The following is a 70885-nucleotide window of genomic DNA, read 5'->3' on the forward strand; positions in this document are numbered from 1 at the left end:
CACCAGACACGGACTGTTTTTCTGATCCATGCCCCTACTTTTTAAAATTTTATCTGTGACCAACAGATGCATTTCTGTATTCCCAGTCATGTGAACTCTATAGATTAGGGCCTACTGAATTTATTTCAATTGACTGATTTCCTTATATGAACTGTAACTCAGTTAAATCTTTGAAATTGTTGCATGTTTCATTTATATTTTTGTTCAGTGTATAATACAAATATACATAATAGTCTACAGATTTGTATTTCTCTTGTTGAGAAAATTGCATTCTGTAAAATAGACTGAATAAATCATAAATCATTTAATTAAGGCTACAGCGAGCTCTTTGCATCTTCGGGATCGATGTCCCGTCCACGGGATTGTTGAGCTAACGTAGGCTAATGCAATTAGCATGAGGTTGTAAGTAACAAGACAATTTCCCAGGACATAGACATATCTGATATTGGCAGAAAGATTAACAAGAATTTAAGCTAACTGCACTGTCCAATTTGCAGTAGCTATTACAGTGAAAGAATACCATGCTATTGTTTGAGGAGAGTAAACAATTTTGAACATAAAAAGTTAATAAAAAAATTTGGCACATTTCAGCAGTCTTGATACAAAAGTTTGAACAGAAATGCAATGGTTCAATGGATCAGTCTAAAACTTTGCACACACACCAAAATCTAAATTGCACCTGGCTTGGAATAATAATGTCATTTCTCTTGCATTTCAAAGATGATGGTACAAAAAGAAAATGGTTGTTTTTTCCTTTGTATTATATTTTACCAGATCTATTGTGTTATATTCTCCTACATTCCTTTCACATTTCCACAAACTTCAAAGTGTTTCCTTTCAAATGGTACCAAGAATATGTATATCCTTGCTTCAAGGCCTACAGGCAGTTATATTTGAGTATGTCATTTTAGGCTGATATTTAAAAAAAGGGGCGGATCCTTTTAAGACTATTTTCTGGAATAATTTTCAGCACGGGACGGCAGCTCCTGTAACAACACAGTTAAGTTTCACTTTGGAACGAGTTAACTGGATGGTGTTTTGGGAAAACGGCGTGACGTATGCCTAAATTCCATCGCTATGGGGAATCCAGACCCTGGTCATTCAGAATCACAACACACGGACTACAGCCACATTGAAGTGTGCACATCATTTTCGTGATGTTGTCAGCTAACCAATTTACACACCCACACTATTCCAAAACAAAATGTGTTTTTTAACATACCTAATTACCATTTTTTGGAACGAAAACTTCGTCACTCATGTTGTTATTAATTATATGTCATATTTCATAGAAATCTGGAAACATTGGACAGTCACTAAAATAAAAGTGTAATGTGAAACTAGAAAATGTCAAATTATAACATGATTAATACACATGGGATATGGTGGAATGATAAGAACAGTTTTTACAAGTAGAATCTAATAATTTTATTCCAACTAGTTACCTTGTGTATATATTGCCTTTTGTCTGACAAACTTCACTAACAACTCAACGAGTTGGTGGCATAAATCTAATCCAAACTCAAGTTAGTGGCACCACCTGCTGGCCAGCATAGAAAAAGACGGAGAGGGTTTACTGTAGGTCAGGATCACTGCTGGAGGACATACAAAAATATAGCTGATGCTTTCCATATTTTTATTACATGAGCAAGAAGACTTATCAAGGCATAACCCACAACTCTTGAGCATTTACATGGCCTCAGATAATACTCCCAAGTTTTTAGAATATTAACCTCATTTAGTAAAACTCAAAAGGATGGACGACACCATAATAGTCCCTGTCTATCATAGATGTGAAGTCATTTGTGTAGCAGAATGAGTAGTACACAAGAAGAACATTCCCATGGTATTTTCAGGTCTTGGTTAGTCTCAACAGTCTTTGAATGTCAGGCTCGATGTTGATAGTCTCAAATTTTTTGCTGTAACGTTTAAAGGGCTCTCCCTCTGGCCCAACCAGGAATTTCTCAAAATTCCAAGAGATGTCTGTCCTGCTGATGGGACTCCAGATGAGGAATTTAGGATCCTGGATGAGGGTGTGTGGATCATCATCAGGATAGGGAAGTTTGTCTTTCAAATAGGCAAAGACAGGGTGGGTGTTGGTTCCATTCACATCACACTTTTCAAAGACAGTGAAGCCAGGCTGGTAGCCATCTCCTGGACGCACATACTTTAATGAGTTCAGGATCTCCCCATTTGAACAGTTCTCCTGTAAAACATGCAACATTCTCATCTGACATTAATCATTAAACAAATCACCCGATACCTGTAAATTAACAGAATCTTTTACTAGATTAGCTTGTTTTCATTGATTTTACAGAACCACATAACCAAAGGCCACAATGTCGCATACTGACCTGGTAGCCAAACTGATTGCAGGGGAAGCCCAGGACCACTAGCCGGTGAGGGTACTTGCTCTGGAGCAAGTTGAGCTGGCTGTAGTCCCGGGTGGTTGTCCCTCAGAGCGATGCCACATTCTCAATGAGGACCACTCGCCCTCGAAACACATTGAAATCTACTGAATTCCCCTCCAGGGTCGTGGCCTTCAGATCATAGAAGGTCTTCGCGATGAACGCCATGGTCCTGTTCTGTAGTTACTGGCAGTAGTGAGGATCAGTGTGTCTGTGTGTATTACTACCTCAGGTCACCGGACTTCAGATATGTGCCTGCCTTACCTGGGAGTCAAATATCTCTGCAGTAAAATGATACCCACCTGACATACAATACTGTCACACACAAAGGTAGATAGGCTCATATCTCAGCTTGTAAACTTGCACAGAACGGTATGAACGGGGTCATGTTAAATTAAATCTATGGTTATTCGTTGCATGGTTTGTTAAAATGGCCTAATTTAAAAAACAAGATTACTTGCATACTAAATACGTAATGTTTTTTTATACAAATGACATGTTCTTCATGTTGGCCAAATACACCTAGCGGTTTTACAGTCAGACTCTTGTCTGTGAATCTGATCTAGTAACAAATGTATTCCACAGTATCAAAACATTTACCAGAGATGTAATGTACAGTAAAATACACTATGCTAGTATTTGACTCCTGAGTGGCGCAGCGGTCTAAGGCACTGCATCTCAGTGCTAGAGGCATCACTACAGTCCCTGGTTTGAATCCAGGTTGTATCACATCTGGCTGTGATTGGGAGTCCCATAGTGCGGCGCACAATTGGCCCAGCATCGTCATGCTTTGGCCGTCATTGTAAATAAGAATTTGTTCTTAACTGACTTACCTTGTTAAATAAAAGGTAACTTATATATATATATATATATATATATATATATATAAATAAAGAAAAGTGCAGTTGTCATTACAAATTACTTATTTCCTGTGAGAATATTGAGAAGGGAACCATGTATACAGCCCTTTATAATAGTGTATGTGCATGCACCATAGTGGCATTTGCTACAGCTTTTCAACCTGTAAAAATACGTAGAATTTGTCATGACAACTTGTAAATTCACAAAACATTCAAGCTACTAACAATAGTATTGAACATTATGTCTGTTTTAGATTTGAGTTTTTGGCTTCATGCATGTTTGAGTATGGGTTAGTCTTCCACAGGTAAATGAGCCCTTCTTGCTAGCCTGGATTTTATTTCTGCTTGTGAATAATTTAACCATGCCCTCTGCCCACCCTATCTCCCATTTCCTCGTCTCATCTCCTAAAGCACCAATCAAGAGCTTCAGATTATCTTTGGTCAGTCCCACTATTAATCTATTTAGCAAATTAATTTGTAAGCATAATTAGCTTTTTCAAGTAGACGGCAACGTTTGTGATATGAAGGTTAAAATTGTGGCAAAACTTTAAGAGGCAATCATGCCCATGGGGACACAGGGGCACGCGCACCCTCAGGTCTCGTTTAAAAAAATACTAACACTACTAGCCACCAAACAATTTTATGACGATGGCTTTAACTAGCCCATATAGGTTCCCAATCTCCTAACCTCATAACTAGCTACAAAGAAGGCATTTCAGGCTATCAAGTTACAGTAGCTAGCTTGTCTAACAATCTTAGCTGGCATGCCTGCCAGCAAGGTTAGTAGATTTTAGAAAAGCAAGCAATAACTAAATGTATTGAAGACTCACATTCCTTTCAATATTTTACCCGAGATTTTAGTCTCTTAAAAAAAAAAATCCACCAATAGACAGCTCAAGAGGTATGCTTAGATCAGCAGGGAAAAAAATAGATATAAAATTATGCATATTGATGGCTCTAGATGCAGGAAAAAGCTAAATTGAGCCCTCTTCCGATCCACCTGCCAATCATCCTAATGTACTTTGTGCACCTCAGATTTTTGGGGTGCATGACGCCCCTGGTGGCAACACAAATTATACAGGGGTAGGCTTAAGTATACCTTGTCAATCCAAACGAGTGGAGCTGCAACTTTCAGTGTAACATTGCAGACAGCAGCCCATCTACAGGCAAATCTTCTTATTACATGTTGACTACTCAACTCAGAGTGCCATCAGTTTGGGTGTTGCAAAGCCGGGTAATAAACATGAAAAGGTCAAGTAACTATAAAACAACACATGAAGATGAGAATTTAACAGTGAGTAAAACTATAAAATGCATGAATCTGAGCAACAGTTAGTAAAAACCGAACATACAGTTGAAGTCGGAAGTGTACATACACTTATGTTGGAGTCATTAAAACTTGTTTTTCAACCACTCCACAAATTTCTTGTTAACAAACTATAGTTTTGGCAAGTCGGTTAGGACATCTACTTTGCGCATGACACATAATTTTTCCAACAATTGTTTACAGGCAGATTATTTCACTGTATTACAATTCCAGTGAATCAGAAGTTTACATACACTAAATTGACTGTGCCTTTAAACAGCAGAAAATTATGTCATGGTTTTAGAGGCTTCTGATAGGCTAATTGACATCATTTGAGTAAATTGGAGGGGTACCCGTGGATGTATTTCAAGGCCTACCTTCAAACTCAGTGCCTCTTTGCTTGACATAATTGGAAAATCAAAATAAATCAGCCAAGACCTCAGAAAAAAAATTGTAGACCTCCACAAGTCCGGTTCATCCTTGGGAGCAATTACCACGTTCATCTGTACAAACAATAGTATGCAAGTATAAATACCATGGGACCACGCAGCCGTCATACCGCTCAGGAAGGAGACACGGTCTGTCTCCTAGAGATTAACGTACTTGGTACGAAAAGTGCAAATTAATCCCAGAACAACAGCAAAGGACCTTGGAAGATGCTGGAGGAAACAGGTACAAAAGTATCTATAGCCACAGTAAAACGAGTCCTATATCGATGTAACCTGAAAGGCCACTCAGCAAGGAAGAAGGCACTGCTCCAAACCGCCATAAAAAGCCAGAATACGGTTTGCAACTGCACATGGGGACAAAGATCATACTTTTTGGAGAAATGTCCTCTGGTCTGATGAAACAAAAATAGACCTGTTTGGACATAATGACCATCGTTATGTTTGGAGGAAAAAGGGGCTTGCAAGCCGAAGAACACAGTGAAGCACGGGGGTGGCAGCATCATGTTGTGGGGGTGCTTTGCTGCAGGAGGGACTGGTGCACCTCACAAAATAGATGGCATGATTTTATAGGGAAATTATATTTTTTTTTACCCACTTTTTCTCCCCAATTTCGTGGTATCCAATTGTTAGTATTTACGGTCTTGTCTCATCGCTGCAACTCCCGTACGGACTCGGGGGACACAACCCAACCAAGCCGCACTGCTTCTTAACACAGCGCGCATCCAACCCGGAAGCCAGCCGCACCAATGTGCCGGAGGAAACACCGTACACCTAGCGACCTGGTCAGCGTGCACTGCGCCCGGCCCGCCACAGGAGTCGCTAGTCCGCGATGAGACAAGAATATCCCTAACGGCCAAACCCTCCCTAACCTGGACGACGCTGGGCCAATTGTGCGCCGCCCCATGGTCCTCCCGGTCGCGGCCGGCTGCGACAGAGCCTGGGCTCGAACCCAGAGTCTCTGGTGGCACAATGACCCAAGCATACTTCCAAAGTTGTAGCAAAATGGCTTAAGGACAACAAAGTCAAGGTATTGGAGTGGCCATCACAAAGCCCTGACCTCAATCCTATAGAAAATTTGTGGGCAGAACTGAAAAAGCGTGTGCAAGCAAGAAGGTCTACAAACCTGACTCAGTTACACCAGCTCTGTCAGGAGAAATGGGCCAAAATTCACCCAACTTATTGTGGGAAGCTTGTGGAAGGCAATTTAAAGGCAATGCTACCAAATACTAATTGAGTGTATGTAAACTTCTGACCCACTGGGAATGTGATGAAAGGAATAAAAGCTGAAATAAATAATTCTCTCTACTATTATTCTGACATTTCACATTCTTAAAATAAAGTGGTGGTCCTAACTGACCTAAAACAGGGAATTTTTACTTGGGATTAAATGTCAGGAATTGTGAAAAACTGAATTTAAATGTATTTGGCGAAGGTGTATGTAAACTTCCGACTCAACTGTCCTCACAGATTTAATAAGTTAATCATCATTTCATTGCCATTATGTCATAGGGCCAGAGGTATTGCAAAAACAACTAAATATTTTAGCCAAACACTCCCAGGTTGAGTTTTGCCTCATGCTAACATGCGCAGGCCTTCTGGGAGTTGTCCTCTTTGTCCTGCTCTCCCTCCAGATAAGTAATGTCTAGGTATTTATTAATTGAACCCTGGAAGGCATCCATCTCTTTCTTGTGAGCATGCAGGACCAGCTCTGTCAACCGGGTGAACGACTAGAAGACGTAAAGAAAATATTTTATCACAATTGCCTCACATAATCACCCAACAGAGTACACATACAAGGTATTGACTCAATAATGCCTATGACTCACCTCATTTATGTTGCAGTTGGTGCAGGCACTTGTCTCAAAGAACTCCATTCCATAGGTTTTTGCTAGCTGTAACACAAGAGTTCATTAAGGATGGAAAATGTAAAACTGTGTATGAAAGAAAACTATTATGACTGAGGAAAACAGCAAGATAAAGGTCAACCTTGTTCCCTTGTTCTTTAGGCACTTTCCTCTTCTGCTCCTCATCAGCCTTGTTCCCCACCAGGATCCTCTGCACCTTGTCAAGTGCAAACTGAAACATATTGAGACACAGGGTTGTGAAAAAGACGACTGGGCACCTACAGTTCAATAAAAATATGTAAAAACTGGGTAACAAACAAACAAAGATAAACAGAGAATGGGAGAAACAGAGAATGGGAGACAAACAGACTGACCAAGTGAATGAAGGAGGGCAGTTTGATCAGTAGGTGTTAGCCTTACCTCATCCACATCGCTAGCCCACTTCACAATGTGCTGAAAGGAACGGGAACTAGTGATGTCATACACCAGGATAAAACCCTGGTGAATGATAAAGAGAGGAGGGAGGGACCGTCATGACCGATTGTGAGTACATAACTAACGGTGAGCACGGGATCAAGCACTTGATGTTGTAAAATGGTTTAAACTTTGGTAATGTACTTCATTTCTGGACAGTGATTATTGGTGTGTAGAGAACCCACCTGTGCCCGTCTGTAGTACTGCTTGGTGATGGTCTGGTACCGTTCCTGGCCAGCAGTATCCCTAGTGTAGACAGAAAGGCATAGAGGCAATCCCCAGTTTTACATGGTGATGTGACCACATATCAGAATATGTCTCAATCAAAGAGGTAAAGCATATCTTACACTTACATAATGAAAACATGACATTTGTGATGTATGTGTCAGTAACTACTGCATTATGGTGAGTGAGTTGTTCTCGCAAAGATCTGTTCACTCACCAGATCTGTACGCGCACTTCAATGCCATCTATTTTTAATGTTTTCATTTTGAAATCCACTCCTACAGAATACAAAAATATATTGTTATGCATGGCAAACATGTTACTATTGGCTTGTTAATTCATCTTCTCAATTGGTTTTATTTAATTTCACTCGTGCTATCCTGTTTATTCTTTCCCCATTGCAGGACTGTAGTTTTACTGAAGGCTCAAATATTGTAGCCTATCCTACTGGTGGTTAAAACAAGTTTTTCCTGAATAAATAAATTATAAAAAGAAATGACATCGTATTGGCACATTTTCCTTCTCATGACTTACCAAATCAGCCTGTACTAGTCAATAAGTATCGCTGGTAACGTAACATTCTTCCACTTGGCTAACAAAAATGTATATTGGCCAGTTTGGAAGTAGACACTGATGGGGACTTTTTTTTTTAGATACCCATTTATCACAGTTGAATGTCCTTTCAATCCGTCATCTTGCTCATGGAAATTCCATTTTTGTCATTTACTACAGTGTCTTTCAGCAGGGCAAATGGACAGGGAAGACGTGACTTGAGTGTATCGACTTCTGCATGAAATATATCTCACTCACAACAACCTTCATTTAAATGTAAGTGGTGTGTGATAGCTTCACAGTTGAAAAAGCATAAAAACCCATCAAATAGTCCGACGTAAAATGTCAGTTGCTTGCAACATTGTCATAACCACCATACCTGCCACAAATAGAGTAAACACAGAGCTGACACAAACACGTCACACAAGGATATGCTTCAGGCAACAGACTGGCCATTATATGTTCTTGGTAAATCCAAACTGTGCTTCTAGTCATGTTAGAAACCATTCTGACTGTGTGTTGGACATGACTAAAAAATGCCATGTCATCATCTTCAATAGCGATGGAGGCAGCCTTCCCAATTAGCACCCCAACACTGACATATGGGAGAGAGAGCACATTCAAATTTGACATGCTGTACATGCTTCACTACCTTTGCATGCGTGTATATCTCCCTGTGCCAATGTTATGGGCTAATCATGTGTTCAACACGTCTGACATTACATTCACTGCCAGTGAGGCCAGCCAAATCTTAATTGAGCTAATTTAGTGGGTAACACTGTATTTCAGGAACTGGGGTTGGGGGTTCAAGACTGAACAATAATAAGGAATGAAGCAGAAGTAGAATCTAGGACGGGAGACATCAGGTGCCTTCGTCTGATTCTGTTCTGTATGCTACTCTAACGGACCCATCCCCCTCACAAACACCAACCAAATACAATCATTTTTTAGTAGATCAGCAGCAGCTAAGATTGCTTCACAGATATTAAACACACCAGTAGAGCTGCAATGTAAGTCACAACCTTCCCAATTCCTTCTAATCACATATTTTTTTGTTTAAGTTGAACAAACAGGAGGAAGAAAGTTACAGGGTTAGATAAACAACCTGAAGACATGTGCCTTAGTGTGTGTGTATATATATATATAATATGTAGACTTTCCTGTAATCTGCTGCTTTTCTAACAGAACCCCTGCTCTGTTACCCAGTCAGTCATACTGCCGGATCACCATTTTCATAAATAAGAGGGTGCAATGACTGCCGATGACCCATGGGAAATAAATCAGACAGTAGGCTGAGTAGCCCTAAACAAAACAGAAGTCATTCTGGCCAATCAGTCCATTTTCTGCTGCATATCACATCTGTCATTATCATTAGACATTGACCACATAAATAGGGGAAGAAAGGCTTCAGTATTGAGAGCACCATTTTAATGTGAGTTACTTTGTCTGTCTATACCTGTACTTTGTATGAAAACAAAAATGAAGTGGTGGAGTAATGGAGTTACACAATCAGGGGGAACAGAAGATTAATTTCCCCCAACCCTGCCACTTCCTGTTCAAGAAAGACCTCCCTTCCGAGTAAATACCATCATCAGGCTTGGAGAGGCTTTCTAAGCAATTACAGATCCTGCAGTTCCATTGTGCTCTGCCAAAGAGGCGTATTTCCTTAAAGCTTCCCCCATCCATAATAGGCTAAAAGGCCCTGTATGTGATCATTATTGCAGAAAACACTGTACCATGAAAGTTTTGTCCAGTTTTAGATCCTTAGTCCATTCTGAATGCTTAGGCGACTAAATATATGCCTACACCTGTTGGCTGAAAACTAGGTATTCCTTTAAACCATGTGTTTCTCAATGGACAACATTTTTATCATGATGATAGATGGGAATCTAACCCTATTTAGAGGAATAATTGGTAATGTAATGTGACTGAGGCCTATCTTGAGCACTGTCCAGTGAGCTCACACTTTCTAAACAAATGTGTCCATAGCCTGGGTCCAGGGGGAAATTATGTTGAACACGGAATGATGGAAACTGAGCAAACAATCAACTGGTTCTAGTAAAGGCATGTTCTTTAGAAAACTGGTGTTTGTGAAAAGTCTCTTTTAGGTTTGCAGACCTAACAAAAACAACATTTGATTTATTTAACTAGGCAAGTCAGTTAAGAACAAATTCCTATTTGATACAGTTCAGACTACGGCATAGTAGAGTTTCAGAAATATGTCCTTCAATCAAGTCTTAGGTGACAGCATTTTAAATCTATTAGGAAAAGTCCCGTCAAGCGTTTCGTAAAGAATTGCTGTCAATCACTTATTGTGGGAGTTGCATATTCGCGGCAAACTTGCCTGAATCAGTCAACAGTCAAACTAACCAATTGCAATCAACAGCAGCTTACCAAGTGTAGAGATATGCGACGAATGGAATTCATTATCCGTGAACCTGCACAACAAACAGGTCTTTCCAACCCCGGAATCTCCTAAAAGTAGCAACCTGAGCAAAACGTCATACTGCTTTGCCATGGCGGACAAAAAAAAATAGTTTCTTGTTCAGCGAAAACTCACTTGCATGGGGGCTGCTCTGAACATGCTTTTAGTACGGCGGTTAGATCAAAAGGCTTGAAGAAGCGATAACAGCACCACAAAAATAGTGGTTACAAATTAGCCTTTGTAAAAAATTAGCCTTTGTAAAAAATTGCCTTTGCCTATCTCCCCATGTGCCTCACTCAAATGAAAAATTGCCTATATACGTTTCATCTCTGTAAAGTTTTTAAAAAATAAACAAAATAATGTAAGCGGTATCTTAAATGTAGTGTCAAAATGGTAACGTTAGCACTTGGTAATTCATCTTCAATTCATGTTAAACTGCGCAGACTGATTTCATTAATATTGATACGTTGCCATTATCTACCAGGAGATGTCAGTGTTTCTCGTAACAAATACTGGGGCTCTTTCCTCCTGTTTTTTTTTTTTTGCTGTTTTGTTGTAGTTCTTGAAAACTAGGTCTAACTCTGCCATTTCCCTAGTTTTCAGCTATTGGCTCATGTGAACTTTGTTTTAACGTCAATAATCATAATTTGCGATATGGCCCTTATCTTTCAACAGCGTGAAAGAATCCTTCAAAAATCCTCCATACAGCTGTGTGCCTCAATCTGCCGAAACTACACTTCCCGAGTTACACTTCCACACAGGTGTTCAGAGCACGTTAGATAGCACAGGTGTATGTTTCAGTCTTGTTTTCCATAAACAAGCGCTGTGATATGGCCGTGTGGGAACACTAACCCTATAACTTTGTTTCAATTTAAACGTTTAATGATTTCTCGCTGATATGAAACATAACGTCATTGTCCTCCCGAAACCAGACCGCAGGCGATGCGTGTTGTTAAAACCGAGCGCCATGGCTCTTAACAAAACTCCCCCGCCCAAAAGAGTCCTTCGTCCAATGACATATGTGTAATGTACTGAAACAGTGTCATGATCAAAGGCTAGGGTTTTGATGTATGCATACCCCGCAATAAGCTTACCATGGTGTTGATAGACTAGTGCAGCAGATAGTGTTGCATATGGACATACCAGTCTACCATCCAGTGGCGACTCGCCATTCAGGGTAGGTGGCGCGGAGCCCAAAAAAACCTGTTTTGTGCTCCACCTGTTTGTTTTGCATGTTATTTTGCCATTACGTGTCACATATCAGTTTACAAACAATGTTAAAATAATCATTGAGTTAATAAAGCCACATACAAACATGGTCACTTTTTTTTGCTTTCTTGAGTAAGGCAGCTCCAAGATGTGGACGTTCCAGCCTAGCTCAGTGCTTTCTGAGGTGGTGGGGAAGCCAGGGGAAAATACAGAGTGGCGGGGTTGGTAATGTTCTCTAGTTGCGCCGTGATTGGCTCAGTGTTCTGTCACTCATGGGGACACCACATAAATCTACAGGGGCAGCTCAAAAATTGAAGCCCCTTGTGTGCTGCCATAGTTACATTAGAAGTGCCCATCAATGAAGGCTCAAGGTCATTGGCCACAGATACAATTACATAAAATAACATATCTACGGTAGCTTTGATCGGACTGATCATGTCAACATCATATTCTCAAAATCTTAGCTAGAAGGCTAGACAAGCAGTCATTATCATGAATCACATTGACAATCTACTGGCAAATCCTTTTCAATTATTGTCATACGAAGAGAAATTATAGATAAAATGTACCGGTGCTCATCGACCATTACAAGTTGGAAATCATGAATTCAACAATTAGTGTTTTGGAAGGAATCAGTGGCTAACTGCAAGCATTGCCAAGCAATCACTAGCCTGCTATTCAGTGGGGTGGGTGTGTGGTCCAAGTCTGAGTTTAAGATTCTGTCAATCCAGCATGACATCTGCCACACTCAATACAACTGGGAACTCTTGAGAAAAAAAAGAGCTCAGACTGGGAAAATAAGTTTGGTCATCCAACTCGGGAACTCAGGCCTTTTCTAGCGCTCTGACCTGAAGATCACTGAAGTCATGACTCAAACCCTCCCAAGAGTTCATTGAGAGAATACCCAACTTTGATGACAAGATTTGCCCACGAAGAACCGCCATGCCACCTTCCGCACAAGGAGAGTCCCAAAATGTATTGTATGCAGCATGTAATATGCTAGGGAGATATGATTCCTGTAGCTAAGAAAGTAATACTAATTATGTTGTGTAGTAAGCTGTTAGTAGCCCATGTGTCTCACCCTAATAATTTGGTGCCTTTCCCCCTCATAGCTTAGCCTACTGTTCTGACTTTGTGGAGCACATGTAGCCCATAGCCTGTTTTTAGAAAAATGTAATTAATACATTTTGTAAGAGCTTTCATTGTCTGCTTATATGCCCCTTTATTTATCCTACAGTTCTGACTTTGTGTACAGGGAGAATACTGTGAGAATAGCCCAAGTTCTGAATTCTGTTGCAGTACAAATAGTTATATTGACGTCAGTCCTAGCTCGCTCATTGTCTTAATCGAAATTACAGATTTTCTCTTATCTGCTCGCCGTCCCCTTACATGCCATAGTTTGTACTTCTCAATTGTCAGAAATCACATTTGTTTAAGCAAGTCAGCCATGTTTTTTTTTTAAAGGCATTAAATGAGGCTGAATTAACTGTTTCGATGGCAGTTAACTATCTACTGATAGGCATAGCAGTGGTAAGGATTCACTCCATGGTGCTGAAAAGAAAGCTCTGCTGTTGGAACAGCTTTATGTTGGCCAACAGTTTGTCAACATTCTAGTGCAATTCATGTATTGTTTAGTGTTGTGTAGCGCTTTGCTGGCATGCAAGTTTAAAAAAAACTTTGTTTGCCCCACCAAGATTTACATGCTAAAATCACCACTGCTACCATCTATCCTCTTCTAACAATATTTTCCAAAAACTGAAAGCCATTAGTGTACTGAACAAAAGAGATGCGATCTCAACCATTTTGAACTTCTTTGAATTGCTAACATTTTTTCATCCTGAGATCCTAGTGTTGATATGGACTCTTCACCCATCATTCCTTTACTCTCCTCAACTGAAACTCATTCATTTACTCCACCAGATATCAAGATGGCTCCTTTGAGATGCATGTACCTGCATGAAAAGTGGGTGTCAGGTGTGCGGATAAGTGCTCAGTGCGCACTGCAAAGCATCAGTGTCAATTGGCCAGCCAACACCATGCCACTCAGTGCTTAGAGCAGGTATGGTTTAAAATGTGGTACAAAAACATTGACACATAGGACAGTGCAGAGGTGTACATGTACCTTGCCCAGCACTGTCTGGCACAAAATACCAAGAAAACTCAGTCAGGTATGCTTGGGCATACACTTTAAGCTGCCCTCTTCGCCAGGTCTCCCTTCTACACACAGCACTAAAGGATAAAATAGTTTTATTTATAATAGTCTCATAGCAAAGGTATGCCTCAACTTGCAAGACAATTGTTGGCAGTATGTACAACATATCTGTAATTTCCATGGAATGGAATCAATCAAATATCTATTTTGTACACACTAATTATCTCTGTAAAAAAGAAAAGAAATATTCCCAGTACAGGCAAATATTTCCAAATAAGTTTTTCTTTGTAGAATTGACATTTAAGAGTATAGTGTTATGCACTACACTGATATGGATTTATTTTCCTTCCATAAAAATAAAAGGTTACTTACTACCTTTAACTGCATTGTGTAACATTCAGTATGGATTTTAAGAAACTTTTTTTTCTTCAAATCTCAATTTCCTTGAGAATAACAAAAAATAAAAACAAAATGTTGAACCTGTGAGATGAGAATATATTAAATGAGGCCAACATTGTTCATCTATCGATCTCCATTGACAAGTGGTCAAGCTAAATGACAAAAATGTACAATATGGGATACGAAATTCATTTCAATATAACGATCACTCTAAATTTAGGGATTTGATTACACAAATATTTCAAAGACGGAAAACATCAGCCATCTACACTGATTCAGGAGGGTTGCATTACATATATTTTTCCAAAGCAACTTCAAATTCTTTAGTGAAAAAGTACAACTATTAACAAGGTAAGCTATTCCTTAGGACAATTTCTCAAAACTCTGCCTAAGTCTCAAAACTCATTGAGGTGACATAAAAAGAGAAATTGGGCTATTTGTTGTAAACTAGACTAAAGCTGTACACCTGGTCACCTCCATATCCAATTCGGAATCAATAGAATTAGGTTTTAAACGCATTAACTCCTTCAAACTGCAGAGCTGCCTCACTTTGAGGGTGTTGAGAGTTGTTGCTGTGCCATGAAAGTGTGACAATATGCTGGCGAGGGAAGAGAAAGGTTGAAGCATTGTATATATGATAGCAGCTCTATCACAGTCTTCCCTCTGTCTCCTGGACTGGCATGAGAAGGCTGGAAAGAGACTGAACAGGAGGAGTGGGCTGGTAGATAAGAGAGTCTCTAGTGATAGCACTGTGGATGGGGGTCTAGCTGGGCTCCACACGCAGCTTCTTTCTGTTGGGCGGCTCCTCTGGCTCTGATTCAGAGCTGGAGTCGGAGCCACCATCAAAGGCGGACACTGTGCTCCCCTTGGGGTTGGTGTACAAGCTGCTGTCAGAGGATGTGTAGTTGGCCTGGAGCGTAGTGTTCCCCTTGGCTTTCTCCAGTGCACGGACTGCAATCACCCAGAGAAACACAAGTCAGAAAACAACAGGAGAAGTATCGGTCTCTCCCTTCACCATGAAACATTGTTCATTGGGATAATGCAAAAAGCCATCAGTAGCATATTCATAATGGCACATTTCCATTCAGGATTTACCAGTGTTTTACTCAAAAGGTTCATACCTTTCTGTTTCTATCTACGTGGGCCGGCACCTGCGCCTCACTGGGCCACGGCTCTGGCATACCTGCTCTCACTTGGGGCCAAAGCCAGGCCACTGTTACTTTCAGCTGTCATTAAATAATGGCTAACTGTTCCCACAAAGCAACTGTTTTGATTATACAGAAGTTCTTGATTCTGCTCTTCTCAAGTCTTCACTGCCAGCCCTAGCTATGGAAACACAATTTTCCTAGTATAAGATAAGGATGAATAGACTAGTGTAACCCTGGTGTTACAGCTAAAAAGCAGCATAAGTATGGTTCTGATCCCATGACCCAACCACTCACCCTCCTGCTACTGCAGTTGTCCCTGGGCCTTGAGCCCACACTCACCCTGCTGCTCCAGCAGTGCATTCTGCTTCTTCAGGTCGTCAATGTCCTGCTGGTGTGTGTGGTTTTTCCGTCTCATGTACTGGATGTAGTCTGTGGCTTTGTCTAGGATCTGAGCTCGGGAGGCCTGTTTGACAGATTGCTGTCAGCAACAAATGACAAACTCAGCCATGAGGCAATGTTGCATGTGTCACTTATCACAGTATTACAGGTGAAACATGCACTGCTGGCCCAGTTATTCAAGATGGGCTAAATACCATTCACTTATTGGAACCAAGTAGAAATCCAAACTGATTCATAACTGAGCTAATCATTAATGAAAATGAAAACTAAACCATCCAAAATAATGGTTGAGGCTTATTTGATCATCATTGATACAGCAGTACATTTAGCATTAATACATTTGGACATTCATACATTTCATACAAATTAACTTCATATAGCATTCATTCTACAGTCAGTCAGAGCTGGAAAGTAGAAAATATTGATTACTAACTTTACTAACCTTCTCCCCTTGTAACGCAGGCACAGAGTCCCGTAAACTGCTGAAGCTGTCTTTAATGTGGTCCCTACGCTTGCGCTCCAGCGCATTGTGATGTGCTCGTTTGTCTGCCTGCAACGAGAGATCCACAGACAAAACAGCATCAACCAAAATAGCAATAATTAGAGGCCAAGTAATAAGTGTTAAAAAAGGGTTTCTTCCTGCAATGTTCAAACGTGTATTTGTGTTATTTTTTTCGTGTGCCAACTAGCAAGCAATGTTCAGTTGACCATTTCAATCCCCATCCAAATCAAAACACAATTATTTAACAAATTTCATATTGTGATTGCTAATGAGTTAATCGCAGTAATAGTTAGACAAAATAGACTGATGCGTGATTTTTATGACATAAAAGTGTTGAATCAATACTCACTGTTGGTATGAAGTCTACAATACTGGTTGCTATGGACAATGTCTGTCTCATACTAAACTACCTCCTATGCACCCTGATCCTTATCACCACCGACCTCTAGCCTATACTTCTTTGTTATATTATTTTAGAAATCACTAATGTCTCATGTTCTAAGGAGGACAGAATGGTACCGCCCTTGGTTGCTTGGCAGCTACCTCTACCTCTCTAAACAGCCCAAAAAACATATTATGACTCCATGTTCATCACCAAGCATTATAAGGGGTTCAGCAAGCAGCATTGAATTAATGCATAGAAGACATTATGGCATGAGTCAGTGTAATAGCACTGTTCTTATCCTGAGCTGATATCCATCATCCAGCTTCATCAAAATGTGTGAGGGAAACTCTCCGTTAGTTCTCTATGAAAATATTTGTTTATGTTGCTTTTAACAGCACCAAATGCAATGCACGATCTTATCACCTATTGATAAAGTATGAACAATCTGCCAAAAAGACTAAACAAATTAACTATGATGGTAAGGGCACAATGTACATTATTTCCTCTCATGGGGTGCACAGTACAAACACAAAATGACATGACTTCTGAATGGCTTATCCTCTGCATAACATAATACTAGCTCATTACCATTTGGTTTGCTTCAAAGGACAATTCCCCTTGGTTTATGGGATGAGACTACCCTTTCATGCGTTAATATTTTCAGGGTTGATAACCCCCATCAAACCTGAAAAATTGCACGAGCCTTGTAGATAACTGTCATTTTACATAACGTACAAGCGCAAAGTATAACTAAGCTAACTAACTTAAGAAACATTACACTACCCTTGTAACGTTACACTTCTCTACAAACTTAATGTTACTCTGCCTGTACTACCTCATGTGCATTTTACCATTAAGCCTATGGTCTCATGAGTCTTCTCAAGTACCCCCTGTGGATAGGCCAAGTATCCCTGTTTGGGAACCACTGCTCTACATCGACTTACCTAACTAGCTACATTAGCTAGCTGACCTTGCAAGCGAGTTGTAGGTAATATTTAACTACATAGCTTGTTGCTTTTGCCGTCGCATGCATCGCTCGCTGTTTGTTGTTCTAGACAAGATAGCGCCAGCTAGCAAGCGATGTTCAGTTCACCGCTTCAAATATAACAATCAAGCTCCGTGTTAGCTAGCTAGGTAGCTACATTGCTAAAACTGGTCAAATTCGCTAACAAGTCAACAAAGTTTTTTTGATGACATTATGATAGATGCATATATTGAAATTATCATTTGTTGAGTAATCATGTATGCATGTGTTATGTTTCATTGGCAAGCTACTCAGCTGATTGGGTTTGCAGGCTACTGTGTCGAAAAATATTTCTGATCTGCCAGCTAGTTCATCGAGCCAGCTAACATACCCCAGGGAACAACGAAAAGCACGCGTTTCCCTAATCAAAAATACAAACGCAATCACATTAACTTACGTCACTGTCGACATCGATATCTTCGTTGTCGCTCATTCTTCGGTGAAATGTATGAGAAAATTTAAATAGTTTAAAATGAACACAGGAGATAGCTAGCAACCAAAATGAAACGAAGAACGAAACGAATCCTACAGCAGGGACATGACGACCAACGGATTCTCTACACGTGATTCGCCTACACATGGACACAACAGTCTGTAAAGCGCATGTGCGAAGACGAAAGGTTTTATGGGTATTGATGTCCTTGGTGTGACTCGTTTGGTTCCTACCATTATGTGACCGTCTGTAATCGGACTATATTCCCCACAAAGCTTCTTTATTTGGACGCGCCCGTGCTACGGAAAAGTCTCAAAATACCCTTACAACTGTTCAAGGATCTGTTTTGATCATTTTGCCTTACACATTAAAATAGCTGATCCTAATTCAGCGACTTATACATATGTATAGAAAGAGATCCAGACAGACGTACAGAGACAGGCAGACTCTTTGACCAATAACTGCTTTTTCAAATTATATATAATATCAAACTACACACAGATGAGAACTCACAGTAATATCATCATTGCTGACTTGTTTATTGTTATTCAGAATTAGGCCTATGTATGTACAATCTATACATGTTAACTGCTTAAGCATTCAGAGTTATCATTCTTGTTTGCAAAGGCCGTTGATCACAAGACTAATAGGCATGCAGCGATCATAACCAGGCCTCTCCCTCTGTAGCCTGTGATTATGAGGCCAGATGGCAGCCCAGTTTCAGCATCCCTCCCCCACTCCTCACCCTGATCATACACTTCTCTCCATAGGACCTGTATAAACCTGCTGTTTCCCTACAAGCACCTGAATATTCCCATTGCTGCAATCTGAGGGTATGCAGAGTTCAAATGTAATAACAAAAAAATCATATCACAGATCGGGATAATATTTGATAATCAAGGAAATAACTCTGCACAATTGGCTTTTGTATATGTACTGTAAAACAAAAACACACAGAAAACAGGCTATAATTCAGAAATGGGATTATGTTTGGTGTTCACCTAATCTGTCACGGTTCATGAATCCACTGCCTCCCTCTCTCTTTCTCTTTCTCTTTCTCTCTCTCTCTCTCTCTCTCTCTCTCTCTCTCTCCCGTGTTTGTGTGGGCGTGGTTCCCAATCTCGGCCTGATTGTCTGTGCCAGCTGGAATCACTTATCTTCCCTTTATATGTTCTGTAACCAGTGTTTCTTGTTGTCAGATCGTTGTTACTTCTCTGAGGTTGTGTCGTGTGTCCGTGCTCATCGCTCACCGCTCACCGCCCTTGTGTGGATTATCTGCTGTGCTTCCTCCTACCCATCCGGACACACTCCCCTGGATTTCTCAGCACGCTATCATCGGAAGATGCGCCCTAGTCCCTGGGTCGGATTCCGTCTGAGTACAGTCTGTCTGTCCTGTTGCTGCTGTAAACTGTATTCATTAAACCATCGTTGCTTGCATCTTGCATCCGCCTCTGTATTGTCACAGAACGATCTGACCAGACCATGGATGCAGCGAGTTCAACGAGTCTGACCGAATTCATTTCCCGCAGTATCACGAGAATGGATCAACAAGAGGAGAACATCTCCAGCACAGGTCGGGCAGTACAAGCCCTTGCGACGCAGGTATCCCAGCTGACCCAACAATTACAACATCTGAGGGGTCTCGATGCGCCACCTACACCGGCAGTTCAACCCGCCCCGCCAGAGCCGGATTCCCAGCTAGAGCCACGGCTACCGACACCAGAGGGTTATTCAGGTGATCCTGACTATTGCAGAGCTTTTCTTACGAGATGTTCCATGCAATTCTCGTTGCAGCCACGGACCTTCAACCGTGAACAGTCTAAGGTAGCATTCGTACTCACTGCTATCAGGCAAAGCGGCTCTTTGGGGAACGGCGGTGTGGGCGAACCAGGACCCATGCTGCACCTCTTTCCAGACACTCTCCGAGGAGATGAGAAGGGTCTTCGATCGGGCCGTGGCGGGTAGGGAGGCGGCCAGACTACTCGCTGACCTTCGCCAAGGAGACCGTTCAGTATCGGAATACTCCATCCAATTCCGCACTCTGGCCGCAGAGTGTCAGTGGAACGAGGAGGCGCAGTGGGACATGTTCCTGCATGGGCTGGAGGACCGGATCCAGAAGGAGATTTATGTTCTGGACCTTCCCAAGAATTTAAATGGACTAGTGGAACTAGCCTTGAGGGTCGACGCTTGTCTGAGTCGTATTGGCCGCCGAGCATGCCCTAACAGACCGTATAACGACACGGAGGGCTGGCATGCCAGCGGCGGGAACACGGCCAGTTCAGCCTCCGCTCACGAACCCATGCAGCTGGGGAGAGCTCGCCTCTCCCGGGAAGAGAGGGAGAGGCGGAGATCCCAAGGACTCTGTCTCTACTGTGGTAGAGCGGGCCACTTTATCCACTCCTGTCCGGTAAAAGATCAGGCCCGGTAGTAAGCATGAGGCTACTATCGGGTGGTGTCACCACAGAGAAGACCTCATCATCTACTCTCCTCCCGGTAAGACTAAGATGGGCCACCCACACGCACGACACCCAAGCCTTACTGGACTCAGGAGCAGAGGGTAATTTCATGGACTTCAAGCTCGCTCACAAACTCCAGATTCCTATCACCTCACTCTCGCACAAGATATCCGTCAATGCTCTCAATGGTCAAGAACTCCCCAACATTTCTCACACCACTGAACCTATCACACTCATCACTTCTGGCAATCACACTGACACTATCATTTCTACTCATGGACTCACCCCTTGCACCATTAGTTCTCGGCCACCCTTGGCTCACCCAACACAACCCCAGAGTTGACTGGGGTCATAACTCTATATCCATGTGGAGTAACAAGTGCCTTGAGTCCTGTTTGGTGTCTGCTTGTTCATCTGTGTCTGATTCTGTGTTTCTAGAGGAGGCAGTGGATTTGTCTAACGTGCCCGTTGAATACCTCGACCTGAAGGAGGTGTTCAGTAAGTCCCGTGCTGCTTCTCTTCCTCCGCATCGTCCCTATGACTGTGCAATAGAATTATTGCCAGGTGAGTCTCCGCCTAAAGGCAAGTTATATTCACTCTCTGTTCCTGAGAGGGAGGCTATGGAGAGATACATCTCTGATTCTCTGGCATCTGGATTCATTCGTCCTTCCTCTTCTCCAGCGGGGCGGGGTTCTTCTTTGTGGGGAAGAAGGACGGTTCTCTGCGTCCTTGCATTGATTACCGTGGGTTGAATAACATCACAGTGAAGAATACCTATCCCTTACCGTTGATGTCCTCAGCCTTTGAAAGGTTACAGGGAGCATCCGTGTTCACTAAGTTGGATTTACGGAATGCATATCATTTGGTTCGCATAAGGGGGGGGACGAATGGAAGACCGCGTTTAACACCCCCAGAGGGCACTTCGAATATTTGGTCATGCCTTTTGGGCTATCCAACTCCCCAGCGGTTTTCCAGGCACTCGTCAATGACGTGCTGAGAGATATGATTGATCAGTTCATATATGTTTACCTGGATGACATACTGATTTTTTCTTCTCTCCAGGAACACGTTCAGCACGTCAGACGAGTGCTTCAGAGGTTGTTGGAGAATGGACTTTTTGTCAAGGCGGAGAAATGCGTTTTTCATGCACAATCCGTTCCATTCCTAGGTTACATCGTCTCGACTGAAGGTATTCGCATGGATCCTGACAAGGTTAAGGCTGTGGTGGATTGGCCAAGCCCAGATTCCCGTAAGGCCCTACAGAGGTTTCTGGGATTCGCCAATTTCTACCGGCGTTTCGTTCGCAACTTTAGCCAGATAGTCGCTCCTCTTACCGCCTTAACCTCCCCCAGAGTGACGTTCAGGTGGTCCGATACAGCCGAGGCTGCATTCGCCAAACTCAAGAGCCGCTTTGTTTCGGCTCCCATCCTCATAGCTCCCGATCCCTCGCGTCAGTTCGTGGTGGAGGTGGACGCTTCAGAGGTGGGGGTAGGTGCGGTACTTTCCCAACGTTCCTCTTCTGACGACAAGATGCACCCTTGCGCGTTCCTTTCCCATCGGTTATCACCTGCGGAACGCAACTACGACATTGGCAACAGAGAGTTGTTGGCAGTGAAGTTAGCACTGGAGGAGTGGCGCCATTGGTTAGAGGGTTCGGGGTACCTTTTATAGTTTGGACCGATCACAAAAATTTAGAATATATCAGAACCGCCAAGCGACTCAACTCCAGGCAGGCGCGGTGGGCACTCTTTTTCGGACGTTTTGACTTCTCTCTCTCGTATCGCCCGGGTTCCAAGAATGTCAAACCCGATTCCCTTTCTCGCATTTTTGACCATTCCGAACGCCCATCCACTCCCGAGTGCATCCTACCCGGGACCCTAGTGGTCTCCACACTCACATGGGAGGTTGAATCGAGGGTCAAAACGGCCTTAGAAGGGGTAACGCCTCCGCCCGGTTGCCCGCCTAATCTGTTGTTTGTGCCGGAGGGGTGTCGGTCCGATGTTATTCGGTGGGGGCATTGCTCCAACGTAGCGTGTCATCCAGGAGTCAGCCGCACTAGCTTTTTGGTTAAGCAACGCTTTTGGTGGCCACTGATGGCTCGTGACATTCACAGTTTTGTCTTGGCTTGCTCGGTTTGTGCCACTGGGAAGACTTCTAATCGACCCCCAGATGGGTTACTCCAACCGCTGTCGGTCCCTTCGAGACCCTGGTCCCACATCGCGCTAGATTTTGTTACCGCCCTCCCAGGGCAAGACGGTTGTTTTGACCGTGGTGGACCGGTTCTCGAAGGCGGCTCATTTTATTCCCTTGCCTAAATTACCATCTGCCAAGGAGACAGCGGTAACTGTCGTGGATCACGTCTTTCGCTTACATGGCCTGCCGATGGACGTAGTTTCTGACAGGGGGCCCCAATTTGTGTCCAAGTTTTGGCAAGAGTTTTGTAGGTTACTGGGAGCGAGTGTCAGCCTGTCTTCAGGGTTTCATCCCCAGAGCAACGGTCAAACTGAGAGGGCCAACCAAGATTTGGAGAGAGTGTTGCGATGTTTGGTTTCTAAGAATCCCTCTTCCTGGAGTCAACAACTCTATGGTTGAGTACGCTCATAATTCGTTGCCAGTGGCAGCCACGGGTCTCTCTCCGTTTGAGTGTAGTTTAGGTTACCAGCCACCTATCTTTCCCAGTACGAAGTCCGAGGTCACTGTTCCTTCCGCTCACGCTTTCATCCAGAGGTGCCGTCATGCATGGAGCAGAGCCCGTGAGACTCTTCTCCGGGTGGGGGCGCGCACCAAGGCTAAGGCCGATCGCCACCGGTCGAAGCCTCCGGTATACGTCGTTGGCCAAAGAATGTGGCTTTCTACTAAGAACATTCCACTCCGATCCGTTTCGAACAAGCTTGCCCCCAAATTTATCGGCCCGTTCAAAGTCACCAGGATCATTAGTCCGGTGGCGGTCCGGCTCAAGCTTCCTCCGGCGTATAGGAGAATTCATCCTACCTTTCATGTGTCTAAAATAAAACCTGTGTTTCAGGCACGCATTAACCCGCCGGTCCCGGTTCCCCCGCCGCCACGACTTGTTGATGGGGAACCCACCTTTTCTGTCAATCGTATTTTGGACTCTAGAAGGAGGGGACGCGGATTCCAGTACCTGGTGGACTGGGAGGGTTACGGCCCGGAGGAGAGAAGTTGGGTACCTGCTTGGGACATTCTGGATCACTCCCTTATCGATGATTTCAATCGACAGGTAAATTCGCCTGGGAACGCCAAGAGGCGTTCCTAGGGGCGGGGGTATTGTCACGGTTCATGAATCCACTGCCTCTCTTTCTCTCTCTCTCGTTTGTGTGGGCGTGGTTCCCAATCTCGGCCTGATTGTCTGTGCCAGCTGGAATCACTTATCTTCCCTTTTATATGTTCTGTAACCAGTGTTTCTTGTTGTCAGATCGTTGTTACTTCTCTGAGGTTGTGTCGTGTGTCCGTGCTCATCTCTCACCGCCCTTGTGTGGATTATCTGCTGTGCTTCCTCCTACCCATCCGGACACACTCCCCTGGATTTCTCAGCACGCTATCATCGGAAGATGCGCCCTGGGTCGGATTCCGTCTGAGTACAGTCTGTCTGTCCTGTTGCTGCTGTAAACTGTATTCATTAAACCATCGTTGCTTGCATCTTGCATCCGCCTCTGTATTGTCACATAATCAATCAGATAAGTAAACATACATTTTGCCAACCATCTGACATTCTGCAATTATGTGATCCTCTGATGGTTGATGGATGATCTTACAGTCGATGATACAAACACTCGACGGTGCTTATTGTACAAGTTATGTTTGACACCAATTCTTTAGCAGTAAAGATAATGACACCGTCAAATGATAAATAACCAAAGGAGGCACTACCAGAGACCGAGGGCCAGACTAAATACAACTAGGCAACTTGCATCCTGTTTACTTAATTAGTGTCCATAAAACAACCAGCACTTTCACTTTCTGTACTTCTGCAGCTCTTTCTAATGTCATATTCATCACCAGCCACACCATATGCTACCCTCAACCCTCACAGCCGTTTCCATGACACAATGGCCAACATACAACCATTGGCATATTTCCCCCTCTCCAAAGAATCCTCAGATTTCTTGATCAATATACTGTATATATGTAGGGCAGCCCCGAAGTGACTCTTCTTATCAACTGTATGCAACAATTTCCTCTGTCTTAGGAATTCAGCATTCTCTGTCTTGATCTCCATCCCCCATTTTCACAGATCTGCGAAGCAAAGGTTCTGTTGTCTTTACAGGTCTGTAGGTCTGATAACCTCTAATCAGAACTTTACAGTAAAAATATTGGTCAACAACTCAGATTTTGAATCCAAACAACTCAGATGTTATACATTGTCTTAGATTCATTGCCTCTTTCTCTTATGTTGCGCTGGTGAAATACATTACCTACACTCTTTCTTTCTCTCTCCCTCGCCCATGAGCTATGGGCCATGACACAACCATGGTTTCTTTGTCTCTCTTTTTCTCTCTGACCATGCTTTGAATAATGCCTTGTAATGCTTGTTAATGCTTTGCAACTTAAGCTTATGCCTTGTATAATGTTAAACGGAGTCAAATAAAGAAACATTTGAATAGGCTAATTGCTTAGTCTTATTACGAGTCACATGTGAGGTATATATAATACAGCATATATAATAAATATGTTAAATATTACCCACTACATATATAAAGAGTAAATGTCAAAGTAATTTATTTCTCAAATAGCTACAACTTCCCAAAGAACGACAAGGCATAAGTTTACCCACACATAGCTCACTTGATGTGGTAAAACACTATCCAACAGTGCACATATTTGGGGACTGCCTGTGGACACAGGTCTCATGAACTGCCTGCCTACTTCAGTAAATGCCGGTTTCCTGAGGTGCTGTGTGCACCCAGTGAGCCTAAGCTCCACAACCACTACAGCGAAAGGGATCACTGGACATTTTTGTAACACTGGAATGTGAGCAAGTAAGAAAAGCACAGGTTCGGTTTGAAAATACGTTTTTTTTTTCTTCAAGCTCTGTCATGGCGTGCAAAGCATAGTATCACATACATACATTTTTTCCAGTGAAATGTTTAATCAGAATGCATGTCTGGTATTTGTAACACACACCAGGTGTGGACTAACAGTGAAATGCTTACTTCCCAACAATGCAGAGAGAAAGCAAATAGAGAAATAATAGAAAAGTAAAACACGTAATAATAGATACACAATGAGGAACGATGACTTGGTTATATACAAGAGGTTCCAATACTGAGTCGTTGTGCAGGGGTAGAAGGTAATTAAGGTAGATATATACATATAACTAGGAATAAAGTGACAGATGGTAAATAGTAGCTACACCCTATGTGATGAGTCAAAAATGTAAGTGTGAAAATGGTCAATGCAGATAGTCCGGGTAGCCCTTTGGATAACTAACTATTTAGCAGTCTTATGGCTTGGGGGTAGAAGCTGTTCAGGGTCCTGTTGGTTCCAGATTTGGTGCATCGGTACTGCTTGCTGTGCGGTAGCAGAGAAAACAGTCTATGACTTTGGTGGCTTGAGTCTTTGAGCATTTTTAGGGCCTTCCTCTGACACCACCTGGTATAGAGGTCCTGGATGGCAGGGAGCTCGGCCCCAGTGATGTATTGGGCCATTCGCTCTACCCTCTGTAGCGCCTTGCGGTCGGATGCTAAGCAGCTGCCATACCAAGCAGTGATGCAGCCAGTCAAGATGCGTTCAATGCTGCAGCTTTAGAACTTTTTGAGGATCATGCCATGCCAAATCTTTTCAGCCACCTGAGGGGAAAGAGGCGTTGTTGTGCCCTCTTCACTATTGTGTTAGTGTGTTTGAACAATTATAGACCCTTAGTGATGTGGAAACAGAGGAACTTGAAGCTCTCGAGCCGCTCCACTATAGGCGTCGATGTGAATGGGGGCGTGCTCGGCCCTCTGTTTCCTGTAGTCCTCGATCAGCTCTTTTGTCTTGTTGATGTTGAGGGAGAGTTTGTTGTCCTGGCACCAGACTGCCAGGTTTCTGACCTCCCCCCTATAGGCTGTCTCCTTGTCGTCTGTGATCAGGCCTACCACCGTTGTATCTTCTGCAAATTAATGATGGCGTTGGAGTCGTGGCGGCCATGCAGTCGTGTGTGAACAGGGAGTACAGGAGGGAACTAAGCAAACCACCATAGCCCCTGGGAGAGGTTGACAATGTCAGTGAAGACACTTGCAAGCTGGTCAGTACATGCTCTAAGTACATTTATTTGAACTAATCCGTAAAACACTGTTTACAAAATCAACAACTCAGCCTTATTTGACATCTCTGGCCCAGTTGTGTGAGTAGTGACTGGAAGGTCCCAAGTTGCCAAGGATGGCATAAAGTGAAGAGGGGCTCCACTGAAAGGACTGGCAACTTTGCCAGGCGAAGGCATTGAACTTTCAGCCTGGTTGTGTAATATTAATTGATACTTGTTCCATGTGCATGAATGCCAAGTAGAAAAAATCCTCCTGAAGTGCTCTGGCAACAATTACACTCTGTCCACACAATCTGACCCATTGATGCTAAACAGGGCTTTCCCACGGTACTCAAGTCTAATAGAAATACAGTCAAACAAGGGACAGAGCTGGCATCTCATATTAGCAGGTGTGGATGAGCATTTACTGGAACTTATTGGTACAGTATTGTGATCAGCTTATCTTCAGCTATACTGAATGTTAGATCTAGAGCCCTGTAACATTTTATAAGAGTGTTGACATCATCATTAACCATGGATATCTAACAAGCTGTTTTTAGGTGACAATTATGTCAATTCTGCTAAGAAAGTTAAATTGGGAAGTAATACATGCATTCCTTTGTCTCATGAACATCCCCCTGTCATATACAAACATATTCAGTTGGATATGTCCAGGATGTAAGAGGGCAAAGAGTACAAAAATGTGATGATTGTTATGAATTTGAAGATGTAGCCTGTTGCGCAGGAGTTAGCCCCCCTAACATGTGACCATAATGCCATGTGACAGGCAGTTCTAGATAGAGAGCTATGGGGTTAGATAGAAGAATGTGAGGAGGGATGGGTAAAGTGTGTGTGCTAGAGAGGGGAGAGACGGGGAGTAAGAGAGAGAGAGAAGAGAGAGAAAGCACTCAGCAGACCAGAGACTTGAACATCACAAGACTGCACACAATGAAGGTAAGAAAATACTTTTTAAATAATCCCAGTGCCTTGAGGTGTCATGAAAATCCTTTACTACTTGTATTATAATCTGGGATTGTTATCTACTTTATTTATCTTTTTTATCAATTGGACTTTAATAACAATGTAATAACTAGTTAAACTACACAGACACGACCTGCATGAAAGTAATCTCATTTACACATAAAGCAGATCTAGATTTAGTTTATCTCATTACATGCAAATAAATACTAATGAGTAAGGGCAAGAAAAAAAGACCAATAATAAAACCTAATTAAGCCTTGAGACAATTGAGACATGGATTATGCATGTGTGCCATTCAGAGGGTTAATAAAACAAACAGATTTAAGTGCCGGTTTATGTCACGAACTGTAACACTGCTGGGTTTTTCACGCTTGACAGTTTCCCATGTGTATCAAGAACGGTCCACCACCCAAAGGATATCCAGCCAACTTGACACAACTGTGGGAAGCATTGTAGACAACATGGCCTAGTATCCCTGTGGAACACTTTTGAACCTTGTACAGTCCATGCCCCGAGGGAGGGGGGGGGGGTTCTAATGTTTGGTATGCTTAGTGTATTTCTGCACTCTGTTTTGTAAAAAATATCCTTTCGGGTCCTGATATTTTCATTAAAGACGTGTTCTCTTGACACTTGTAAGAAATTACTAAATTCGCCCTACTTGAGGCCTCTTTGAATCCGTGTATGATTGGGCACCCCACTGCACTCTATTCTTTGGGGCACTGTGACTGTTTGTTGCTCTCTGAATAGCACGGGTTGATGAATAGCCCTTCAGTGGGTGCCTAGGGAACCGCATTAGGATAGCAAACCATGTGGAAAAACAAATCGTACTTATCCAATTAATTGTGCTAAAATGTATATGTTTGCTCATTAGTCACATATTCTAGGAAAGGGAGATATTCTTTGAACAATCATTTGTCCCTCATCGGTTCAGCTTCTGTAGCAGCTGAAAGTCACAAGGAGAATATCTCTCTGAGTAACACCAAAGGCTAATACTCAAATAAAATCACATTTTACTTGTCACATGCGCCGAATACAACAGGTGTAGACCTTACAGTGAAATGCTTACTTACAAGCCCTTAGCCAACAATGCAGTTTAAAGAAAAATAGCATTAAGAAAGTATTTACTAACCACTGTACGGTCAGAACTGAGTGACGATGGTATACATTTATAGAGTAGTGTATTAACTCTCTGGACTGGTGTGTCATCATCAGCATAGCTACGGAGTCATTCAACACTGCAGGATAGATTTGATTCATCTTCTGAGGTGAAATGTTGCCTGGTAGCAAAATACATTCATAGATTGCATTGTTCAAGTCTCATCAAATATATTAATTGTGTGGTGTCATTGAGTAACGTAGCTAGTACCAAACTGTCTTATTGTAAAAATAGTAATACTCATGATGGAAGTCTAGAGTAGACACCATTCAAAGTTTAGATCACAAGGCTGAAGTGCAATAGAGTGGATAGGAGGAGTTGTGACTCTCCAGTTGGTCAAGTCCAAGAGACAACACAGAACCATTTGCTCTCCATTTGACAGATATGTTTCTTCATTTTTTTTAATGTTCGGTGTCTCATTAAATATAAAGTAAGCAAACAGCTTTGGGATGAATGGTACCATGAACCAGACAGAGGGACAGTACCGAGATGGCTATGAGACAGCTTGGAATGGCGGCAACACCTACAACATCACGCCTCATAATGTCACCACTGGCTTCCAGTCCCCCTTCTCCCCGGTTATGGACATGGCCATCAGTGGCATCACCATCATCAGCCTCTTCATCACCATGGTGTCCCTGGGCTGCACCATGGAGATCTCCAAGATCAAGGCCCATATCCTGAAGCCCAAAGGGGTGGCCATCGCAGTGGTGGCCCAGTTTGGTATCATGCCTCTCACTGCCTTCAGCCTGGCCAAAATCTTCCAGCTGGGCGCCATCGAGGCTGTGACCGTGCTAATCTGTGGCTGCTGTCCGGGGGGAAACCTCTCCAACATCTTCGCCCTGGCCCTGAAGGGTGACATGAACCTAAGGTGAACTCATTGACATTTTGATCTGAAGGTTTTTTTTATTTAGAAAAATTATTAGGCAGGACATGTTGGACAAAAATGTTGGACAAAAACATTTATACAATTGTTTCACAATACAGAAAAATGCAAAGGTTTGAATAATTTTGCACATGGCATGAATGCTAAACCAAAGATAACACATGTTCTATTGTTAAGATTTGGCAAGGATATCACCAAAACTCAGTTAAAATTGAAAATTGAATGGAAATTACAAAAGTTTCAACCTCCCCTTCTCTTTATATCCTACAGCATTGTAATGACCACATGTTCTACTGTTTTGGCCCTGGGTATGATGCCTCTGCTGCTCTTCCTATATTGCCATGGCTTCAATAATTTGGAAAACGCTGTGCCTTACACTGGCATCACCATAGCTCTCATCATGACCCTAGTGCCCTGTGCCATTGGCATAGCCATCAACCACCGGGTACCACAGTACTCTCAGATCATCATCAAGGTGAGCTTGACTCCAGATCCTGTATTTTTGGTCAACAAAGTGACACATCTTAAGGTATATAAAATAGTGTTTCTAATCCAAGTTCATTCATATAGCATTTTATATTTACGAAAGGACATTAATTAACATCCTCTGTAAAAGCATGTTTGATTTGACAGAGCTTTTACTCCACAGGTTGGTCTAAGCATCTTACTAATTGCCACTGTGGCCATTGGTGTCATGTCAGGCATCTCCATTGGGGGAACAGTGCGGGTGCTTCTCTCACCCCAACTCATGGCCGTGGCTGCACTGATGCCCCTGACAGGCTACCTGCTGGGATACCTCATGTCCACCATCTTCAAAGTCAATCATCAGTAAGTACACTGCTGTATTCATCGGTTCAAGGATAGACTGGGCCAAGGGGTATGCATGCATTCACAGCTATCAATAATAATATACAGTTGAGCAAACCATGTAACAAATATTTTCTCAGATGCAGAAGGACTATTTCTATGGAGACAGGCTGTCAAAACATCCAGCTGTGTTCCACCATCTTGAAAGTGGCCTTTCCCCCGGAGGTTATTGGCCCCCTGTATCTGTTTCCGCTAATCTACATCCTATTCCAGGGAGGCGAGGCGCTGCTTTTCATCATCCTCTTCAGATGTTACCAAAGCTTCTAGCCACCAGCTGAGGGTAAGTGTCACAGCTGCCTGGGTAACACTAGGGTAGCGTGGCTCAGAGAATGTATTGTCCCCTTACCCCTACTGTTGTTACAGTGCGCCAGACTGTTTGAGAAAATATAGGCAATCTTTCTAAAGAAATCTATTTTTCTCTCCCATAGCAAAGCCTGTATACATGACAGTGGCCGGTAAAATAGAGGAAGTAAAGGTTCTATAGTTCCCATATGGGAGAGGCCCATAGAGATGGAGCAGCCACAGGAGGACAGCGGACCAAACTGAACAGGCCCAGGACAGGAGCCAAGACCACAGCATTGGAATGGAGGGGGACACCTCAGACAATCAGGATGTGTTGAGAACAGAAGATGGTAGTCTAATATGGTCATCGCTTAGTCACTTCAATGACATTAAATGTATGTGTTTTTAGGGCAACATAACTGGCTGGTGATGTGCAGCACAATTTTACCAATGCAACTGTATACTGTAGTTGGAATGCAGTGTCTAAGCCACTAGATACTAACTGGAGGAAAGAAGGAGTAACTGTATTTATATTGACAAGCTTTTATTTCTAGAGAAGATAATGAATTTAAATACTTTATCTACTGCCAATATTTAGCATTTTGACAATAAATTATGCCCAGGTATTTTATACTTAGAGTAAATATAAAAAATGTATAATGTAGATTAAGGTTTTAACCAAATACACAATGACAATGGGGTCATTTCTGTAGAGGACATAAAAGCAGCATAAAGTTGTACAGGGTCTCCATCTTTGTTGCAGTTTTATGAAAACAAAAATTGTGATGTTTAATTACAAAAAAAGCCTCTAAAATGTCTAAATGTATTTTCAAGAAGTGGGTTCTTTATAAATAAAGTGCATTACAATGCCACCTAGTGCTGACAGAATGTCCACAAAACAGAGATCAAAGAGGTTGAACTGTTGAAGAATGGAATTGGTTGAAAAGGACAAAACCTTGCACAGCTCAAATTATATTTATTCAAAATTATAACAGGGTATTTACAGAGTAAAATTAACAAACCTTTTTTCAAATATTAAAATACTATCTTTACACCAATTGCATTGTGTAGTCCCAAAGCAGCTGAAACCATTTGAAAAGACATGACACTAAGCTTCTGTACATAACAATAATGATCTGTTTTGAACTATGGTTAACCCAATTAACTTTAGTCTTCCATATATTATGTCCTTATGAGTCCACCAAGGTGGCAATGTTAAAAGACACGTCTTAATATGCTTTCTCAAGAATTGTGGAGGCATCCAAGCAACCATGGCTGATCAACAGCATTCTGGACATGAATATACTAAATACTCAATTTAGTTTACCCATCTTAACTTAATGCATCATTTTAAACAACCCACAAATAAATATAAAGTATAACATTGTCAGGTCTCCAAGAACCACCAACTATGCTCCAATTTGTTATCTCACGGAGCTGTGAAGAGCGAAAATGGACAATTTTAAAATCCTTTTTTTAGGAAGGAAACTCAATACAAATGCTTTTTGTGCATAGAAGTGGAGCTCTAAGGCCACCTGGGAAAAGGTGTACTGACATGAATAAGAGGATATAAACGCTAAGCCCAATGTCAATAAGCTGAGAGGTGTGCCTCAACCTAGGGAACACTGGCCTTCAGCAAAATCATCTAATAAGTGCATGAAAAAAACCCACTGCGCTCAAAACTATGATCAGAATACAATTAGTTGTGCCATTAAGAACCCCATTCAGAATATTATCACAAGTTACTCTTACTTACCTTATCGAGCATAAAATGGTCAAATCTGTGTATGTGTGAGAATGACCAGTTCAATCTAAGTTGCAGTGGTCTTCATGCATCATTCCTAACATGCTGCTGTGCATGTTCTGCAGTGATCATGTAAAAACAGGTCGACATGGTACAAATTGGTGATGGGTGCAATGATTAGCTCATAAAATGTGTTTAACCACTGAAAAAAAACATGTAAATGCTGTAAAGAGAATTTTCAAATGTCATATCGAGCTTTCCAGAAGAGCATCCAACATACAGGGTGATCATTCTTTTACAGTTACGTCCCTGCGCTAAGCCAATGATTAAAAGAACAAGTGTCAGACACTTAGAAAATGGCTAAGCATTATGTACATGTTAAACCCCTCTGAGCCCTCCTCTGGATGGGGGAGAAGCAACATTCTGCTGAGCATGACACAGCCTCACTTAGTGCCCCTGGTGGAGGTGGGTGGGTAGTCTTGTGTTGGCAGCTGCTGGAGTGGGGAGCTTCATACATGTCTCCGACTCAACACAGCCGCACAACAGCAACCCTGGATGTCTCTAATGTACGCCCAAGTGGCTGCAGCATGATTCAGGCCTCCTTTAACAAAGGCATATCTGCAGGAACAAAGAGACATCATCAATACGCCGTATGCATATATGGGCATTATCAACCAATACATGTGTGAAGAGGCCTGTTTGGAGAGACATGTTGATAGGGGGCCTACCGTCAGTGTAGTCCATCTCAGAGTTGAGGGGCAGACTGTGCTGCTCACTGCCTGTGGAGTCCCTCCGCTGTGAAGGTGAAGGCGCTGCAGCAGCAGCCTGCTCCGGGCCCCAGCAGGAGGAGTATGAAGGGGAAGAAGTGAAGGATGGTGGTACTGGGTGAACCAATGCCATCTCTGAGAGCTGGGAGAGGGTGGAGGGCCCGGCCTGTGCAATGAGCGGCTCGGTCGTCCCTGCAGCCTGCTGGCCCTCTGACAGCACTATTTGGACCCGGGACTCAGAGCTGAGACTCAGACCCCCTCCGCCACACACCGCCTCCTCATAGGAGGGCAGGGCCACCTGCACCCCCTCCACCATGATGGACACGGGCTGGCCTGACACCCCCTGCTCACGGCTGTGAGGGGGACCAGAGAGGAGTGAAACTGTTAATTACTCATTACGTTAGAGACTTATGAGCTAGTTTTATGAGACATGCACACCCCTGGAGTACACAAATAGCTAGGGTAAGTCTACCATAGCTGATGCTGAATAAGCATGTCTGTAGTTTCAGGCCACCCACCGGCTGTGGTTGAAGGACTTGAGTTTTGGCTGCAGCAGGACAAACAGGACCACCAGCAGCAGGATGAGGGCTACAGAGCTGGCAGTGGAGGCCACAATGGACAGGGTGGGTATGCCCAACGGCAGGGCAGGGTCTCTGTCTGGAAGAGGGGAATCAGGCAATCAGCCCAAGTGCAAACAGTGTCACAGACCTGCCAACCTTGAAGAATATTTAGGAGTACCAATTCAGCACGGTGGTGCCACCTCTGGCCCCCACGACAGCGCACGTGCGACACCCACACTGCTCACATCATAAGCAAGTCACTTTTTTTTGCCTAATAATGATGTTGACAGAAGACTGCCTGAGTAGGAATGTGAGGCTTTAGACTGGTATGGTACTTGGTAATTGGCTGCTCTTCGATAGCTAACTAGGAGAATTATGCTTAAATGCATACATCAGGGCTCTCCCTAGGATTTTATATCAAACAACATAGCCAACACAGAAGTCTTGTGTTTGATCCTAAATTAAATTGATGTGGTCTCAATGAAATGTTTCTAGGTTACATTTGAGTGAAAATGTAAACTGAATTAATTTTTGGAGGGGAGAAAAATCTGAACAATTCCAACTACTGGATGCAATGTAGTAGTCTAGTTTACTGTAGGTTATTTGGAATATGAAACAACTGAACTAGGCCTCCTGAGCAGCAAAGCAGTCTAAGGCACTGCATTGCAGTTCTAGAGGCGTCACTACAGGCACCCTGGTTCAAATCCAGGCTGTATCACAACCGGCCGTGATTGGGAGTCCCATAGGACGGCACACAATTGGCCCAGCGGCGTCGGGGTTTGGCCGGTGTAGGTTGTCATCGTAAATAATGTTGTTAACTGACTTGCCTAGTAAAATAAAGGTAAACAATAAATAAAAAATTGCCGACAGAGCAGATCTACCGCTTCTTAGACTTGTTTCAATTAGTAAAAAATAAAATAAATATAAATAAATAAAAAATGAGCTTGTTTCCCCCCCATCAGATTTCCATCCCTGACATAATCCATCAAGTTTGACTACTAGGCTACCATTCATTCAACATGCCTTGTCATTGGTGAACAGACTTATCACATCATTTGCAGCCTACTGTCGACATACAACTGTATCAAGAGGACAGATCAAGAAGTGATTCATTAACATAGACCTACTAATGTTTAACAGTCTAACATAACCTTTTGTGAAGGACATATTAGCAGAACAGCTCTCTGCCATGTCTGTTTCCATCCAAGCAGCGACACTCACTGAACTACCGCAACTCGTCAATGCCTACCACCGCAACGTGCCTATTTTATGATAGTTTATCGTATCAGCATACTTTGACCTCAAATTGCGTGCATGGTACGCAAAATGTGTGCAGGTTGGCAGTCGCTCTTGAGGCTTGAAAAAAGCAATAATGTTAGTGAAATTTCATCTTGCAGATTGATACAACAAAAAGCAAATAGTTCAAGCTACCTAACACTGAACTCTGAAGAGTAAGACCAACCTTGGTCCAGGAGACAGCTAATCTGCATGGGACCGTCCCACTCCCCGTCCTGACAGGTCAGGTATTTGTAGTCTCCCTTCAGGATGTAGCCTTCATCACAGAAGTACTCGATCACAGTGTGATGGTTCAGTCTATGGCAGGGGGACGGGTGGCAGGTGTAACCCCCATTCTCTGGCTCAAATGGAGGCAGACACACTGTTGACAAGAAACAAGAGAACCATCATCAGTGAGTTTACAAAACACATTTTAGACTTCCAAATATGTTAGGGTGTGTGGAATGAATTTAGAGTATTTAGTAAAGCCATTAGTACTATCACTGTGTATGCAGCGGGGTGGGTCTGAGGACCAGTGGCCCAGGGGGGTGCAGGTGAGGATGTTGGGCCCATCTTCCAGGAAGCCTGGGTCACAGCTGTACTGGAGCACCGTGCCGACAGGAAAGGAAGCCCCGTTGGTCTCTGTCAGGTTGGCTGACCCATGTTGGACCATGAACGGCCTCGCACATCCTTGGTTGACACAGCTAATCTGCATGGGGCCGTCCCACTCCCCATCCTGACAGGTAAGATATTTGTACTTGTAGTCTCCCTTCAGGATGAAGCCTTCATCACAGAAGTACTCGATCACAGTGCCCTGGCCTAGCCGATGGCAGGGAGACGGGTGGCAGGTGTACCCTCCATTCTCAGGCTCAAACAGAGGCCGGCACACTGCTGGTCAGAAACAACACAATCATGTTGTAAAGTTATAATCCTACAATATCCACATTTTGGTATCAACTTTGTTGTTCAAATGGAAATAAATAATCCTGTTCACAATGAGTCATACTGGTGGCCACATTGTAGAGAGCCACTCACCGTCACTCCGTTTGCAGCGGGGTGGGTCTGAGGTCCAGAGGCCTAGGGGGTTGCATGTGATGATGCTGGGCCCATCAGCCAGATAGCCTGGGTCACAGCTGTACTGGAGCACCGTGCCCACAGGGAAGGAACCCCTGTTGGTCTCTGTCAGGTTGACCCAGCTGTTCTGCACCATGAATGGCCTCACACATCCTGAGGAGGGACAAAAGGTCATGATTGATGCTAGCGCATACTGCTGTTTTTTTCCCCTGCTATATTTTGGTTTTAAAACACTGTTGTTAAGGGCCTTGCTATAAGTGTTTTTTATGAGGTTTATATAATATCAATGAGTCACAAAGGCAGTGGGAGGTGAGTGGGACTTCTAGCAACAGCTTCACGCACTCCATCCAGCATCTTTTACTCATCAGCTATGAGAGGGAGAGGATGTGGGGACTTGACACCTTAATATTGAGTGTAGCGCATGTGTTGGCCAGTTGTTTGTTCAAATAAACCCAATTCCAATGTTATAATTTACCACATACAGTAGGTTAATGTACATCCTGCATTATTACCCTGAAAGAGAGAAGCGGAATTGTAGCAGCATAACAGTAATGTACGGAACGGAGATGTGTGGGGGGGATTTTTCTGACGAGAGATCTCTTACCTGACCCTTGTCCCGTGGATAGCACAGTCAGAAAGAGCAACAGTGAAAGTGCCCGCTTGTCAGCTGAGGTGAGCAGCTCAAGGACTTTTGACATTGACGCTACCATTCCATTGCACATATTTTACTTCCACTGCAGAGGGATTCAACTCAACCTAGGGATAGAAGACCAGAATTAATTGAGTGACAACTGAACAGAGTTGTCACCCCCCCCCCAAATAATCAACCCTGTCCAAGTTCTAATTATTATTTACTAGCAACTGCAAAGTCACTTTTGACTGAGTCTAATGCATATATCCCAAGATCAAGAAAGAGCAGATGCTTTGTTTGGGGACCATGCAATCACGGACCCTTGGGACGTCCCTATCCCCATTGAAGTTGACATTTAAATGGTTAGGGTTGTAGTTTAGGGAAGAGATTTTCCAAGTATCCCGAATAGCACTGACCCTTTATTTGGGTCCAATGAGAACTAAGTGGCGCACAACAGACCCTGGTTCGATCCTTGGCTGTATCACAACCGGCTGTGATCGGGAGTCCCATTGGGCGGCGCACAATTGGCTCAGCATCATTCAGGTTAGGGGAGGGTTTGGACGGGGTAGGCCAGATAATAATTTGTTCTTAACTGACTTACCTAGTTAAATAAAGGCTAAACAAAAAAAGATCTGACTGTAGTTAAGTTACGGCCAAAGACACTCATACTAGCATCCTATTTGATAACTACCTAGCTAGCTAATTAACTAGGTAATGTAACTACGGTCTGGGTATGTCCTCCCAAACCAAGTTAAAAAAAAAAGTTAAGTACCTTTTTGGGCAAACCAACCAAATTCAAAGAAATCTGAGTTATAGATCTGTCATACTCATTGAAACAAGTTTAAGAAGCAGTAGACCTGCTCTGTGGCCAAAAAAAAGTTTAAAAAAAAAAAGTTTATTTAACTAGGTAAGTCAGTTTAAGAACAAATTCTTATTTACAATGACGGTCTACACCGGCCAAACCCGGACGACGGCAGTTGTGCCCCACCCTATGGGACTCCCATAGGGAGCCGGTTGTGATACAGCCTGGAATCAAACCAGGGTGTCTATAGTGACGCCTCAAGCACTGAAATGCAGTGCCTTAGACCGCTGCGCTACTCGGGAACACATTTCTATGCTTCCACTTTCATATGTTTAATTTTTGCATATTTTACTTACATCAGCTTCAAACACAATATTTTTGGTTATTGAAAAGACGGTACAATAATTCTCTACACTCAGTGGTTTGTTTTGTCACATTTAGGAGAACTATTAGAATTCATGTGATTTCTGCTTATTGCACCTTTATACTAACCAGATAGCAGAGGGGAAAACTATTAGCTACATTACCAAAAGTATGTGGCCACAAGTATGTGGAGTTGGTCCCCCCTTTGCTGCTATAACAGCCTCCACTCTTTTGGAAAGGCTTTCCACTAGATGTTGTAAAATTGCTGCGGGGTCTTCCTTCCAGTCAGCCACCAGAGCATTATTGGGGTCGGTCACTGATGTTGGGCGATTAGGCCTGGCTCGCAGTTGGCGTTCCAATTAATCCCAAAGGGGTTAGGTGGGGTTGAGTTCAGGGCTCTGTGCAGGTCAGTTAAGTTCTTCCACACAATCTTGACAACAATTTCTGTATGGAACATCGCTTAGTGCACTGGGCATTGTCATGCTGAAACAGGAAAGGGCCTTCCTCAAACTGTTGCCAAAAAGTTGGAAGCACAGCATTGTCTAGAATGTCATTGTATAAGAGATGTCCTGTCACTGGAACTAAGGGGCCTAGCCCGAACCATGAAAAACAGCCCCAGTCCATTCCTCCTCCACCAAACTTCACAGTTGGCACTATGAAGTCGGGCAGGTAGCGTTCTTTTGGCATCTGCCAAACCCAGATTCCTCCATCGGACTGCCAGGCCAGAGAACACGTTTCCAGAGTCCAATGGGGGCGAGCTTTACACCACTCCAGCCGACGCTTGGCATTGTGATTTTAGGCTATTGTGTGGTTGCTTGGCAATGGAAATCCATTTCATGAAGCTCCAGAAGACAGTTCTTGTGCTGACTGATGTTCCAAACAGCCTCTGGAAGTAACTCGGTAGAAAGTGTTGCAACCAAGAACATATGAGTTTTACTCGCTATGCTCTTCAGCAATCGTTTGTCCCGTTCTGCGAGCTTGAGTGGCCTACCACTTCACGACTGGGCCGTTGTTACTGCTAGAAGTTTCCACTTCACAATAACAGCACTTACAGTTGAACTAACGGGTAGCTCTAGCAGGGCAGAAATTTTATGAACTGACTTGTTGGAAAAGTAGCATACTATGACGGTGCCACGTTGAAAGTCACAGTTCTTCAGTAAGGCCCTTCTATTGACAATATTAGTCTGTGGAAATTGCATTGTGTGTGCTCGATTTTATACACCTGTCAGCAACGGGTGTATAAAATGAAATAGCTGAATCCACAAATTTGATGGGGTGGCCACATATATATATATATACTTTTGTGTGTGTGTGTGTGTGTTATATATATATATATATATAGTACATAGACGTTACCTACTACCTACACACAACAATACCTGGCTAGCAGCGGCAGATTAATGTTACGTAGAGAACACCAGCTGGTTAACATTAGATTGCTACTGTAGAAGATAACGTTCTTTCTCACACTAGACCTCGTCAGCATAACAACGCTAGCTAACTGTGAATCACAGTAGCTATGTTAACAACAATAAACCATTATCGTTACCTTTGCTTGTAGTTAGCAACGTCAGCTATACCTAGCCAGCTAATCTCTTCGTTTACCCACACAAAAACACGGACAGTCAGGTCCTCCTCCACCCTGTTCTACTGTACTCGCTCACTGTGGTCGATACATTTGCCTAATCAGTTTCTGTAAAACGGCAATTGTCCCTCACTAAAAGCATCAACGATGCGCGGTCAGGGGAGACTGCAAATCGCCCCCCCGCTAGACTAGCTTCGCAACGGCTTTGCTGCTAGGCTGAGCCATATAAATAATGAATTAATTGTACCTGCTGAGCTGCCTCGATTTGGTCTCTTCCATCGAAGTCTGTTATTGTGAAAAGAAAATTAACCAATAAAGATACAACTTTTGTATAGTTACCACATCCGGGTCTTGTGCGTCCTTAGATACCAGTCCAAAATAAAAAGCATTACCACGGCTACCTCATCGCTGCAATGAGGTAGACTTAATATGTATAATTTAATGTACAATAGCCTCGACCTTCTAGCCCGAGGTCCGGCGCGCCATCGACTGTGCCGCAAAAGCTTGCTCGTGCGTGAGGGTCGATTTCCGCGCTTATAAACCCAGGGTCGTTACACTACTCCCTCCTTTCAAAGAGCGCGTCCTCGCGACTCTACGTTTTACAGGAACGCGCTCACCGGCCAAGCACACGTACCGTCGTGGATGCGAGGTCCGATCACTTCTGACACCAGTGTAATGAAACAGCAGGGAGCAGGTCTCGAACCTTCGAGCCCGAGGTCCGGCGCGCTATCGACTGTGCCGCAAAAACATGCCCGTGCGGCAGAGTCGATTTCCGCGGTTATAAACCCAGGGTAGTTACAATACAATAGGAAATGTTATTTATTTATCTCAAATGTCTTGCAAAATTGTCTACTCGATAGCCTCTAGCTAGCCTCTAGCTACCAGTGGCGGTCAGTGCCGTGTAAAATGAGGGAGGATGATTTTTAATGAGCATGGCCTTATTTCTATTACAGCATATTGGATGACTGCCATTAATAATCCATTCACCCAGGTCAATGTAACAGGGACTACAGGTTTAGGCTATTATTACATGATACATTCCCTACATCATGAGGTTGCTACAACCTAGCCTATGAATGAACATTTACAACATAGGTGCACACAGGTCGAGAGAAAAATATGAGCTGACAGACAGTGACACATTGAATACCGCCTTGCACACTTACCTGCGTCTAGCTGATATAGGGTGTAATTATTAGTCCAACAGTTGCAAACGAGAGTTTCTATTGGACAAATTCAGGTATGTTTTGTTCCGTTTGCTTCCGTTTTTAAGAAACATGTTTCAACAGAATCGGCAGAATGAATACACCCCTGATCACTTGTAAACAAAGTTCACTTTCATTGCAGTAACGTTGTATTCCTTCTCGCGCACTCTTTCTATCACCCTTTCCCTTCGGTTGTGGACTTCAATGAACAACATGTCAGCTGTATGTGACCCTGGTGAAAAAAACCTTATCAAGCCAAACCAAATTGTTGTCACCATATTAGCTAAAGTAAGGTCGTAGTCAACATAGCTAATAGAACTAACGCGTTAGTAAACCTGTTACAATCATGCAGTAACGTTACAGTGTACAGTCAGTAAACTGTTCAACTATTGTCTTTCTCCTTCTTTGTCTTTGAGTCAACTAATCACCAGATGTTACTGCACTGCAGTGCTAGCTAGCTGTATCAATCAATCAATCAGCGAGAGAGCGAGAGAGATGCGCCAACATCTGCCCTATGTCTAGTTAACACCGATGTCAAGAGAGAGATGTCGGCATCGGCCCGATGTCTAGTTTAACGCAGATGTCCAATACCGATGTCAAAGCTGAATTGCATACCTATATGACATAATGACGCCACAAAAAATACAGAGTTACACTGAACAAATGCCGACAAATACTAAGCGCACACTTTCAACAATTAAACAAGTTCAAGTCGAGCACTCATTTTAAAGAGTAAGAACATTTCAGCGAGACAACTCAAAGGCGAAATCCATTAACTCCAAGATAATGGAATTGCCCTTGACAATCAACCGTTCTGTCGTGGATGATGTTGGCTTTCGTCAACTGGTCGAGCACCGGTACACACTACCAAGTAGGCGCTATTTTTGTCCAGATGTTGCCATACCGGAGTTACACAGTATTGTTGAAACACATATCCATGAGCTACTTGTTATGGGCGTCACTGCTATTAGCTTCACGATTGACATTTGGAGCAGCGATTTCGGCCCCATGAGCATGCTGAGTCTGACAGCACAGTGGGTTGATGAGGATTTCGTACAGAGGAAAGTCGTATTGCATGTTTAAGAATGTGCTGGTTCTCATACCGCTGCTGCCATTTCAATGGTATTTGAGAACATGTTTGAAACTTGGAAACATGAACACCCTCCTAGCGCCATTCGAACAACTGACTCGAGAAATAAGCTAATCAACTGCGTCTGCAGCAGACGTGATGCTCTCTGTCATGGCATTGAAACGCCTGCTCAACAAAACTGCCCACAGAACTTGCAAAAGTACTCTACTAGAGGCTGTGAACAAACGATTCGTTGGCATTCACTCTGAGCCTTTACTGTGTCACCACCATGCTCGATGCTAGGTACAAGTACCGCTACTTCGATGCAGACAAGAAATAGGGTTTTCGTGAAATGCTAGACAGCTGGACAAGATGGATATGGACACAGTGACAGTGTGCACCGAGGAAGAGAGGCCACGGACAGAGAGAGCTGAAACTTCACTGCTTGACCTGTATGATGAAATCCTGGTTGAGAATGAAAGGACTGAACAAATGAACAATGCAACAGCACAGCAAGTAAGGGAAAGAAATGGGTTTTGATTATGTTTACTTGTAATGGGGACATATGTAAATGCTAACAAAATAACTTTTTGGTCAGTGTGTGTGTGTGTAACCTTTATTTAACTAGGCAAGTCAGTTAAGTTAAATTCTTATTTACAATGACGGCCAAACCCGGACGACGCTGGGCCAATTGTGCGCCACCCTTTAGGACTCCCAATCACGGCCGAATGTGATACAGCCTGGATTCGAACCAGGGATTGTAGTGACGCCTCTTTCACTGAGATGCAGTGCCTTAGACCGCTGTCGCTGTGTCGTGTGTGCGTTAACTATTTAACTGTACTAGAATGCTTTAAAGGCCTCTAAAATTTAAAATATTGCTTATCGGTACCGTTTTTTTGTCAAGGAAAATATTGGATATCGCTATCGGCCAAAAATGTGATATCGGTGCATCCCTATTGGAAATGTTGATACTGGAGACTTATAAGAAGAAACTGTAATTTTAGCATTTATAGAGGTTAATAAATTAATTGGAAGGTTGGTTATCCTCCCACAATTTATGCATCACTAGATTTGATTTGTTACAAGATTAAGGGCATACTGTGCTACTTTCATAAGGTCTGGATGCTTTATATGGAATACAGTACAACAAAAGGCATCTGTATTGAAAACATGCCCATGTCAGGGGAGATACCTATTTAGGCAATCCCTGGCTGATGGGCTTCTCAGTCCTGGCCCTGGGGGTCTGCCATATTTTTGATTGACACTCTGGCGTTGGCCTAACACACCTGAAACCAATAATGAATGTTTAACTAAGATGCTACAACTGAGTGGGGTGTACTGGGTTGGGGCGCTGCAGGGCCATAGACCCCTAGGGACAGGACGGGGTGACACATCTATATTGTGTGCAAGTAAAAAGAGCTCTACAGTACTATTAGGCCTATGATAGGAATTATATGGAGGGTGTACTGTTTCTGTGTGTTAATGTGTACAGTGCATTTATAAAGTATTCAGACCCCTTGACTTTTTCCACATTTTGATACGTTACAGCCTTATCAATCTTCACCCGATACCCCATAATGACAAAGCGAAAAAAATGTTTTTAAAAAAATAAACAGATACCTTATTTACATAAGTATTTACACCCTTTGCTATGAGACTCAAAATTGAGCTCAGGTGCATCCTGTTTCTATTGATCATCCTTGAGATGTTTCTACAACTTGTGGTAAATTCAATTGATTGAACATGATTTGGAAAGGCACACACCTGTCTATATAAGGTCCCACAGTTGACAGTGCATGTCAGAGCAAAAACCAAGCCATGAGGTGGAAGGAACTGTCCGTAGACCTCTGAGACAGGATTGTGTCGAGGCACAGATCTGGGGAAGGGTACCAAAACACTTCTACAGCATTGAAGGTCCCTGAGAACAAAGTGGCCTACCTCATTCTTGGAATGGAAAAATGGAAAAAGTTTGGAACTACCGAGGCTTTTCCTAGAAATGGCCGCCCAGCCAAACTGAGCAATTTGGGGAGAAGAGTCTTGGTCAGGGAGGTGACCAAGAACCCGATGGTCACTCTGACAGAGCTCCAGAGTTCCTTTGTGGAGATTGGACAACCATCTCTGCAGTACTCTACCAATCAGGCCTTTATGATAGGGTGGCCAGACAGAAGCCACTCCTCAATAAAATGCACATGACAGTCCATCTGGAGTTTGCCAAAAGGCATCTAAAGGACTCTCAGACCATGAGAAACCAAGATTGAACTCTTTGACCTGAATTCCAAGCATCATGTCTGGAGGAAACCTGGCACCATCCCTACGGTGAAGCTTGGTGGTGGCAGCATGGTGCAGCGACGCTCCCCATCCAACTCCATCCTGACAAATCTTGATAAGATCTGCAGAGAAGGGGAGAAACTCCCCAAATACATGTGTGCCAAGCTTGTAGTGTCATACACAATAAGACTCAAGGCTGTAATCGCTGCCAAAGGTGCTTCAACAAAGTACTGAGTAAAGGGTCTTAATACCTATGTAAATGTGATATTTCAGTTGTAATTTTACATTTTATATGTGGTATTCTGTGTAGATTGATGAGGGGAAAAAACAATTTAATCAATTTTAGAATTTGGCTGTAACGTAACAATGTGGAAAAAGTTAAGGGGTCTGAATACTTTCAGACCCCTTACTTTCAGAATGCACTCTATATCACTTTGAAATTGGAATAAGTGGTAAAGAATAGTGAAAAAACAAATTGTGTTTGTTCATCTCTAAAAATCCCAACCAGCGCCTGATGCGTTGGACTTTGTTCTTGCAACCATTCAACCTTGATATTAGACACATTAGTGGTAAGGATAATATCATTGCTGATGCTCTGTCCCGTGCTCCTTTAACCTAGTTTGTATCTTCTCTCTGCTGACCCCTACGGGCTGTCTGCGCTTCTTTCCTCTTAAATTGCTCCCCAGGTACCAGGGCTGCCGAGTTTGAGGGGCGGACAGTCAGCTGGGGGACACGGGGCTACTGCTAGGAGCCGGGACTGGTATCCTTTTTTTTCTTTTGGGGGAACTTTGGATTGTTTTGAATATGTTGGGCCGAAATTTGGGTTGAGGGTGGGACCCTCATTTTAAGGAGGGGGGTGTCACGACCCCTCCTCTGCATTGCAGGGGCGGTTCCTCCTGCAGGCAGAGGAGGGTCCTTAGTGATTGGAGCCACATGGGCTCAGGGTATTTAAACTGCTTCACTAACCACTCTTGTCTCTCTCTCTCTGCTCCTCCAGGTATGATCCTGTTTTGTTTGTTCCTTTGTAGTTTTACGTAGTTTTCACTCAGTCATATTCACACACACAGATTCACGCATCCCTGCACTTTATATACATCCTACATTATGATACTTTCACACCTCATTCCCTTTTCTTCGTTTAAAGTTCATAGTTTTTGGTTTACAATAAAGAACCTTTTTGATTGGCCTATACCTGTTGTTCATGTCCCCTTATTTTTGCCACAGGCTATGAGCCGGCCTGTGACAGTATGAATTTCCAGTTCACTTGATTGGAGATGTACAGTATCTGATGAGGAGAACGAAGATCCAGAAGTCCAGAAGGACATTAAGACGTTTTAAGTACTTGACAAAATCCTGGCTTCAAGGATCTCAAATGGAAAAGGGAAGTAGTTCCATCAACTATGGAAGGCACTATTGGTAAGCACAAGGATACACAGAGTACACAGACGTTAATGCAGCACCATATCACCAAGTAAAATTCAAAGTGTGTAAATGTACTTGGCGAATGAAGGCGATTCTGATGTGAGAATGTGTATATGCTGAAGGATATTTTCTACCAATTTTTGTGCAGCAGCTAAAACCCAACATATATTCAGAATGTGCAGATGAAGCAGAAAATACAAGGATATTTTTGGTCCTGGCTCCTTCCATTAGTAAGTCAAATAGTATCATTTCAGAATGCTGATCAGTGTGGATACTGTCTACAATGCACATTGACTGGAGCTTTGAGGACAATGTTAGTCATAGTACTCACATGCCAAATTACGATTCCGTGATAAACTAAAGAACTTGGAAAATGGTGATATAAATAATCAGCTTTCTTTTGCATGGGATATGGCACAGCAAATTGATAACCTTACTTAGATTCAGTCTCAGAATTTGAATATGGTAATTTGTTATTCATATGCAGGCTATGTTTTAATAATACATTTTCATTCACCCTAGTTCATTGATCCAGTGAAGAAGTGGACTTTGTTCCTGTGTTTGTGACTCAAGTGCCTGACAAAGAGTATGAGACACAACACAAGTGGAGGAAAGTGAATTTGTTTAAATATGCTGGAACACCATTATAGATGGTAACAATTTACATAATTCATTTGCTCATAACCCACTGTTCCCCGGGCGCTGAAGATGTGGATGTCGATTAAGGCAGCCCCCGCACTTCTCTGATTCAGAGGGGCTGGGTTAAATGCGGAAGACACATTTCAGTTGAAGTCATTCAGTTCTACAACTGACTAGGTATCTCCCTTTCCTATGTAGGCCAATTTATACTAACTACTCCTGTAATGTTAGTCTTACAATGCAGTTGTATTATTCTACACTAGATGGCAATATAACCCTAGGAAACAATGTAACTGCTTTGTACTTTCACTGTATTCTGTTTTTTCTTGGTTCTTTGATTTCTGAAAACACCACATAGGCAACCAGTTTCCCATTAAACTGTCCATGAACAACTTTCCCATATTCTTTTGAATTTGCTGTTTGGTGGATGACATGTCACTTAAAGTCATAGTTAGAGAGTCATGAACATTGTCCAGTAGGCTCTTTTTCAAATGTCATGTATTACAGTGGTCTAGAAAAAATAATGCATCAGGTTTAATTGATATATGCAAATTCTGAATTATTGCTTAGATTGTTGACAATGTCTCTCCTAAACATCTCAGGATGATACTAGACAGAGCTCGCTAATGGTTCTTAAACTCTGAGTTTAGGCTTCTGTATGCCATGTTTACCTGCTGGAATCCAAACAATGCATGAACTCAACTCCCACACAGCAGCAGACTTGGCTGAAGTGGGTCACGAAGAGAGGGCAGATGAGTCACAAGGCAGCCAGTCCAATTCCCAGGGACAAAAAGAAACAAGACTTTGTGAAGAAAAACATTGAGATATGTCAAAGTTCATGTTGGTCCAAGTGCAGTGTCAGACTGTCACATAGATTTGGACAAGTCCCATGTTACGTGTGTTTTTTTTTACCCCACTGGGAAAAATACATATTTCTTTGACTCAGACATAGGGGCCTGATTGAAAATAACTACGATCTGATGAAGGATTGTTTTCACTACTATGTGATACATGACAGTTGGTGAGGGGTGCAGGAGGCCCGGTGCAGATGACACAGGAGGAGCAGGATCGCCTGGATGACCTCCTCAAATCAAATCAAATTTTATTGGTCACATACACATGGTTAGCAGATGTTAATGCGAGTGTAGCGAAATGCTTGTGCTTCTAGTTCCAACTATGCAGTAATATCTAACAAGTAATCTTGACAAATTCACAACAACTACCTTATACACACAAATGTAATGGGATGCATAGAAATATAAATATATGGATGAGCGATGGCGTGTGTCATAGGCAAGATGCAGTAGATGGTATAGAATACAGTGTGATCCCGCTGCTGTTTCCTGTAGTCCACGATCATCTTCTTTGTTTTGTTGATGTTGAGTGAGAAGTTATTTTCCTGACACAACACTCCGAGGGCCCTCACCTCCTCCCTGTAGGCCGTCTCGTCGTTATTGGTAATCAGGCCTACCACTGTAGTGTTGTCTGCAGAATTGATGATTGAGTTGGAAGCGCGCATGGCCACGCAGTCATGGGTGAACAGGGAGAACAGGAGAGGGCTGAGAACGCACTCTTGTGTTGAGGCTCAGCAGGGTGGAGAAGTTGTTTCCTACCTTCACCACCTGGGGGCGGCCCATCAAAGTCCAGGACATAGTTGCACAGGGCGGATCGAGTCCCAGGGTCTCAAGCTTAATGACAAGTTTGGAGGGTACTATTGTGTTAAATGCTGAGCTGTAGTCAATGAACTATACATAGGTATTACATAGGTATTCCTCCTGTCCAGATGGGATAGGGCAGTGTGATGGTGATTGCATAGTCAGTGGACCTATTGGGGCGGTAAGCAAATTGGAGTGGGTCTTGGGTATCAGGTAGGGTGGAGGTGATATGATCCTTGACTAGTCTCTCAAAGCACTTCATGATGACAGAAGTGAGTGCACTGGGGCGATAGTCATTTAGTTCAGATACCTTAGCTTTCTTGGGAACAGGGACAATGGTGGCCATCTTGAAGCATGTGGGGACAACAGACTGGGATAGTGGTTGGTTGAATATGTCCGTAAACACACCAGCCTGCTGGTCTGCGCATGCTCCAAGGACGCAGCTAGGGATGGCGTCTGGGCCGGCAGCCTTGTGAGGGTTAACACGTTTAAATGTTTTACTCACGTTGGCCACGGAGAAGGAGAGCCCACAGGCTTTGGTAGCGAGCCGTGTCAGTGGCACTGTATTATTCTCAAAGCGAGCAAAGAAGTTATTTAATTTGTCTGGGAGCAAGACGTCGATGTCCGCAACGGGGATGGTTTTCTTTTTGTAATCCGTGATTGACTGTAGACCCTGTCACATACGTCTCGTGTTTGAGCCGTTGAATTGCGACTACTTTGTCTCTCGAAGTTCAAGTAGCAATGATCCAGAATTCTGCCAGCTCGTGTCGCGGATTCGTTATGCTAATATAATTTAGGGAGTATTGATCTTAGGTTAGCTTTGTTAAAATCCCCAGCTACAATAAATGCAGCCTCAGGATGTATAGTTTCCAGTTTACAGAGTCCAGTGAATTTCTTTCAGGGCCGACGAGGTATCTGCTTGGGGGGGCGGATATACACGGCTGTGACTATAATCGAAGAGAATTCTCTTGGACGATAATGTGGTCGGCATTTGATTGTAAGGAATTCTAGGTCAGGTAAACAAAAGGAGTTCCTGTATGTTGCTGTAATACCACAAGTCGTTAATCATAAGGCATACACCCCCACCCTTCTTCTTACCATAGAGATATTTGTTTCTGTCGGCCCGATGCGTGAAGAAACCGGGTGGCTGTACCAACTCTGACAACATATCCCAAGTGAGCCATGTTTCCGTGAAACAGAGAATGTTACAATCTCTGATGTATCTCTGGAAGGCAACTCATGCCCTAATTTCGTCTACCTTGTTATCTAGAGATTGGACATTGGTGAGTAATATCCTTGAAAGCGGTGGATGGTGTGCTCGGCGTCTGACCAGTAGGCCGCTCCATCTGCCTCTCCTGTGGCGACCGCGTTGTTTTGGGTCAGCCACTGGGATAAGATTGCATGTCCAGGGTCGAGGTCTGAACAAAGGATCCACTTCGATCCACAGACGTATTCCTGGTAATGATGGTAAGTTGACATTGCTTTTTTATCCAATAGTTCTTCCCGGCTGTATGTAACAACACTTGAGATTTTCTGGACTAACAATGTAGGAAATAGTACATAATAAATACAAATAAGTGTATCGTTTTCTAAGGACCCGAAGCGAGTCGACCCTCTGTCGGCGCCAGCTGATTCTCCTCAGAGACATGGAGGAAGAGGAAGGGGACAATGCTGTGAAGGCATGTTGTGAGGTAGGCCAACATACAGCCCTGATGGGGAGCATGTGCTGGAGGATGACTCATGTTGTCAACTGTCTGAATGTGGCAAACAGAGTTCGTCTAGGGAACACCGTTTGTCTCTCTCTCACAGCACTTGTTCTACACACAAACATTTCACTCATTATGTTTAGGGTAGTAGTAGCCAGTAAACACTTGTTATCAGGGTGGGAATAGTTTTGAAATATAATGACCAACATCTTTCAAGCACTGTGTTACTCACATAGCTGTTATGATTGTTGCTATAGCCATTGCTCTTGAGTACACAGAGAAACTGTTTAACACTTAAATTACGTGTTTGTGTTTATGGTTGTGTTTATGAAAGTCACGGGTAATATTAGATTATGAAAAAATGTGTATTTCAAAGAACACCTGCAGTTTCATTGGTTTGTTACTGTAGGCGGTCTGCTGCTGCATGCTCTCATGTGGAGCACAAAAGAACTGCGGTTATTCTTAGAAAAAGTGATATTAATTATATATATATTTTTTCAAAGATAAGTGTTTTGGAAACCTCAATCTCTTTCTGATACTATCCTAAACACAAATATAAACGCAACATACAACAATTTCACCGATTTTACTGAGTTACATGCTGACCAGATTGGACACGTCGCGTGCGCAAGCGCCACAAAATAAATGTAGAAATTCACGTTATTCAATCATTGCACCCACATTGCTCGCGCTCGCCAACGAGCATCTGCGATGCCAAGTGCTAAAATAGAACTCCTTTCTATTTGCTGATGAATGTCTTGCTCGAGCTGTGTATGCAACTGGCTCACCTCTGATGCTCACAGGCAATGTGTTTTGGAAGAGATTTCTGAATGTTCTTCTCCCAGCATACACCCCTCCAACCAGACATGCTTTATGTACTCATTTGCTGGATGCAAAGTTCAACAGAGTTCAAGTGAAGGTCACACAAATTATAGAGAAAGCAGACTGTTTTGCAATCATCTATGATGGGTGGTCGAATGATCGTGGGCAAAGAATAATTAACTACATCATCTCCACCCCTCGACCAGTATTCTACAAGGGCACAGATACAAGGGACAACAGACACACCGGTCTCTACATTGCAGATGAGCTGAAGGCAGGCTTCAATGACCTTGGACCACAAAAGGTATTTGCACTGGTGACAGACAATGCTGCGAACAAGAAGGCTGCTTGGTCTAAAGTGGAGGAATCCTAGCGACACATCAAACCCATTGACTGTGCTGCTCATGAATTGAATCTGCTCCTCAATAACATCATGGCACTGAGAACAATGGATACACTCTACAAGAAAATGCCAAGGAAATGGTTAAGTATGTGAACGGCCATCAAGTTATAGAAGCAATCTACCTCACCAAGTAAAGTGAGAAGAATAAGAGCACCACATTGAAGCTGCCCAGCAACACCCGTTGGCTGTTGTTGTCAACATGTTTGACAGTCTCCTGGAGGGGAAGGAGTCTCTCCAAGAAATGACCATATCACAGTCTGCCGATATGGACAGCCCCATCAAGAGGATCGTCCTGGATGATGTATTTTGGGAGAGAGTGGTAAGCAGCCTGAAACTCTTGAAACCTATAGCAGTAGCCATTGCACGGATTGAGGGAGACAATACCATCCTGTCTGATGTTCAGACTGCTTGCAGATGTAAGAGAAGAAATCCGTACTGCCCTGCCCACTTCACTGTTGCTCCAAGCAGAGGAAACTGCAGTTCTGAAATACATCAAAAAGCGTGAAGACTTCTGCTTGAAGCCCATTCACGCCGCAGCGTACATGTTGGACCCCAAGTATGCTGGCAAGAGCATCCTGTCTGGTGCAGAGATCAACAAGGCCTATGCTGTCATCACTACCGTGTCTCGCCACCTTGGCCTGGATGAGGGCAAGGTTCTTGGCAGTCTGGCGAAGTATACTTCCAAGCAAGGGCTTTGGGATGGCGATGGAATATGGCAGTCGTGCCAACATATCTCATCAGCCACCTGGTGGAAGGGACTTTGCAGATTTGAGGCTCTTTCCCCTGTTGCCTCCATCATCCTCCAAATCCCACCAACATCAGCTGCCTCAGAGCGCAACTGATCCTTGTTTGGGAACACACAACAGGCACGCAAACAGGCTGACCAATACAAGGGTTGAAAAATTGGTGGCCATCTGGGCAAATTTGAGGCTCTTTGAGCCTGACAACGAGCCATCCTCAACAAGGTTGGAAAGTGACAGTGAAGATGAGGTCTCAGAGTCTGATGTTGAAGAGGTGGACATTGAGGATGTCCAGGGAGAAGACATGGAAGCCTGAGAGGAAGACAACCAAATCTTTAGTTTCTAGACTATAATTTTACAGATGTATGTTCAATGTTTTTGGGAGATGCGATGGATCATTGGGGATCATTCAATGTTCCCTTTTGTTCAGTGAAGTCATCCCATGTAAAGAGTCAACTCATTTAATTAAAGTTCAATTCGTAACTAAATTGTTTTTTAAAATTTATATTGGAAGGATTTAATTGTTTGCAATTATATCTACTTATGAGAAGGTAAAAGGTTTATGTTTCTGTCTCCATATGATATGGTAAATCTATCCAATGCAAAAAGTATCTACATTTAAATGGTATTATTATTATTTTTCATATTTTTCCGTTAATTCCCACGGAAAGTTTCCACCTCCTGAATATTCCCCAAAATGTGCAACTCTAGGTGTGACCAACTTTTGTCTCTCAGCGTGGCACATCTCCTTCACATAGAGTTGATCAGGCGGTTTATTGTGGCCTGTGGAATATTGTCCCAATGTTCAATGGTTGTGCGTAGTTGCTGGATATTGGCGGGAACTGTAACACACTGTCATACACAACGATCCAGAGCATCCCAAACATGCTCAATGGATGACATGTTTGGTGAGTATGCAGGCCATGGACGAACTGGGACATTTTCAGCTTCCAGGAATTGTGTACAGATCCTTGCGACATGGGACCGTTCATTATCATGCTAATGCTAAAACATGAGGTGAGGGCGGCAGATGAATGGCACGACAATGGGCCTAGGATCTCGTCACGGTATGCATTCTCAGCATTCAAATTCCCTTCCATAAAATGCAATTGTGTTCACGCTTCGTAACTTATACCTGCTGTCACGCCCTGGTCAAAGTATTTTGTGTTTATCTTTATTTATTTGGTCAGGCCAGGGTGTGGCATGGGTTTTTGTATGTGGTGTGTATATATGGGGGATTGTAGCTAGTGGGGTGTTCTAGATAAATCTATGGCTGTCTGAAGTGGTTCTCAATCAGAGGCAGGTGTTTATCGTTGTCTCTGATTGGGAACCATATTTAGGCAGCCATATTCTTTGAGTTTGGTGTGGGTGATTGTCCTTAGTGTCTTTGTTCCTGTCGCTGTGTTAGTTGACACAAGTATAGGCTGTTTCGGTTTTCGTTACGTTTATTGTTTTGTAGTGTTTTGTGTGTATTCGTGTTACGTTTGTTTGATTAAACATGGATCGCAATCTACACGCTGCATTTTGGTCTGACTCTCCTTCACCACAAGAGAACCGTAACACCTGCCCATACCATAACCCCACAATCACCATGTGGCATTTTATTCGCAATGTTGACATCGGCAAACTACTTCCCCACACAACACCATATATGTGGTCTACGGTTGTGAGGCCGGTTGGACGTACTGCCAAATTCTCTAAAACGTCGGAGGCAGCGTATGGTAGAGAAATTAACAATCAGTTCTCTGGCAACAGCTCTTGTGGACATTCCTGCAGTCCGCATGCCAATTGCAAGCTCCCTAAAAACTTGAGACATCTGTGGCATTATGTTGTGTGTCAAAACTGCACATTTTAAAGTGGCCTTTTATTGTCCCCATCACAAGGTGCACCTGTGTAATGATCATGCTGTTTAATCAGCTTCTTAATATGCCACACCCGTCAGGTGGATGGATTATATTGGCAAAGGAGAAATGCTCACTAACAGGGATGTAAAGAAGTTTGTGCATGAAATTTGAGAGAAATATGCTTCTTGTGCGTATGGAACATTTATGGGATTTTTTTTCCAGCTCATGAAACATGGAACCAACACTACATGTTGTGTTTTATATTTTTGTTGTGTGTGTGCGCACTTCAGGACACTGGATAGCTCTGTTTCGTCGTGTCTCATCCTAGATAAATTCTAAATCAATTCTGTTGTGCTCCTGTACATCCAGTACCTGACTGATTTGTCTGTTTGTGCTTCTATAAATTAGACTGTCCTCTTTTTACATTCACATTCTATCATTCTACTGCATTCATATTAGATCAGTCTACTGTATTAATAAATTTATCACTAAATAATCACACACCAAAAAATGGTACCTGGGCATATAACTAATACGCTATAATATTATTCAGATGGGTCATTTTCAAGTTCTTGGTTTGTGCTGTAGTTGGTAGTCGAAGCTTTATGGCTCAACTGTTTGCTGATTTAAATTTTCTCCTGCTCACTCATGTTCATGCACAGAGATCATAGTGTAAAATGATTTGGCTCCCTCTGTGGAGGCACTACTGAGATCTATGAGTTTATGGGACAGTCACGCATTGTGAGGCAGAGGCAATTGCTAAATATTTGGCATTTTGGAGATTTCTTGGCAAGACTCATGGAGCAGATTCTGGTTGCAAGAAAGAGTTGGATTTAGAGTACCTTTCGTAAATAGCGTGTAATTTGTGACAGTAGTTTGGATGGGAGGTCAACTAGTCAAATTGTATTTTTAAATTATAACCTGAGGGTAGATTCTTAAGTCAAGTTTTGAAGATATAGAGTCTGCCATTTTTCTGTGAAGTATTTCTGACAGAAATCTCAGTTGACTTTTTTTGGGGCTCAACCCTTTTCTTTTGTTGTTATTTGGGGGAATTGTTGTACCCTTGCTACTTGGAGAGAGGGACTGCTTGTCTTATACTTCAGCCTATATATGTAATTTTCTTCCTAGGGAGATGTGGGCCGTTCCAGTACCAGCGGGTGACAGTTACTCCCCTGAACCAGCAAAACAAGACCAGCTAATTCACACTGACTCCAGGCTGCAACTGCTCCTTCCTGTTGAAGATTTCCTGTCTGTGTGTCCAAAGCCCCGACCCTGACTACAGCCTACCCCAGACCTAGGTACTGTACAGCCCAACTGTCTACTGCCTAATAGGTCTGGGTGCCATTTAACAAGTCAAAACACCATCTATGCCTGCAAAGAGTCAAGGTCATTAAAAACTTCTTCAGGATCGGTGGGTCCCCTGCGGGACTGTTGAGCTAACGTGGGCTAATGCGATTAACATGTGGGTGTAAGGAACAATAACATTTCCCAGAACATAGACATACAGTTGAAGTCGTAAGTTTACATACACCTTAGCCAAATACATTTAAACTCAGTTTTTCACAATCCCTGACATCTAATCGTAGTACAAATTCCCTGTCTTAGGTCAGTTAGGATCACCACTTTATTTTAAGTATGTGAAATGTCAGAATAATAGCAGAGAGAATTATTTATTTCAGCTTTTATTTCTTTCATCACATTCCCAGTGGGTCAGAAGTTTACATACACTCAATTAGTAGGCCTCCTTGCTCGCACACGCTTTTTAAGTTCTGCCCACAATTGTTCTATCGGATTGAGGTCAGGGCTTTGTGATGGCCACTCCAATACCTTAGTATGCTTGGGGTCATTGTCCATTTGGAAGACCCTTTTGCGACCAAGCTTTAACTGATGTCTTGAGACGTTGCTTCAATATAGCCACTTAATTTTCCTTTCTCATGATGCCATCTATTTTATGAAGTGCACCAGTCCCTCCTACAGGAAAGCACCCCCACAAAATGATGGTGCCCCCCCGTGCTTCACTGTTGGGATGGTGTTCTTTGGCTTGCAAGCCCTCTTTTTCCTCCAAACACAAAGATGGTCATTATGACCAAACAGTTCTATTTTTGTTTCATCAAACCAGAGTACATTTCTCCTAAAAGCACAATCTTTGTCCCCATTTGAAGTTGCAAACCATAGTCTGGCTTTTTATGGCGGTTTTGGAGCAGTGGCTTCTTCCTTTCTGAGCGGCCTTTCAGGCTATGTCGATATAGGACGCGTTTTAATGTGGCTATAGATCATTTTGTACCTGTTTCCTCCAGCATCTTCACAAAGTCCTTTGCTGCTGTTCTGGTATTGATTTGCACATTTCGCACCAAAGTACGTTCATCTCTGGGAGACAGAACGTGCCTCCTTCCTGAGCGGTATGACGGCTGCGTGGTCCATGGTGTTCATAATTACGTACTATTGTTTGTACAGATGAACATGGTACCTTCAGGCGTTTGGAAATTGCTCCCAAGGATGAACCAGACTTGTGGAGGTCTATTTTTTTTCTGAAGTCTTGGCTGATTTCTTTTGATCCTCCCATGATGTCAAGCAAAGAGGCACTGAGTTTGAAGGTAGGTCTTGAAATACATCCACAGGTACACCTCCAATTGACTCAAATGATGTCAATTAGCCTATCAGAAGCTTCTAAACTGACAAAATGACATCATTTTCTGGAATTTTCCAAGCTGTTTAAAGGCACAGTCAACTTAGTGTATGTAAACGTCTGACCCACTGGAATTGTGATATAGTGAATTATAAGTGAAATAATCTGTTTGTAAACAATTGTTGCAAAAATTACTTGTGTCATGCACAAAGTAGATGTCCTAACCGACTATAGTTGTTAACAAGACATTTGTGGAGTGGTTGAAAAATGAGTTTTAATGACTCCAAACTAATTGTATGTAAACTTCCGACTTCAACTGTATCTGATATTGCCCACCCAACTACATCATCCCCATATTGCTTTGTTTTTTTGGTCCTTTGTACCCCAGTATCTCTACTTGCACATCATCTTCTGCACATCTATCACTCCAGTGTTTATTTGCGAAATGTTAATTATTTTGCAACTATGGCCTATTTATTGCCTTACCTCCCTAATCCTACTACATTTGCACTAACTGTATTTGTCATTGACTGTACGTTTGTTTATCCCATGGGTAACTCTGTGTTGTTTGTATCGCACTGCTTTGCTTTATCTTGGCCAGGTCGCAGTTGTAAATGAACTTGTTCTCAACTGGCCTGCCTGGTTAAATAAAAGGGGAAATAAAAAAACAAGTTGTCATAAAGCTTAAATTCTTGTTAATCCAACTCCAATGTCTTATTTACAGTAGCTATGACAGTGAAAGAATACTATGCAATTGTTTTAGGAATGTGCATAGTTTTGAACATGAAAAGTTATTAATAAACAAATTAGGCACATTTTGGCAGTTTTGATACCAAATTTTGAACAAAAATGCAATGGTTAATTGGATCAGCCTAAAACTTTGCCCATACACTGCTGCCATCTAGTGTCCAAAGTCTAAATTGCAACAGGGCTGGAATAATACATTATGGCCTTTCTCTTGCATTTTAAAGACGATGGTACAAAAAAAGTTTTTTTCTTTGTATTATCTTTTACCAGATCTAGTGTGTTATATTCTCATACATTCCTTTCACATTTCCACAAACTTCAAAGTGTTTCCTTTCCAACGGTACCAATAATATTAATATATTTGCTTCAGGGCCTGAGCTACAGGCAGTTAGATTCGAGTATGTCATTTTAGGCAAAAAAAAACATTTAAAGGGCCGATCCTTACGAGGTTGTAAGACTTTTATAACAAGGTTAACACAGTGGGGCATCAACTACAGACTTTTATAACAAGGTTAACACAGTGGGGCATCAACTACAGACTTTTATAACAAGGTTAACACAGTGGGGCATCAACTACAGACTTTTATAAAAGCTCTGTTTGTTGAGCCCCAGGGAGACCCACTTTCCTTATTGTGGAAGATTTGGATTTATGTTAGTAGTTTGCACCCTAACTTTAGAGTTCTTAAATTGAGTCATTTTACACAACACCCACCAATTTAAATGCAACATAATTGCATTTAAATTGTCCTAAAAATAATCATATTTGTATGAACATCAGCAATTTGTGGGCTAGTTTAAGTTGCTGCTCGACTGAGCTCGAGAATTGCCCAATAAATATTTTTTCACTTTTCAGATGTTGCATGCACAAATCCGACTGACTCTTATCCATCGCTAATGCAGTACAACAAAGTATATTTTTTAAATATTTTCAATCTGTGTTTGAGGCAAAGGACAATGGCAACGATTTCACGTAATAAAACTACCACAATGGAACAGGAACATTGTGTCCATTGATTCACATGAGGATTCCAGTATCTCCTTGTGTGTTGTTTGAACTTAATGTTCTGGGGTTGCATGATCACTTTTATGCTCATTAAAACCATATGTGATTCTTGGAAGTCAACTCCCAACTGTTTGTTCACCATTTCAACATTGACTGTCTCATTTATCTTGGATTTGAATTTCAAAGAGAGAATAAGGCTAATTTATTCAGCTTCTACACTAGGAAAACTGATGTTGCAAGTCTTAATTCCCCGTTCTTTACTGTTCCTTTCTGGATGTTACCCCGCTACCACTTTTCTTCAGGTTAGATACTCCATCTAAGGTAGATTAGACTGAGAGCCTGTTGAGGAGCCTAGCTAAGACTTGGCAAGGCATATCTGACTCCTGTGGCTCTGCTCATTTACTGGATTTTTACAGAAGAGAAATCAAGACCACAAGACAGTAATGGTCAAAATCAGTATTGATACCCCTTCGGTAAAGACCATTTTTAAGTCCATTGAATTGGAACCAGATGAACTTTTGTCCTCACTTTAGTGACTGCTCCGAGACATGAGATCACTCAGAATTACCTCAGAACCTTATCGCTAAATTCACCAGGACAGATGGCATGCTCATCAGTTGTGTCATCTGTAGAGGCCATGTAGCCAGTGGTGGAAAAAGTACCTAACTGTCATGCTTGAGTAAAAGTAAAGATGCCTTAATAGAAAATGACAAAAGTAAAAGTCACCCAGTAAAATTATACTTGAGTAAAAATCTAAAAGTATTTGGTTTGAAATGTACCTAAATAATTTCTAATTCCTTACTCTTTTAAAATGTATTCATGGAAAGCTAGGGGCACCTCCAACACTCAGACATCATTTACATATGAAGCATGTGTGTTTTAGTGAGTCCACCAGATCAGAGGCAGTAGGGATGACCAGAGATATTCGGTTGATAAGTGCGTGAATTTGACTATTTTCCTGCCCTGCTTGTTTTTGAAGTCATAAAACGTTTTGGGATGAATTTCGAGCATTTAGGGTATCATTTAATTATGTCTCTCATCACAGCTTGAAAAAAGAATGGCCACGGAATCCCAGTGGCAAGTTCATGTTTCATTACATCCTGAGTATTTATTGTGTGGAGTAGAATCTTTTTCCCTTCCATGCTCCCACCAAAGGCCTATATTTTCTCAACCATTCAAAGAATATTAGTCACAGAATGTGACACTGGAGCACATTCAAAGTTTGGTGTTGAGAGGTAAAAATAGTAAACTCAGCAAAAAAAGAAACTGCCCTTTTTCAGGACCCTGTCTTTCAAAGATAATTCGTAAAAATTGAAATAACTTCACAGATCTTCATTGTAAAGGGTTTAAACACTGTTTCCCATGCTTGTTGAATGAACCATAAACAATTAATGAACATGCACCTGTGGAACGGTCGTTATGACACTAACAGCTTACAGACGGTAGGCAATTGAGGTCAGAGTTATGAAAACTTAGGACACTAAAGGGGCCTTTCTACTGACTCTGAAAAACACCAACAGAAAGATGCCCAGGGTCCCTGCTCATCTGCGTGAATGTGCCTTAGGCATGCTGCAAGGAGGCATGAGGACTGCCGATGTGGCCAGGGCAAGACAGGACGGACAGCTGATCGTCCTCGCAGTGGCAGACCATGTGTAACAACACCTGCACAGGATCGGGACATCTGAACATCACACCTGCGGGACCGGTATAGTATGGCAACAACAACTGCCCGAGTTACACCAGGAACGCACATTCCCTCCATCAGTACTAGACTGTCCGCAATAGGCTGAGAGTGGCAAAAACTGGCAAAAAGTGCTCTTTTTTGACAAGTCGCAGTTTTGTCTCACCAGGGGTGATGGCAGGTTCGCGTTAATCGTCGAAGGAATGAGCGTTACACCGAGGCCTGTACTCTGGAGCGGGATCGATTTGGAGGTGGAGGGTCCGTCATGGTCTGGGGCGGTGTGTCACAGCATCATCAGACTGAGCTTGTTGTTATTGCAGGCAATCGCAACGCTGTGCGTTACAGGGAAGACATTCTCCTCCCTCATGTGGTACCCTTCCTGCAGGCTCATCCTGACATGACCCTCCAGCATGACAATGCCACCATGCACAGAATTAGCAGTATGGCTGATTTCCAGCAAGACAGGAATGTTAGTGTACTGCCATGGCCAGTGAAGAGCCCGGATCTCAATCCCATTGAGCACGTCTGGGACCTGATGGATCGGAGGGTGAGAGCTAGGGTCATTCCCCCCAGAAATGTCCAGGGACTTGCAGGTGCCTTGGTGGACGAGTGGGGTAACATCTCATAGCAAGAACTGGCAAATCTGCTGCAGTCCATGAGGAGAAGATGCACTGCAGTACTTAATGCAGCTGGTGGCCATACCAGACTGTTTCTTTTGATTTTGACCCCCCTTTGTTCAGGGACACCTAATTCAATTTCTGTTAGTCACGTCTGTGGAACTTGTTCAGTTTATGTCTCAGTTGTTGAGTCTTGTTATGTTTATACAAATATTTACACATGTTAAGTTTGCTGAAAATAAACGCAGTTGACAGTGAGAGGACGCTTCTTTTTTTGCTGAGTTTATATGCGGTGCTATGTTGCAAGTGTGTGTGCCCGTAATTGAGGTTTTAGTAGTTTGATTGCCATGTCTTAGGGGCAGGGATTGAAGGTATTGTCAAAAAGGTCAACAATATGCCAAGTCGTGCTGCACTTCTGTCAGAAAGAAATGTATTTTTTCTTTCCCTTGCTTAAAGTGCATTTAAAAACATAATTTCCCTGTGTTTTATACATATTTCCACACTGAAGCTGGAATAATACTGTGAAAATGATGATAATGCCCTTTTAGTTTAAGAGCTGTTTTTAAAAGGCCGCCTGATGTGTCAGCCTGTTTTGGTGGGGTGGAGTTTTGGCCTGCCTGTTGATATCACCAGGCGGTAAATTAGTTAGTAGCCATTAAGAAAGAGTTCCAAACCTCTCTGCCAATAACAACTATTTTTCATTTTTCCACTCCCAGACAGTCATGGCAAAATTCTTGCTTGAGAAATTGCTCTTTGCTAAGAAGATATTTTTGTTTATTTTTGACCATTTTAATTGAAAACAATCTAAATACATTTTCCTAATTGTTACCCGGAAATGATTTGATATTGAGATTAAAACGGCTGCATTGCACCTTTTAATCTTGTTTCACAGTTATGGCATACATATTAAAGCAGGACTACAGTGTCAATACATCACTATCTACACCAATTTTTCATTCTGCCTCAGTGGCGGTAAATCCAAGAGTGGTCGTAAAATAAATATTATTTTGTTTTGTGGTTGCCTTTCGTCTCGGCAGTAGCTTGCACCAGTCTGACTCCTAATTGAAACAGTTTGGATGCACTGCTCTCCTGCTATATACATACCGCCAAGTTACTGGAAAAAGTTATTATTTTGGAAAGTTACATGCCAAGAGTGTGCAAAGCTGTCATCAAGGCAAAGGGTGGCTACTTTGAATAATATAAAATATAAAATATATTTTGATATGTTTAACACTGTTTTGGTTAAGACATGATTCCATATGTGTTATTTCATAGTTTTGATGTCTTCACTATTATTCTACAGTTTAGAAAATAGTAAAAATAAAGAAACTCTTGAATGAGTAGGTGTGTCCAAACTTTTGACTGGTACTGTATGTCTTGAGCATAAAGCATAATGTGTCTTTGAATAACACATGTTAACCTTCAAATAATTGTTGGAACAATCTCATTTCAGATCGATGACCTGTTACATTTGACATGGAAGAGGTAACTTTTTAATTTCCTTCCCAATGAAAGCTGATCAGTCACAGGGGATCATTGCTTAAATCTGGGACTTGATATTGGTTAAATTCTTCTTCCATCTCATGTGCAGCCAAACCTAAGGGTTGAATTTCCAGAGGAAATAAAAGCATCCAACTTCAGCAACCCCAGAATTCCTGGTCATTTGTCTTAGCAGGATGTTGGTTGGCTGGTAGGGTTCACTCTTGTGTCCTGGCTGCTGCAGCAACAGAGAGTTAACCCCCATCATTCCCAGATCCTAATGACAGCAAGGCTGCTCCACAAGTGCCACAACCATATCACTTTAATTGGAGGCATCAGGGCATAATGTTACAGTATACGATACGCAAATGGTGTGTAATAGTGTCTCCTTAAATCTAAACATACCGATATTTGATATTTTTTACTATTTTGGAGTCGGGTGTCTCAGGCCAAGGCAAAAAAATACATTTTTGTTCATGAGACTTTCTACGAGACTGAAATAGCTGGTCTTGTCTACTTCCTGGTTGGTATTCAGACATGCAGCCTTTGATTTAGTGGTGGCCCTAGCCCAGGTTGAGTTAGTTGAGGCAGACATTTGACTTTGAAGTTCTCTTTTTATACCTCCAGTCTAATGTAAAACACTGGTGTGCAAGGGCTTGGTGGATATTGTACTGCTTTCAATGAAAGCTGCATGGATTCCTAAAAGATCCATGTTGTTAAATGGCTCATAAACCAGAATAAGTCTGGTATTTGCTGATTTTAATAATCAATTGTCTCCTGTCTCAGGTGGAGTATTTATAGTACGTAAGAAAGGCTCTCAAATCTTTCTCCTTCAATTATTTGCTCTTTGTTTTGGGAAGTGAACCTAACTGTGCTCTGTGCTATTTGGTTAACCTCACCTTGTTGCGACTAGGTTTGGGTACCAAAAAGTTATGGACATTGTCATGACTCTCCTGGTCGAGGATCAAAGGCCTCAGATCAGCTTGTCAAATGGCTGACAGCCAGACCACCCTCTCTCCCAGAGGATAGGGGGGGGGGGCTGGGATGGGATGGGATGGTTTTATGACACCTCACACCAGTCGTAAATCTTATGCAGCAGAGAACCCTCTCCTGCTCTTCAATATCAACCAAAGGAATGCCTTTGTCTAGAGAGACTGTTGCCCTTCCAAAAACTCTAACATCCATAAAGTGAATATTGGAACAATATTTCTAAGAATATACAGGAATGGTCAGCGGGGATCTAAAGAATAATCATGTCATATTGTTTTTCATTTTGTGATGTCATTAAAAACTTTATAACGGAAATACTGTACCTTGAAGAGCTTTCAACCTGACACAGTGTTACATTCTTTAAGTTGTGTAGGAAATATGAAGAACAATTCAACTAATTTTGTTAAGATAGGAATGTGATTTTAGTTTTCTAACGAGATCATAGTTTTCATGTCCTTTGCGTGTCAGTCTGATGGAACCGCCCTTTTCGACCAGAGTGCTTAAAAAGACTCGCTAAGAATGAACATATCAGACCAGCAGACGTGAAGAGTGAGCTAAATGTTACAAATGGTTCAAACTCCCAGACCAGAAAGCGTGCAGCTGTGGCTACACTTTGAAATGGTTGGTAACTCTGAAACTCAACAGGAGGTGAAGAAGAGAATCTCACTAGAACAGAACATTTGACAGTCTGCAGCTGTGTGTGTAAAGTGATCTAGAACTTTGACTATCCACCCGAGGAGTAAAAGAGGCGAGAAGCCCACCTCAGACAATCACTGGTACAGCTGATTAGCTGTCTTACATCAGATATCGAGAAAAGCGAATCTAACTATACTACTACACTCATCACCATCGGAGACCGGACCACTAACAAGGACATTGTGACCTCTGGTGGACAACCAGAGCCTTACACCTATCGAGCCATGATTGGTTTCAACAGAGACGACCAACAAAAAAATCTACACGTAAATACATTGCATTTCTTACCCAAACAGGTGGTGGCTCGTATGCAAGGTATATGGTTACTGTGAGCATAATTAACAAATCTATGATAAATTACCCTTTCTCTCTATTTTCCACACCCCCTTTTCCCATCTCTGTGTAATAAGCTGTCATATCTTTTCAGTCCAATAGGGACTTTTGTCTCATGTCAGCGTGTATGTGTATTCTGTGTTGTTAGTTAGTTAGTAAATAGATAATTAAATCAACTGAATAAACTGAATTATTAGAACTGAATAATCAGACAAGGCTGGGGTTCTTGCGGAACAAAAGAAGGTCACGACTATTCAGAATGAGAACTGATATGAGGTAGTGATTAATAAGTGAATGTTATCAATATATAACTCATCTTTAGAGTTTAATTCGGGAGATGGTAACTTGTTAAACAACTTCTGCTGTGGTGTCCCAAATTCCAAATGAGTTAATTGTTACATGATTAATTTAATTGGGAAACAATTAAACATAGTGGATTGAATAAATAACAGTCATCAGATGAATTAAAGTCACGTCACGACAACATGGTTGTCTAGTTTTCTAAGACTGAGAGATCCTGGTTAATATAAACTGTTGGTGTATATCATTACTGTACATGTACCAACCCCTTACAGTGTATTTCTGTCGTAATGCATGTTAAATCTAGAGGTGGGGACTGTTATGAGGGTCAGCTGTTGGGTGGTGCAGCTTTTACAGATCCTTATTACACATGCTATTTCTGGGAGAAAATATAGCGGTCAACATGGCAGCAGATGCAATGGGATTTGACTAGGGACCAGAATTCTCAGTGACGGTTGTGATCACATCTGATCCTTCACACAAGAATATCAAGGCCTTGATTACATTTGCCTAGTAACTCCAGCGTTGTTATTGTTGTCTGCTGGCTGGCTATTTCTGATGTGTGAGGCTATGAGGTCACTGGGCTCTGATGAAACCCATGGTTTCACTGCACTAACTGGTGAGTCAGTGACCAACACAGAAACGCCCTACTGACCACCACATGAGCAGTGTCTACTGTACTGTGCAAACTCGGCTTATTTGATACTCTTAGCAGATGTGGCAACATGTATATCTTCCCATCCCATCGCTCCAGGAGTTACAAATCACAAAGAGACTTTGGAGCTAGTCTCATCTCTCAAGCAATCTCTCAAACAATCCCAAATACTGCTCTGTCCTAAAATGACCTAAATCGTTGTATTATAAGGCATATGGTTCCACATTTTCAGCACTATTGTTTGATTTTCTTTCCCAAGACCCAATGTGTGCCTTGGCGTCAATAGGACTAGAGTAATTGACATGACAAAAAAGAGCCAGTGTAATTTATAACAGAACAATATCAGTTCCTCTAATCCTTTGCCAATAGGATGATAAAGCAGATCATTATTTGCCTAAAATTAGAAGAAAATCTCACTCTTATATATAAAAAAAAACCCCAGCAACAATACAAAAGGCATGTTCTGTTTCTGGGCAACTGCTTTAGCTTTAAAGTCCAACTCATAGTAAATTGCACATTTTTAACTTGATCTGACGCAGTTCAGCACCAAGCCATTTAGATTAGCACGACCAAGGCCAGAGTTGACAAGGCGGTCAACTTCTATGGTCTGTCAGGGACTCAATATTAACCTTAAATTGAGGATAAAGTATAAAACAGGGTGGTAAAAAGAGCCTTTGGAGCAGTTAGATGTCCTCTGGTGGCACTTTTAAAGGGTCAATTAGAAGTTCAAACGATCCCTGCCACAGATTCAGTAAAAAGCTGAGAGATGGGGTTGGAGAAATGTAACCATTCTAAAATTCATAAACAACTATGGATGCAACCTGGACTGAGTCCATGATATACAAATTATAGTTTTAACCATGTTTTGAAGCTTTACAGTGAATGTTTACATTTAGTTTGTTTACAATCATTGGAGTCAAACAAGCTTACCTTTGGGGTTCTGATGGGGTACAACAGTTCAACTAAGCTCATGAGGCATTTATAAGTCATATTCTTCAAGAATCAATGGGCACATATAATTCATTTATACGTCCAAAATGGATGTAGCAACTGCTGATTGCCCCTTTTTTAAATGTTTCTTGCCTGAGTAAAGAGATGACTTCACACCCTTCCCTTCCCTAGCCTGTAATTCCCATGGATCAGGTTTATAGGCTCTTTATAAGCAATTTTCCCATTGGTGCTGTCCACAGGAGCACTGGTGTTTACTTCTTTGATTAACATTATTATTTTTTTTTTAATCCATTCCAATGTTAAGAGTTTGATATAGGCCTAGACTAGCGACACAATGACAAATGGATTTAAGAAACAAATGCACAGCAAGCCATTTACACTATGTGTTCTGATTGCTTGCTTTAGGCAGTTTTTTATGGGAATATATTCCCTTTTCATTTTTATAGGAATCCATTCCCCTTTCATTGCCTGACACAGTTGTAATAATATTATATACTATATAATATAGTGCCTTCAAAAAGGTTTTTCCACCTTTTTACTTTTTCCACACATTTTTGTGTTACAGCCTGAATTTAAAATGGATTAAATTGAGATGTTGTGTCACTGGCCTACACACACATCTTCCATAATGTGAAAATCAGGATTAAAATTGGGTATTGCATGGAGATGGGTAAAAAATATCTATTTAATCCATTTTGAATTCCGGATGTAACACATCAAAGTGTGGAATAAGTCAAGGGGTATGAAAACTTTCTGATAGCACTTTAGCTGTTCGTTCACCAGTAGGACAAGAAATGATCACATCCCTCTGTAGTCACTACTACCACAGACACTGCTCCCTGTTCAGCGATATGTGTCCAATCAATAAATGTTTTGTATAAGAGATTGTTAACAGCTGAAAATGTAGGTCAAATATTGCATTCAACCACATTTGTGTCACTTAGTGTTTTGGGGGAAATAAATTCTTGGGTCAGTAGGTCTAGCTCCAGATGCTTTGGAGAAGTATTAAAGAATAGAGCATGTTACTCAACTTATTAATGAGTCATTTTTGGCTAAAGTTATAGCTACTTCATATTGTTGAGGGGTGTAAAAGGGGGGATGTCATTGGTTAGTGTTCTCCAGAGTCTCTCTAACCTTTAGCAGAAGTGCTGGGTTGTGATGTGTTTTAGTTGGTGAGAGAATAGCATGATCAGAGGCATTATATTACCCCTGATGTTAGTGTAGTTCCTGCTATGCCGAGAAATGTTTAGAAAATTGTACCCATGCATTCCTCCAAGCTTAACATATAGTCCAATTGTATTCTATGCCTGTTATGTGAGACATAAGCCATCATTTTGGACTAATATTGCATTCAGTGTTCTTTTTGGGTAATAGATAAACCATGCGGTTTTGATCTGCACATCAATGATTGCTCCAGACCACCCTCAGATCCCAAGAAAGAACTATGAAGTCCAGATGACCCATGAGTACATCTTCAAATACCTCAGGAATGTCCAGCAATCAGTGTGGCATCTGCAGATGATCCAGCACGCTGTTGTAAAAGACATGGAAGGAAAAGGGTCAACTTTGACACAAGTTAAATATGTTAATATATAATTGTTCTCTTGTCATGGTCTTTTTTAAGTGTATATGTTTTTTTTCTGTCAGTCAGGTCTCTGGTAAGTAGAGGGAGAGGGAAGGAGATCAGTGTGGGCTGTAGTGTATGTCTTTGTAGGTTGATTAGTGTGGGGTTCAAGTTTTTTTTGCTGTTGGGTTGACCTCCATGTCCAAATCAAATGAAATTTATTTATATAGCCCTTCGTACATCAACTGATATCTCAAAGTGCTGTACAGAAACCCAGCCTAAAACCCCAAACAGCAAGCAATGCAAGTGTTGAAGCACGTTGGCTAGGAAAAACTCCCTAGAAAGGCCAAAACCTAGGAAGAAACCTAGAGAGGAACCAGGCTATGAGGGGTGGCCAGTCCTCTTCTGGCTGTGCCAGGTGGAGATTATAACAGAACATGGCCAAGATGTTAAAATGTTCAGAAATGACCAGCATGGTCAAATAATAGGTCTGGGACAGGTAGCATGTCCGGTGAACAGGTCAGGATTCCATATCCACAGGCAGAACAGTTGAAACTGGAGCAGCAGCACGGCCAGGTGGACTGGGGACAGCAAGGAGTCATCATGCCAGGTAGTCCTGAGGCATGGTCCTAGGGCTCAGGTCCTCCGAGAGAGAGAGAGAAAGAAAGAAAGAAAGGAGAGAATTAGAGAGAGCATACTTAAATTCACACAGGACACCGGATAGGACAGGAGAAGTACTCCAGATATAAAACTGACCCTAGCCCCCCGACACATAAACTACTGCAGCATAAATACTGGAGGCTGAAACAGGAGGGGTCAGGAGAATCCAGGGTTCACTCTACAGGTGGTGCTCTGACAGGGCCATAGCTGCATTTCACACCTCTGTCTGTGAGGTGGGGAGAAGGATTACGGGTCATGGGTGGCTGGGCAAAGCGTCAGTCTGACTGAGAGGCTCTCAGCCGGTGCTTCCGCACGGCATGGCGGACCCCAGAGCTCTCGCAGTGCAGCGCTTGTGGCGAGGCATTGAGAAAGGCCTTGGCAGATAGCCAGAGTCCACGTGGCACACCCCAAATACGAAGCTCTGCTGTATCCCAGCCTGAGAGGGGAGCATGCTGTTCTCAAAACACCCACTCTGAGTGAGTCAGGCAAAGGCTAGCTCCTGTTTTCATTGGTATGTTCAGCTTCCACTGGTCAGCGAAGAGCACTATCGGAGGTTCACCTTCAAGAATGCAAAATCCACATGGTTTATTTAATTTAGTAGATATGCAAAACAATGAATAACCTTTTCCAAGCTAGACAGAGTTTAGCATGTTAAGCGCTTGGGTGAGAGTTTAAGCCCCTGCAAGAGCATTAGTCTTATGCCAATGTGTTTTTAAGGTGTATTTTTTTGGTGAAAATCAGTGACCGGAATGCCTTGTTTGCCTCCTCTTCAGTCTGTTGACAAGGGAATTATGCACTTCCTTTGGCTCCTGTTACCTGAATCTAGACTCCTGTAGTCAAGAATAAATCTAACATCAATATGCTTGCAAGCTGCTGCCATGTACTGACTGTGTAAGGATAAATATCTGTCTACTATGAGCATACACACCATGCTGCTTGATGGTAAGTGCAAATGTGACTTAATTAGTTTTCTTGTTGTTGCAGTTGGTGGTGTAACGGCTGTCGTTGGTGGAAGAAGAGGAGGACCAATGCGCAGCATGGTAGGTGTCCATTATTTTAACAAAACAACAATGTAAATAAACAAAAACCGAAACAGTCCTGTAAGGTGGTGAAGAAACACTAAACAGAAAATAATCACCCACAAAACACAGGTGGGAAAAGGCTACCTAAGTATGATTCTCAATCAGAGACAATGAACGACACCTGCCTCTGATTGAGAACCATACTATGCCAAACAAGTAGAAAATATAACATAGAAAAACGAACATAGACAACCCACCCCAACTCACGCCCTGACCAACCTAACACAAAGACATAAAAAAAAGGTCAGAACGTGACAGGTGGGCTATATTTGCAGTGGTGTCTGTATCAATAGGATCCAGCTGTTGATATGGTGAGCAGCAGGACAGGTGGGACCCACATTGGAGCAGACACTACTCAGTGCTCAGTATCAGTCTCTGTGTCTGTTCTTCACCCCTGACAAAGAAAAGATGTGCATGACGGCACGTGTCACTGGTTTAGGTGCCTGGTCAAAAAATATTATAAAAAAGAAAAATGCCCACAGCTCAGTTATGTCCAAAGCCAATGTCAGTTTTTGTGAGATTCACACATTTGTTTTGGCTCTTCACTTTTACCTCTCCTCTCTCTGATGATTGATTGTATTTCAATTTTGTCTTGAGACAGTATTTGACCTAGATAATCCCCTTTTACTTGTTTTTCGTCAACAGACATCTAGGCCTATTGCTACAATCCTGAATAACCAAAAGTGACAGAATAAAATGCTTTTGGACAGAATCTGTCATCATCCCCTTAAAGTAAGTTGTGTTGGAACTGAAAATACTTAAACTGATCATTCAAATCTGAATTGTAATTTTCATGAATCATATACATGTATTTGATTTCATAAACAAAATGGAATCTCTTGGTTAGGTTAGGCATATCTAAATTAGCCAAATGCCAATGTCTTACCATTGTCTTTCCTGATATGCCATTGAATGGATAAAATATTTGCAAACAAAATCTAGGTCTGAGTTTATGTCACAAGATATAAACTCAGCAAAAAAAGAAATGTCCTCTCACTGTCAACTGAGTTTATTTTCAGCAAACTTAATATATGTAAATATTTGTATGAACATAACAAAATTCAACAACTGAGACATAAACTGAACAGGTTCCATAGACATGTGACAAACAGAAATGGAATAATGTGTCCCTGAACAAAGGGGGGGTGGGGGGTCAAAATCAAAAGAAACAGTCAGTATCTGGTGTGGCCACCAGCTGCATTAAGTACTGCAGTGTATCTTCTCCTCATGGACTGCACCAGATTTGCAAGTTCTTGCTATGAGATGTTACCCCAATCTTCCACCAAGGCACATGCAAGTTCCAGGACATTTCTGGGGGGGAATGGCCCTAGCCCTCACCCTCCGATCCAACAGGGCCCAGACGTGCTCAATGGGATTGAGATCCGGGCTCTTCGCTGGCCATGGCAGAACACTGACATTCCTGTCTTGCAGGAAATCCCGCACAGAACGAGCAGTATGGCTGGTGACATTGTCATGCTGGAGGGTCATGTCAGGATGAGCCCGCAGGAAGGGTACCACATGAGGGAGGAGAATGTCGTCCCTGTAACGCACAGCGTTGAGATTGCCTGCAATGACAACAAGCTCAGTCCGATGATGCTGTGACACACCGCCCCAGACCTTGACGGACCCTCCACCTCCAAATCGATCCCGCTCCAGAGTACAGGCCTCGGCATAACGCTCATTTCATCAATGATAAACGCGAATCTGACCATCAACCCTGGTGAGACAAAACCGCGACTTGTCAGTGAAGAGCACTTTTTGCCAGTCTCGTCTGGTCCAGCGACGGTGGGTTTGTTCCCATAGGTGACGTTGTTGCCGGTGATGTCTAGTGAGGACCTGCCGTACAACAGTCCAGCCTCTCTCA

At 42.5% G+C, this 70885-nt stretch overlaps 5 protein-coding genes and 1 long non-coding RNA gene across 13 annotated transcripts; 2 read left to right on the forward strand and 4 right to left on the reverse strand.

The window, feature by feature from the left end:
* Positions 1 to 1615: 1615 nt before the first annotated feature.
* Positions 1616 to 3123, reverse strand: gpx2 (glutathione peroxidase 2). The gene is made up of 2 exons (XM_024437426.1): positions 2355 to 3123; positions 1616 to 2206 (listed from the first exon to the last, which is right to left on the reverse strand). The coding sequence occupies exons 1-2, from the start codon at positions 2574 to 2576 to the stop codon at positions 1853 to 1855; spliced, it is 576 nt and encodes a 191-aa protein (XP_024293194.1). The 5' UTR covers positions 2577 to 3123; the 3' UTR covers positions 1616 to 1852.
* A 3356-nt stretch (positions 3124 to 6479) lies between these two features.
* LOC112261810 (ras-related protein Rab-15-like) lies at positions 6480 to 11035 on the reverse strand. Its single transcript, XM_024437427.2, has 7 exons — positions 10513 to 11035; positions 7784 to 7844; positions 7527 to 7587; positions 7288 to 7365; positions 7010 to 7099; positions 6850 to 6915; positions 6480 to 6750 (listed from the first exon to the last, which is right to left on the reverse strand). Exons 1-7 carry the CDS (start codon positions 10634 to 10636, stop codon positions 6601 to 6603), a joined length of 630 nt encoding a protein of 209 aa, XP_024293195.1. The 5' UTR covers positions 10637 to 11035; the 3' UTR covers positions 6480 to 6600.
* Positions 11036 to 13982: 2947 nt separating this feature from the next.
* LOC112233144 (protein max) lies at positions 13983 to 18326 on the reverse strand. 4 transcript variants are annotated; one of them, XM_024400559.2, is made up of 4 exons: positions 18159 to 18326; positions 16284 to 16400; positions 15791 to 15914; positions 13983 to 15254 (listed from the first exon to the last, which is right to left on the reverse strand). In XM_024400559.2, exons 1-4 carry the CDS (start codon positions 18192 to 18194, stop codon positions 15067 to 15069), a joined length of 465 nt encoding a protein of 154 aa, XP_024256327.1. In that variant the 5' UTR covers positions 18195 to 18326; the 3' UTR covers positions 13983 to 15066. The 4 variants fall into 4 exon arrangements, with proteins under 4 accessions (XP_024256327.1, XP_024256328.1, XP_024256325.1 ...); XM_024400560.2 differs by having other exon boundaries at positions 16293 to 16400; positions 18159 to 18325; XM_024400557.2 differs by having other exon boundaries at positions 15791 to 15929; positions 18159 to 18325.
* A 9364-nt stretch (positions 18327 to 27690) lies between these two features.
* LOC112261814 (sodium/bile acid cotransporter) lies at positions 27691 to 31935 on the forward strand. Of its 2 annotated transcripts, none has more exons than XM_024437435.2 (6): positions 27691 to 27845; positions 29460 to 29899; positions 30185 to 30389; positions 30564 to 30742; positions 30862 to 31061; positions 31210 to 31935. In XM_024437435.2, the coding sequence occupies exons 2-5, from the start codon at positions 29478 to 29480 to the stop codon at positions 31046 to 31048; spliced, it is 993 nt and encodes a 330-aa protein (XP_024293203.1). In that variant the 5' UTR covers positions 27691 to 27845; positions 29460 to 29477; the 3' UTR covers positions 31049 to 31061; positions 31210 to 31935. The 2 variants fall into 2 exon arrangements, with proteins under 2 accessions (XP_024293203.1, XP_024293204.1); XM_024437436.2 differs by having other exon boundaries at positions 30995 to 31061.
* An 84-nt stretch (positions 31936 to 32019) lies between these two features.
* LOC112233142 (sushi domain-containing protein 6) lies at positions 32020 to 40375 on the reverse strand. 4 transcript variants are annotated; one of them, XM_024400553.2, is made up of 8 exons: positions 40204 to 40375; positions 37088 to 37239; positions 36445 to 36636; positions 35908 to 36300; positions 35597 to 35791; positions 34093 to 34231; positions 33536 to 33927; positions 32020 to 33425 (listed from the first exon to the last, which is right to left on the reverse strand). In XM_024400553.2, exons 2-8 carry the CDS (start codon positions 37203 to 37205, stop codon positions 33400 to 33402), a joined length of 1455 nt encoding a protein of 484 aa, XP_024256321.1. In that variant the 5' UTR covers positions 37206 to 37239; positions 40204 to 40375; the 3' UTR covers positions 32020 to 33399. The 4 variants fall into 4 exon arrangements, with proteins under 4 accessions (XP_024256321.1, XP_024256318.1, XP_024256320.1 ...); XM_024400550.2 differs by having other exon boundaries at positions 40112 to 40204; XM_024400552.2 differs by lacking the exon at positions 40204 to 40375 and adding an exon at positions 39829 to 40096.
* Positions 40376 to 49398: 9023 nt separating this feature from the next.
* Positions 49399 to 55252, forward strand: LOC121847822. Its single transcript, XR_006084687.1, has 3 exons — positions 49399 to 49589; positions 49717 to 49813; positions 54766 to 55252. It is a non-coding gene; the product is annotated as an uncharacterized LOC121847822 (long non-coding RNA).
* Positions 55253 to 70885: the final 15633 nt, after the last annotated feature.

Source organism: Oncorhynchus tshawytscha, linkage group LG11 (assembly GCF_018296145.1).
Source record: "Oncorhynchus tshawytscha isolate Ot180627B linkage group LG11, Otsh_v2.0, whole genome shotgun sequence".
Classification (NCBI taxonomy): domain Eukaryota; kingdom Metazoa; phylum Chordata; class Actinopteri; order Salmoniformes; family Salmonidae; genus Oncorhynchus; species Oncorhynchus tshawytscha.

Excerpts from the sequence above, each read along its gene's own strand:
- LOC112261810 (XM_024437427.2), bottom strand. The coding sequence starts at position 10,636 with ATGGCAAAGCAGTATGACGTTTTGCTCAGGTTGCTACTTTTAGGAGAT. Across the intron at positions 7,588-7,783 it reads GAAGTGCGCGTACAGATCTG|GGATACTGCTGGCCAGGAAC; the intron begins GTGAGTGAACAG and ends TGTCTACACTAG. Across the intron at positions 6,751-6,849 it reads CCAACTGCAACATAAATGAG|TCGTTCACCCGGTTGACAGA; the intron begins GTGAGTCATAGG and ends TACGTCTTCTAG.
- LOC112233144 (XM_024400557.2), bottom strand. The coding sequence starts at position 18,194 with ATGAGCGACAACGAAGATATCGATGTCGACAGTGAC. Across the intron at positions 16,401-18,158 it reads ATATCGATGTCGACAGTGAC|GCAGACAAACGAGCACATCA; the intron begins GTAAGTTAATGT and ends CTCTCGTTGCAG. Across the intron at positions 15,930-16,283 it reads AAGGGGAGAAGGTTAGTAAA|CAATCTGTCAAACAGGCCTC; the intron begins GTTAGTAATCAA and ends TGTTGCTGACAG.
- LOC112233142 (XM_024400553.2), bottom strand. The coding sequence starts at position 37,205 with ATGTGCAATGGAATGGTAGCGTCAATGTCAAAAGTCCTTGAGCTGCTC. Across the intron at positions 36,637-37,087 it reads ATCCACGGGACAAGGGTCAG|GATGTGTGAGGCCATTCATG; the intron begins GTAAGAGATCTC and ends GTCCCTCCTCAG. Across the intron at positions 36,301-36,444 it reads CCGCTGCAAACGGAGTGACG|CAGTGTGCCGGCCTCTGTTT; the intron begins GTGAGTGGCTCT and ends GTTTCTGACCAG.
- LOC112261814 (XM_024437435.2), top strand. The coding sequence starts at position 29,478 with ATGAATGGTACCATGAACCAGACAGAGGGACAGTACCGAGATGGCTAT. Across the intron at positions 29,900-30,184 it reads AAGGGTGACATGAACCTAAG|CATTGTAATGACCACATGTT; the intron begins GTGAACTCATTG and ends TATATCCTACAG. Across the intron at positions 30,743-30,861 it reads ATCTTCAAAGTCAATCATCA|ATGCAGAAGGACTATTTCTA; the intron begins GTAAGTACACTG and ends ATATTTTCTCAG.